Below are 72,089 nucleotides of genomic sequence, written 5' to 3' on the forward strand. Positions count from 1 at the left end.
TCTACCAGCTACATATAACAACAATGCTACATATCTTAGGCACAAGTAGACAAGGAAATTAAATAAAAATAAGCAACTTACTGTAACATCAAACTAATTGTAATACTATCTCTAAGAACTTGACAGATTAGATAACCAAGGATAGAGTCCTAGATATCACTAGTGTATCGTAGAAGAAGAAAAATACTAGGAAAAGGAATTACCTGAGTATCGTAGGTTCCAACTCTCTCAGTTGGTATATGTAAATTATAGCTTAAATGTGGCCTTCCATACTTCTATCATTTAAACAGTCAACGCCCATCAACCAACACATATATGTTACAAGTAATCAGTGGAGAGACTGAGACTATGATATAAATGCATAGCTTAGACATGAAAAACCAGCTGTAAGAGTGTATCAATTATTAGCTTCTCAATGTACCAAAAACTCTTAATATCTACAATAAAAGGTAAATCAAATTATGCGAGTAAAAACCAAAGACAATCACCACCCCATCAGCTATTAGTAAAACAATACTTTATACAGGAATACTTTCAGTGTGACAAAAAAATTTGCAAGGACCTCTCTAAGCCGAAAACTCCTTAATAATTAGTACACAACTCAAGCAACCAACTCAATTATCCAACGTGACTGAAAAATAAAACAAAACAAAGGTAAAATTTAATTAACCAACTGAATACAAATCCCTAGCCAGTCAAATAAAAAAACAATTACTAATCGAAGCTTGATGGGAAGTAAGATACTAAGAAGTTCAAAGCCCTAAATATTACAAACACAATCAAACCAAAAATTAAAAATTAGAAAGTTTATGGGGAGAAGAAGATGTTGAAAAGTTTAATTATCGGGGAGGGAAGATGTTCGCCAAGAGAGATGAAAAAGAGGAGAGGGTAAGGAAGAGAGAGACTGCAGAAATGGGTAAATATTGGGGCAAAATTTTTGGAGGGGAACCATTTTTATTAAAGCGCCACATGCCGCCCAACATTTCACATACTAAAATCTGTAAAAAAAATTATTTTTTTCTTATTTAACTTTTTTATTTTAATTAAAAAATTATTATTTATTAAATAAATAACTGGAAAAAAGTCTTTTATATTTTTATATATAATACATTTTATATTGTATAATATTTTATACTACATTCTTCATTAATTAATTAACCAAAATATAATTTTAATACTAATTCTTGATAATAATTTCACTTTAATATTTTTAAAAATTAAAAAAAGTACCTAATGTAACACCAGGTACTTGTGTTACCTGTTATGCAACACTGTCGTTTCAATGCAACACTAGCTTTATAGTTATTGTAACACTAATTTAGAGAGGTGTTACAATAGCAAAAAAAATTCTTAGCTACTTGTAACACTTGCATTACAGTAGCGCACTTATGGCATAGTGTTATTATATTAAAATTATAGGGAGGATCAATACATTGTAATGGTGAGAAAATAAAATCATGACTACAACTTATGGTACATTGGTCCACAAATAAAAATTGAATAAAAAATGAATAACATTTTGTGTGAAAACCGATTTTAATATGTACACTAGCTTACTTGTAGTATTAGCAGCATCCTTTAAAGCTTTAAACTGTATGGAGAGAGGTCGTGGTCTGACCTATTTTAGGGAAACCAAAATGCCTACGTTTCTTATTCTTTCACCAAAGTATCATTTCCATCAAACTGTCTTATTTTTAGCCACCATTACCAGGTAGGCAAATAGTTATTAATTTAAATAAAAACTAAACAGAAAATGACCACTTACCAACAAAGAGTTAACAATAAGTTCTATATGAACACTAACTTACTTGTTAAAATAGCGGTTTTGAGTGTTTCAAATCATTTGGACAGAGGGTCATCATCTAACAATTTCAATGGTGGTACAAGGAGGGTGGACTTGTCTCCTTGTTTCATAAAGATTTTTCCTAAAGAGTATGCAAAATTATTATAAGGTAAAATAGATTCTAGATGACTAGGTAACTAATGATGGTGGTAAGTTTTACCACATATACATTTTGTACCTTGAGTTGTAGATGGAGGGTCCATATGGGGTTTTTCATGGAGTTCTTCTTCTTCCTTTTTTTGAACACACATTTTCTTCTTTTCAACTGGACTTTATTCTACAATAAACATCTAGTTTTTTCTAAAAAATTGTTGGGATTATAATAAAAAATTATATTAATTTCAAAATTTGAGTGAATTAGGAAATTTTTAAAACACAAATTGTGCGAGGACCTGTCGGTATGTTCACCATCTAATTTCATATCTAAAAAATGTATAGAGCTTTTACTGGGATTTTAAATAGAGAATCATACACATGGTATATATAACTCCATATCTATTAAACATCATTAGGAAATAAATATATATATCTATATGTATATGTGTGTAATTATATGTTACTCTAATTTCTAATTATCATATCATAGATGTCAATACTTAAAATTGAACAAATTAAATATAACAAGTTATGAAATAATGTAAAAAATGAAAATAGTATATGTAGATCATGAGCGTCCTTAAATTTATTTCACCAATTAAAAATAAAAAAGTTATGAAATAAAGTAGAAAGTGAAATTGTATCTTTTAGAAGACATGGATAATGGTGTTGAATTGGGGTAAATGTGGAGGGGAGCATTGTTTTTGGGGAGGGTGTGTTAAATCTATAAAGCTATGAAGACTGCTGCTCATACTACAAGTAAACTAGTGTACATATGAAAATCTGTTTTCACACGAAATGTTATTACTTTTTATTATATTTTTATTTGTGGACCAATGTACTATAAATTATAGGGAAGTTTTGATTTATGACCATCACATTGTATTGATCCTCCGTTGACTTTTGATATAATAAGTTAGCTAGTGTCATAATGAAGGTCTTGCTCACATTTATAGCAGTTTTTTTGTAATACACTTTTTGCTGTGCACGCACCTCGTGTTAGTGTATACTGAAAATATTTATTTGAAATATGTACATTTATTTCTGGCCAGTTTATTTGACAATCATTTGAATGTTTACATGTTGTCTAATATTATATATTGTGAAGAATCTAGTATCAAATGAGATAGAGAATATTAGATTGTTAAATACAGTAATATAATATAATAAGGGTCACAGGTGGTGTTGGACAATCCACTGGTATGGCTGTAGTATTATTTAGATTAGTTTATATTGACTAATAAATAATACTAGTATACTTTGTGTATATTGAACAGGATCAAATTTTGAATTGTTCCCTTAATACTGATTAAGAAGGAGAACTAAGATTCTATGTTATTATTAATGCTTAGGTTCTTAATCCGGAAATAGTAATTGACACGTGTATATTATTTACATGCTTTGATTTATATATGAAATAATTTTTTTGAATTATATCATTATATTTTGGGTGATGGAATTATATACATGGTGGATATTATTTATTGAAGGAATCCATTTTCTGATAATATTCGCGTTAATGATGTCCCCTTGAAAGCTCAAAAAAATTTAATTATGTGAAACCCTGCAGGTGGAATTTATTATGGCATAATTAAATAAAGGTTGAGTGGATGATCAAGGATAAAAGATATTAATTAAATAAATTATCAGTAATTTATTTAATTAATGGACATATGATATTTTAAACATGGGGAATTTAATAAGCAAATAATATTGGAACCGAATTAATTAAATTACGGTATTAGGAAAGGTAGTGCAAATATTAATTTTTTAATAGATTGAATTAATATTTAATTACATTAGGCTAGGCTCAAGATGTAATTAGAAGGCCCAACATAATTATCCATGGTCCCTATTGTAGCCTATATATATTCTTATTCTCTTCTTGCTTGAAATTGTGTGAAAACATATTGTAGCCACCAAGGAGCAAGAAGAGAGGATAACTTGAGAAGACGGAGGCCACACTTCGCTCAAAGGAATTTGGGAATACAATAGAAGAGCGTGGAATCAACCATTAACAAGGTAATCCTCTTTTCGTAATTTTTATCGTAAAACGTAGTAACACCCTAAGTCCGTCGTTCCCAACAATTGGTATCAAGAGCCAGGTAATGGGTTCTACATTTTATGATATAATGTCCATGTCGTAATTATATATACGTGTATATAGTATTTTGCTTGTATTGGTTTTGATGTAGGTTGTTAATCCACTATTATGGCCATGTATATTTTTATTATGTGTTTGGATCCTACGTGGTTCAATCGTGGTTAATTTTTTTTGGTTTCCACATGGTTTAATCGTGGTTGTAATTTACACGAGGGTTGATCGTGTTAGAATAGATTTTACAAAATTAGTTTTGTATTAGATATTTTTTTTGTAATTGTTCCGGGTATTTTGTAATAGTTATGTGCGATCGGAAATCAATTCCTGTAGTTTTTTGTTCCGCTGTGCGATTACAAGGGGCTGCTGTTGATGTTTGGATCGAACAAAATCAAAACAAAACTCACAGAAAAGCAACAGGCGCGCGCGCTGCGGCCGCTGCGGCAGCTGAGGCTCCTGGGGCTACTGGGGCTGCTGAGCCTGCTGGGGCTGCTGGGGCTGGTGGGGGCGTCGGGGCGCGCTTGGGGCAGATTTTTTTTTTTAGAGCTGGATTTTTTTTTTCAAGGGCCATAATAGTGGAAAATTTATTTTAATTTTTTCCATTAAATTTTTAATTATTGCTTTAATTTATTGATTATGTGTGTCATTAATTATGTGTGTAATTCCTTTAAAATTGCATGTTTAACTTAATTAGGACGACATGGACATAAATTTTATTTATTGCTTTAATTAAATGTTATATGTTGCTAAAATTATGTGTGTATTTTGAATGCATGATTAGACATAATTATAACAACATAGGGCCCCATTTAATTTTAAAATTTCTCAATTTTAATAAAAAATTCTAAGTGGGAGAGGGAATTAATATGAAATTAAATCCCATGGTCTCCATTATTGGTTGTAGGTAATTTAACATAAAGACGAATATAAATTATACGTCACCCATCGTGGCATGTAATTTATGGTGTCTAGAATGTTATAGAAATTACTAGAACAAACTTCTTAAATTAATTTTTAAAAGGAATAAAATACAAATTTTCTTTATTTCTGATTTGGGGCAATTTTGTGAAAAACGAGTTCATCGAACTTGTAAGGCTGTGGGTTTTAAGTGAGACCGATGTGACTCCTCCACTACCTGGAAATCAAACCATTAATGAATATTGAATTGAAGTATTCTATTCAAGGAAAAATTACGAATATTGGAAGGTATACACGCCACCCATCGTGGCGTACCAAGTTCCATAGATTTCAAATAATTTAAGATTTGATGATGGTATACACTTAGCTATGAAAAATAATATAGTCCACCCCAACGTGGCGTATTGTTTAGTAATAGGACCGAAGTAACATTTAAACAAAATTAGGTGGTATACATGTCACACATCGTGGCGTACCAGAAGCTTATGGTGTTTAGATGTTAGTGCATTAAATTTTAATAATTTAGATCTTAATAATTAATACACCCTTATTTATGTGATATTTTTATGCATGATTCTCAGGATAAAATGGGCTTTAATCCACTATTCACCATACTTAAGGATAACAAACTTACCGGACCTAACTATATTGAATGGAAACGAAATTTGGACATTGTGTTGACTGCTGAGGAGTACAAGTTTTGCACTTATGAACCCAAGCCTGAACAGCCTGCTGCTGATGCTCCTGAAGATGAGAAAGAGTATTATAAACGGTAGATTAAGGCTGATGAGATGTCACGATATTACATTCTGGCAGCAATGTCGGGTATTTTGCAGCATCATCATCAGTCTATGGCCACTGCTTCGGATATGCTCTTTAATCTCAAGGAACTTTTTGGAGATCAGAATAGGGCTGCTAGGCAAGTAGCCATGAAGGCTTTAATGAACACTCAGATGGCTGAAGGCACACCTGTAAGGGATCATGTTCTCAAGATGATGTCACATCTGAATGAGATAGAGATCCTTGGTGCTGAACTTGACGGGGAAACCCAGATTGACATTATCCTTATGAGCTTGTCCAAGAGTTTTGAGCAGTTCCGCTTGAATTACAACATGAACAAGAGGCAGTATAGTCTCGCGGAACTGCTGACAGAACTTCAGGCAGCTGAAGGATTATTTCGGCAGAGTGTTCAAGTGAATGTGGCTGAGAAAGGTTCTTCCTCTAAGCCGAAAGGTATTAAGAAGAAGAAAAAGGCTCAGACACAGAAAGCTGTGAAGGTAGTGGGAGTTCAGGGTGGTGTGAAAAAGCCTAAGGGAAAGTGCTTCAGATGCAAACAGTCAGGTCACTGGAAACAGGATTGTCCTCTTCCTAAGAAGACAAACAATATTGGTATGTCTCTTTCTCTAGTTACAGAAACATTTATAGCGGCTATATCTACGAGTACTTGGTGTGTAGATACAGGAGCCACTGATCATGTTTGTAATTCGATGCAGGGGTTCCAACTATCCAGAATGCTTAGAGATGGTGAGATATACGTGTTCATGGGAGATGCTACGAAAGTACCAGTAGTTGCAGTAGGAGTTATTCATTTATCTTTTGGTTCTGATAGGATTTTGGTTTTGAACAATTGTCTTTATGTACCTTCTTTTAGAAGGAATTTAATTTCGGTTTCTAAACTTGCTTTGGATGGTTATAATGTTTGTTTGGATCGTAATGTTTCTATTATGATGAATAAACGAATTATATGTTCCGGTACATTGCAAGACAATTTGTATATAATTAATCCTAGTCAACCTGCACTGCAACTGCAATTTAGGGAATTGAACAACACATCTTCTAACTCTACTAAAAGAAAGGAACCTTCTAGTTTGAACCAAACATATCTTTGGCACTTGAGATTAGGTCATATTAACTTGAGTATTCAAAGACTGGTAGTAGACGGGCCTTTAAGCTCATTGGCAGTGGAGCCATTTCCAGTTTGTGAATCCTGCTTGGAAGGTAAAATGACTAATAGGCCTTTCAAGACAAAAGGGATAGAGCCAAACAACTGTTAGAATTGGTTCACTCTGATTTATGTGGACCCATGAATATCCAAGCAGGAGGTGGTTATGAATATTTCGTTACTTTCATTGATGATTATTCTAGATATGGGTACGTTTATTTGTTGCGCCGTAAGTCTGAGTACTTTGATAAGTTCAAAGAGTACAAAGCTAAAACGGAGAAGCGACTTAATAAAAGTATCAAGTCACTACGATCAGATCGTGGCGAATACTTGCTTGGAGAATTTAGGGAATATTTATCAGAAAATGGGATAGAATCCCAATTAACTGCACCAAGCACACTCCAGCAGAATGGTGTAGCAGAGAGAAGGAACCGGACTCTTTTAGAGAGTGTTAGATCGATGATGAGTTATTCGGATTTACCCAAGTCATTTTGGGGACATGCCTTAGAGACAGCAGCTTATCTTCTGAACTTAATACCTTCTAAGTCGGTTCCTAAAACCCTCTTAGAATTGTGGACCGGGGATAAACCGAGTCTAAGACATATTCGAATATAGGGTTGTCCAACACATGTGCTGAACAAGAACGCGACTAAGTTAGAATCTCGTACAGAAGTAAGGTTGTTTATAGGCTACCCCATGGGAACGAAAGGATATTTATTTTATAGTCCGAAGAATCGGGATGTCATTGTTAGCACCAATGCAAGATTCTTGGAGGAGGACTATATAATGAATCACAAACCCATGAGTAGTGTCGTTTTAGAGGAACTAGTGGGAGGGACAAATAATACCCATGAAGCTATAGTACAAGTAGAACAACCACAACATAATGTACAACCTGTCACTAATACCGCACCAGTGCCTCGTCGTAGTGGGAGGGTTGTTTAACAGCCTGATAGATTCATGTTTTTGGAAGAGTCTTCAGACTTGGTCCCTGGTGAACATGATGATGATCACCGTACATACGAAGAGGCAGTACAAGACAAAGATGCATATCTTTGGAAAAAGGTGATGGAATCTGAGATAGAATCAATGTATTCTAATCAGGTCTGGGAGCTCGTGGAACCACCCAAAGGTATAAAACCTATTGGATGTAAGTGGATCTACAAGAAAAAGAGGGGATTAGATAAAAAGGTGAAAGCCTGGAAAGCAAGACTTGTTGCGAAAGGGTATACTCAGAAAGAAGGTATCGATTATGAGGAAACCTTTTCACCGGTAGTCATGCTTAAGTCAATCCGTATTCTTTTATCTATAGCAGCTCATCTCGATTATGAGATTTGGCAAATGGATGTCAAGACAGCTTTTCTTAATGGAAGTCTTGAAAAAACCATCTATATGCAGCAACCAAAAGGATTCATTAAGGGAGGCCAAAAGCATCTAGTATGTAAGCTTAAGAGGTCTATTTATGGACTTAAACAAGCTTCTAGAGACTGGAATATTCATTTTGATCAGGCAGTCCAGTCATATGGATTTGATCAAAGGCCAAGCGAATCGTGCGTGTATAAGAGAAGTGAAGGTAATGCAGTGGTTTTTCTAGTACTATATGTAGATGATATTTTACTCATTGGAAACAATGTTGAAATGTTGTCATCAGTAAAGGCATGGTTGGTCAAACAATTTGACATGAAGGACTTAGGTGAAGCGGCATACATCCTTGGGATCAAAGTTATAAGGGATCGCAAGAAAAGGATGTTGGCTTTATCTCAAGAGCCCTACATTGATGAAGTTTTAGCTCGTTTTAATATGCAGAACTCCAAGAAATGTTTTTTACCTTTTAAGCATGGAGTTACTCTATCTAAGAAGCAGTGTCCTTCGACACCTAAGGATATAGAGAACATGAAAGTAGTTCCTTATGCTTCAGCATGTGGAAGCTTAATGTATGCTATGTTATGTACGAGGCCTGACATCTGCTTTGCTGTAGGCATGGTTAGTAGATATTAGTCAAACCCGGGTCAGGAACATTGGAGTGCGGTAAAAACTATACTCAAGTACCTAAGAAGGACTAAGGAGTATATGTTAATTTACAAGGCCTCGAATCTATTTCCTTTGGGATATACTGATTCAGATTTCCAATCAGATAGGGATAAGAGGAAATCAACCTCGGGATATGTTTTTACTTTGGGAGGTGGAGCCGTTATATGGAGGAGTGTAAAGTAGAAATGCATTGCAGACTCTACCATGGAGGCCGAGTACGTGGCGGCCTCTGAGGCTGCCAAGGAGGTTGTATGGTTCAGGAACTTCCTTTTGGACTTAGATGTGGTACCTGATTTGCCTAGGAGCTTGACGGTGTATTGTGATAACACTGGTGCTGTGGCAAATTCAAAGGAACCGCGAGACCACAAAGCAGCTAAACATATTGAATGTAAGTATCATCTCATACGAGGAATCGTAAAGCGAGGGGATATAGTTATGGCTCATATATCATCAGAAGACAACCGGGCAGATCCTTTCACAAAGAGCTTGCCAGCCAAGGTTTTTGACAAGCATGTGAAAGCGATAGGAGTCAGATGGATGGACACATAGATTTTTATGTAATAGTGGATTAAATAAACACTGATGTACATATAGAATATTTTGAGTATAAGTGGGAGATTGTTAGTGTATACTGAAAATATTTATTTGAAGTATGTACATTTATTTCTGCCCAGTTTATTTGAGAATCATTTGAATGTTTATATGTTGTCTAAGATTATATATTATGAACAATCTAGTATCAAATGGGATACAAAATATTAGATTGTTAAATACGGTTATATAATATAATAAGGTTCACATCACAAGTGGTGTTGGATAATCCACTGGTATGGCCGTAGTATTATTTAGATTAGTTTATATTGACTAATAAATAATACTAGTATACTTTGTGTATATTGAACAGGATCAAATTTAGAATTGTTCCCTTAATACTGATTAAGAAGGAGAACTAAGATTCTCTGTTATTATTAATGCTTAGGTTCTTAATCCGGAAATAGTAATTGACACGTGTATATTATTTACATGATTTGATTTATATATGAAATAATTCTTTTGAATTATATCATTATATTTTGGGTGATGGAATTATATACATGTGGATATTATTTATTGAAGGAATCCATGTCCTGATAATATTCGGGTTAATGATGTCCCCTTGAAAGCTCAAAAAGATTTAATTATGTGAAACCCTGCAGGTGGAATTTATTCTGGCATAATTAAATAAAGGTTGAGTGGATGATCAAGGATAAAAGATATTAATTAAATAAATTATCAATAATTTATTTAATTAATGGACATATGATATTTTAAATATGGGGAATTTAATAAGCAAATAATATTGGAACCGAATTAATTAAATTACGGTATTAGGAAAGGTAGTGCAAATATTAATTCTTTAGTGGATTGAATTAATATTTAATTACATTAGGTTAGGCTCAAGATGTAATTAGAAGGCCCAACCTAATTATCCATGGTCCCTATTGTAGCCTATATATATTCTTATTCTCTTCTTGCTTGAAATTGTGTGAAAACATATTGTAGCCACCAAGGAGCAAGAAGAGAGGATAACTTGAGAAGACGGAGGCCACACTTCGCTCAAGGGAATTTGGGAATACAATAGAAGAGCGTGGAATCAACCATTAACAAGGTAATCCTCTTTTCGTAATCTTTATCGTAAAACGTAGTAACACCCTAAGTCCGTGGTTCCCAACACCTCGCACCAGAGGAAATTCAATCAATATACTATAATTTGTAGTCAATATATTATTATCTCATCCTCTCAATGTAATTATCATATTTTATCATTTTTTATGAGAAGCCCACTGTAGAAGTATTGAGTCTATGTCGGCATTTGGCATGTTCCCCCAGAATCCACACTTTCAAACCTTGTTCTCGGAAAAAAGGGTTCCCGTGAAGGATCGACAATTACTTTAGTGGTTGCCTTTGCCAATGTTGTTGAGAAGACACACACCTTGCAACCTGATGACCCAAAAAATATTTTTAGATGATATGGTGGAAATCATTCATAAAATGGAATATAACGGGTTTGAATATTTTTAGTGTAACATACTGACTTTATTGTGACACTAACCAATAAGATGAAAGAAAAAGGTTATGAATGATTGAGAGTCCCCAAAAAAAGAAAAACATGCATCATCCCCTCATACGAAAATAGTCCTTCTCTATCTGTCTTTTTTCAGATGAGCGACAGTTGAATCTTTCTTCTCTTTAATTAACAAAGCCAAAGCAAGTTCTTCTTGTAGTAAACCTATGTGATTATTCAAATCATTAATTTTTTCTTCCTTTTCCTTGATCTGATCTGTAGATTCCTTTGACTTAGCTTTAAGTTCACCTCGTTTGTCCTTTATTGATAGCAATTGCACTACACAGATACCTACTACATTGACATGAAACCTATTATATTCCAATTCATGAAGGATTTCCACTGTATCCTCTAAATTTTTTTTGGCTCATCAGGTTGCAAGATGCATATGTTCTCAACAACATTGAAAAAGTCCACCATTAAAGTTATCGTCGAACCTTCATGAGAACCCTCTTTTCCTGAGAACAAGGTTTGAAAGCGTGGATTCTGGGGGAACATGCCAAATGCCTGCATAGACTCAATACTCTCCAAGAGTGGGCTTTTCTTAATAAATGGTAAAATATGATCATTATATTGAGAGGATCGGATAACAATATCTTGACTACAACATGTAGTGCATTGATTAATTTTCCACCCTTCTGAGGTGCCTACATCAGCAAAAACTGTATTAATAAAAACTGCTATACATATGAGCAAGGCCTTCAATATGATACTAGCTAACTTGTTATATCAAAATAATAGGGTTCGAACACCCGAATATGACCTTAAAATAATTTTATAATGATTATCGAGCCTTAAAAATAATTTCGGATAATATTTTAAAGCTCGAAACAATTTTCAGGAATTTTTAAATCAAAAATAAATAATTAAATCTAATTAAATAATGAATTAAAATCTATTAATAAATAATTAAATTAATTAATCTATTAATATGTAAAATTATTGACTAATTAAATTAATTATCAACTAAAATTAATTAATATTTATTTTTAACTTAAAAATAATTTACAGAAATTAAATACTAAATTTTGGAATTTTAAAATAAATAAAAATCAATTTCTGAAAATATTTTAAAAAGAGAAAACATTTTCTAAAAATAATAAATCAGAAATCTGATTTTTAAATATTTTTAAAACTAAAATTGGATTTTTAAAAGATTTTAAAACAGGAATATTAGAAATGAAATTGTTGCAAAACTTGGGGGTCTAAACTTTAAGTTTTACAGTCGTCTTCCCCAAGCTCTACCAACTTCGGCGGCCGGCAGACATAGCCGCCGCCTGGAGCTTTTTCCGGCCACTATGAAACCACCCGGAATCGGCTGAAATTAACATGAAGTAAAGCTCTGACTCCCAGGAACACTATCGTACAAACACAAATCACAAACACTTCCTGAACAAGCCGGAAAAACTGATCAAAGTTTACATCGTCGTTGAACTCAATTTTCCCAACAACGATTTCCGACTATCGTTTGTTCATCACAAATATACCAATACATTTGTCTTTCAACGATCTACAATTCTGTGCAATCAATTTTATCTAATAATCCTTGAATCAAAAATGCCCAAATTTCATTTAAGAACATTCAAAATCTATAAACCCTAATTTTTAAACTCGAGAATCAAACTCAATTTTCTATATGTTATTGAACTCCAAATTAATCGTATAATATACCAAAATGATCAGGAAAAAAAGATCTATATGATTCTAGCATCAAATCACACAAACAATATCAAGACCAAAAATTCATATTTTAATTATCAAATAATTCGAATTAAAATAAATAAATAAGAAAAACACCTTGATTTCTGCACTAAAATGGATGATTGATTCATAAAGTACTTTTTGAGAGCTTCGATTTGATATATGGCACGCCCGAATCGGAGTTCGATAACCCCTTCGTTCGAGGGTTTGATTTTCAACAACGTAACGAATAATTAGGGTTTTCTCTGTATTTTATTTGTTTAACTGATTGATTATGATTATATGAATAAAATAAAATAAGAAAAGGGCTATTTATATTTATGGAATATTGGTTCGTGTTGGATCGTATTGGATCGATAAATTAGTTACTTAGCCGCTAAGTAACTGCAAAAACGATCCTATTTGATACCCGTATTGGATAATTATCCAAACCGGGATTTTTATAAAACACTTTATACAAAAATAATGTAATACTATCTCATCTTTTGAGAATACGGGTTTTATTGATTTATCGAAATGATTATTGTATCGAAAATCTCTCACCGGGACGTGTACGGGTCAAATCGTAATCCGTATCGAAAAAGTTAAAACACGGAAAATGTCTGGAATTATAAGATTAGGTTAGGAAAGAGTTTTAGGAAGAGTTTCGGGTTGTAAAAACATAAAAACGGTCGAAGTTGGACAATTCCCGGCTTTATAAAACATTTTTGTAATTATTCAGAAAATAATTAATAAATTCATAAGTCACTATAAAATCATATAACACTCCAAAAATTACAAGAAAAATACCTTAACTATTTATGTTTTATTCTGGAAAAATCAAAATTAAAATACTCACATTTAATCATATACAAACATCCAAATATTATTATTATCAATCATCAGATAATTCACCAAAAATTCACATTACAATCACATAATAATCATTCATTGATAAAGATAATTACACGTTATGTCCCGGATGTTACAATGAGTGTCTTTAAATTTCACCAATTAAAAATCAACAAGTTATGAAATAAAGTAGAAAGTCAAATTGTATCATTTAGAAGACATGGATAATGGTTTTGAAATTGGGGTAAATGTGCAGGGGAGTTTTGTTTTTAGGGAAAGTGTGTGTCGGTGAGCGAGAGAGGTGGACGAGAATGACACATGTGACAATGTGTGTTTCTAAACATACCACAAAATTTATATGCATGCATATTCTTATTCGTTTTCTAAAATAAAAAAGGAACATTATACTAATTAAAATTATTTTATAAAAATTAACTATGTACAAAGTTCTAATGAATTAAATAGGTTAAAATTGAATAATAATTTTTTAAAAAATTATTATACTAAATTATTGTCGAATGAAGTCTCAGTTCAAAAAGAAGAAAATATGTGTTTAAAAAAATGAAGAAGAAAAACCCATCAAGAACGCCACATACACACCTTCCATCTACAACTCAAGCTACCTCATCATCTAACATTTATTTTACCTGATAACAATTTTGCATGCTGTTTAGGAAACATCTTTATGAAAGAAGAGGAAAAGTCCACCATTGGTAGATGATGAACCTCTCTCCAAATGGTTTGAAACACCCAAAACCACTGTTTTAACAAGTAAGTTAGTATTCCTATAGAACTGTTTGTTAACTCTTTGTTGGTCACTGGTTATTTCTATTTAATTTTTATTTAAATTAATAGCTATTTATTTACCTTCTAATTAAGACCCCGGGGCTGAAAAAATGAAATAGTTTGATGGAAATGATATTTTGCTCAAAGAATAAGAAATGTCCACATTTCGATTTACCTCAAATATGTCTCATGATGAACCTTTTTCCATGTGGTTCAAAGCTATGTAGACTACTACTCATACTACAAGTAAACTAGTGTACATAATAAAATTTGTTTTCACATAAAATGTTATTACTTTTTATTATATTTTTATTTGGGGACCAATGTACAATAAATTGTAGTGAAGTTTTGTTTTATGACCATCGCAATGTATTAATCCTCCGTAGACTTTTGATATAATAAGTTAGGGTACAGCTCATTCCTGGCCTGTTCACCCCCAGAATCCACACTTTCAAACCTTGTTCTCGAAAAAAAGGGTTCCTGTGAAGGATCGACAATAACTTTAATGGTTGCCTTTGTCAATGTTGTTGAGAAGACACACACCTTGCAACCTGATAACCCAAAAAATATTTTAGATGATATGGTGGAAATCCTTCATAAATTGGAATATAATGGATTTGTTGTCAGTGTAGTACGTCAGCATGTAGTGCAATTGCTATCAATAAAGGACAAGTGGGATGAGCAAAAAGCTAATACAAAGAAACCTATAGATCAAATCGAGGAAGAGAAAGAAAAAATTTAAAATTTGAATAATCGCATACGTTTACTACAAGATTAGCTTGCCTTGGCTTTGTCAATTAAAGAGTACAAAAATTTAATAAATTGCTCATTTGAAATAAGACAAGTAGAGAATGATTATCTCCGTATGACCAGATTATGCATATTTTTCCTTTTTTGGGATTCTCAATCATTCATAACTTATTTGTTTTATCTTATTGGTTAGTGTCACAATAAAGTCAGTGTGTGACACTGGCCAATAAGATGAAAGAAATAGGTTATGAATGATTGAGAGTCCCCAAATAGAAAAAATGCATAATCCACTCATATGGAGATAGTCCTTCTCTATCTGTCTTATTTCAGATGAGCGAAATTTGAATCTTTCAGCTCTTTAGTTGACAAAGTCAAGGAAAGCACTTCTTGCAGTAAACCTATGCGATTATCCAAATCATTGATTTTTTCTTCCTTTTCCTCGATCTGATCTGTAGCTTCCTTTGACTTAGCTTTAAGTTCATCGCGCATGTCCTTTATTGATAGCAATTGCACTACACGATCACCTACTACATGGGAACCCATTATATTCCAAATCATGAAGGATTTCCACCGTATCCTCTAAAATGTTTTTTGGGTCATCAGGTTGCAAGATGCATGTTTTCTCAACAACATTGACAAAGTCAACCATTAAAGTTATTGTCGAACCTTCACGAGAACACCCTTTTTCTGAGAACAAGGTTTGAAAACGTGGATTCTGGGGGAACATGCCAAATGCCTGCATAGACTCAATACTCATCCAGAGTGGGCTTTTCTTAATAAATGGTAAAATATGATCATTATATTGAGAGAATCGGATATCAATATCTTGAGGACAATATGTAGTGCATTGATTAACTTTCCTCCCTTGTGAGGTGCCTACATCAGCAGAAAGTGTATTACAAAAACCTTGTACAGATGTGTGCAAGGCCTTCAATATGGTACTAGCTAACTTATTATATCAAAATTCTACGAAATACATTATGATGGTGAGAAAATAAAATCTTGACTACAACTTATTGTACATTGGTCCATAAATAAAAATTGAATAAAAAGTAATAACATTTCGTATGAAAACAAATTTTAATATGAACACTAGCTTACTTGTAGTATGAGTAGCAGTCTTCATAGCTTTAAACCGTATGGAGGGAGGTCGTCGTCTGACATATTTTAGGGAAACCAAAATGCGGACATTTCTTATTCTTTCAGTAAAGCATCATTTCCATCAAACTCTCTTATTTTTCAGTACCGGGGTCTTCATTAGGAGGTAGACAAATAATTATTAATTTAAATAAAAACTAAACAGAAATGACCACTTACCAACAAAAAGGTAACAATAAGTTCTATATGAACACTAACTTACTTGTTATAACAACGGTCTTGAGTGTTTCAAACCATTTGGAGAGAGGGTCATCATCGAGCAATTTCAATGGTGGTATAAGGAGGGTGCAGTTTTCCCCTTCTTTCATAACGATTTTTCCTTAAGAGCATGGAAGATTTTTCCCATAATCCACACTTTTAAACCTTGTTCTCGAAAAAAAGGTTCATGTGAAGGATCGACAATAACTTTAATGGTTGCCTTTGTCAATGTTGTTGAGAAGACACACACCTTGCAACCTGATGACCCAAAAAATATTTTAGATGATATGGTGGAAATCTATCATAAATTGGAATATAATGGGTTTGACGTCAATGTATTACATGAGCGTGTAATGCAATTGCTATCAATAAAGGACAAGCGGGAAAAACATAAAGCTAAGGAAAAGAAACCTAAATATCAGGTCGAGGAAGAGGAAGAAAATATTTAAGATTTGAATAATCGCATACGTTTACTGCAAGATTAGCTTTCCTTGGCTTTGTCAATTAAGGAGCACAAAAATTCAATTGTTGCTCATTTGAAATAAGACAGATAGAGAATGACTATCTCCGTATGACCGAATTATGCATGCTTTTCCTTTTTTGGGATTCTTAATCACTCATAACTTATTTCTTTCAACTTATTTATTAGTGTCACAATAAAGTCAGTATGTGACACTAACCAATAAGATGAAAGAAATAGGTTATAGATGATTGAGAGTCCCCGAAAAAAGAAAAACATGCATAATCCCCTCATATGGAGATAGTCCAACTTTATCTATTTTATTTCTGATGAGCGATAGTTGAATCTTTCTACTCTTTAGTTGACAAAGCCAAGGGAAGCTCTTCTTGCAGTAAACCTATGTGATTATTCAAATCACTGATGTTTCTTCCTTTTCCTCGATCTGATCCCTAGCTTCCTTTGACTTAGCTTTAAGTTCATCCCGCTTGTCCTTTATTGATATCAATTGCACTACACGATCATCTACTACATTGACATGAAACCCATTATATTCCAATTCATGAAGGATTCCCACCGTATCCTCTAAAATATTTTTTGGGTCATCTTGTTGCAAGATGCATTTCTTCTCAATAACTTTGACAAAGTCAACCATTAAAGTTATTGTCGAAACTTCAAGAGAACCCTCTTTTTCTGAGAACAAGGTTTGAAAGTGTGGATTCTGGGGATGAGGCCAAATGCCTGTATAGAGTCAATACTCTTCGAGAGTGGGCTTTTCTTAATAAATGGTAAAATATGATAATTACATTAAGAGGATCTGATAACAATATCTTGACTACAATATGTAGTGTATTGATTAACTTTCCTCCGTTGTGAGGTTCCTACATCAGCAAAACGTGTATTACAAAAAACTGCTACACATGTTAGCAAGGCCTTCAATATGATAATAGCTAACTTATTATATCAAAATTCTATGGAGGATCAATACATTGTGATGGTGAGAAAACAAAATCTTGACTACAATTATTGTACATTGGTCCACAAATAAAAATTGAATAAAAAATAAATTACTTTTCATTTGAAAACCGATTTTAATATGTAGTAACCTCACAAAGCATCATTTCCATCAAACTCTCTTATTTTTTGAGCACCAGGGTCTAAATTAGGAGGTAGACAAATAGTTATTAATTTAAATAAAAACTAAACAAAAATGACCAGTTACCAACAAAGAGTTAACAATAAGTTCTATATGAACACTAAATTACTTGTTAAAACTACCGTCTTGAGTGTTTCAAACCATTTCGAGAGAGGGTCATCATAGAGCAATTTCAATGGTGGTACAAGGAGAGGGGACTTTTCCCCTTCTTTCATAAAGAATTTTCCTAAAGGGCATGCAAAATTATTATCAGGTAAAATAGATGCTAGATGACTAGGTAGCTAATGATGGTGGTAAGTTTTACCACATACACATTTTGTACCTTGAGTTGCAGACCAGGGTCTATATGGGGTTCTTGATGGAGTTCCTCTTCTTCCTTTTTTTTTAACACACATTTTCTTCTTTTTCAACTAGACTTTATTCTAGAAAATGTAGATATTTCTTATTCTTTCAGCAAAGCATAATTTCCATCAAACTCTCTTATTTTTTGAGCACATGGGTCTTAATTAGGAGGTACAAATAAAATTAATTTAAATAAAAACTAAACAAAAATGACCACTTACCAACAAAGAGTTAACAATATGTTCTATATGGACACTAACTTACTTGTTAAAATAATGAGCGTTTCGAACCATATGGAGACAGGGTCATCATGGACCAATTTCAATGGTGGTACAAGGAGCGTGGACTTTTCCACTTTTTTCATAAAGATTTTTCCTAAACAGCATGCACAATTATTATCAGGTAAAATAGATGCTAGATGACTAGGTAGGTAATTTTTATGGTGGTAAGTTTTATCACATACTTTTTGTACCTTGGTTTGGAGACGGGTCTATATAGGGTTCTTCTTCTTCCTTTTTTTAAACACACATTTTCTTCTTTTTCTAGTGGACTTTATTCTACAATAAACATCTAGTTTTTTTTTCTAAAAATTGTTGGGATTATAATAAAAAATTATATTAATTTCAAAATTTGAGTGAATTAGGCAATTTTGAAAACATAAATTGTGTCATGACCTATGTGTCCGTATGTTCAACATCTAATTTCATATCTAAAAAATATATAAATCTTATACTGGGATTTTAAATAGAAAATTATATAGATGGTATATATAACTCAATATCTATTTAACAGCATTGAAATATATATATATATATGTGTGTGTATGTGTGTATTTATATGTTACTCTAATTTCTAATTATCATATCATAGATGTCAATACATAAAGTTGAACAAATTAAAATATAACAAGTTATGAAATAATGTACAATGTGAAAATATTATATGTAGATCATGAGCATTGGTAAATTTCTCCAATTAAAAATGAACAAGTTATGAAATAAAGTTGAAAGTGAAAATTGTACCTCCACACATGGTGTTGAAATTGGGGTGAATGTGCAGGAAAGTTTTGTTATTGTTGGTTATTAATCTTAAACTGATTTTTATTTATTTGCTTATGTTTTTGTTTAAACTGATCTGTGAATCAGTCGTGCATTAGTGGAGTGTTTCTAGGACCCAGTTGAATAAGTAGTAGAGTATTTGTAGGAGTTTTTAGTTGATTTCAGTTTCCTAGTTTGTAGCCATCTCTGTTGTGGCATGCCTCTATATACTTGTTTCTGTAGAATGAATAAAAAGTTAGCTGGTGCATTAGTTATTTTGCTGACTTGAGTAAATTACAAACACCTATATCTATACATCTAACATATATATATATATATATATATATCAGGTTTTTTGTTGTAGCTTGAAGAATTGGTATCAGAGCTCCAGGCGAATACAAGAACTCTGGCAAAGATAATGACCACGGACGCAAACAAGTTGAAGGGTGGATCAATGGGTCTAAGCTATCCCATGTTAACCAAATGCAATTATACTACATGGGCTCTCAAAATGAAGGTGATCATGGAACCTCACTCTGTTTGGGATGCAATAGAGCCAAGCGACTCAAAGACTGTATACGAAGAAAGATTGGACAAGATAGCATTAGCCATGATCTATCAGGGAATCTCAGAGGAGATGCTTCTTTCAATTGCTGACAAGAAGAAAGCAAAGGATGCATGGCAAGCTATAAGAACACTTTGTCAAGGAGCTGATAAAGTACGAAAGGCGAAAGTGCAAACACTTAAGACGGAGTTTGAATCACTCGTAATGAGAGACAATGAGCAGATCGATGACTTCTGCATGAAGCTTACTGGGCTGGTTACTAACATAAGAGCATTGGGAGACAATGTTGACGAGTCTTATGTTGTAAAAAAATTTCTGCGTGCAGTACCCAGCAAGTTCTAACAGATCGTATCCACGATGGAACAGTTTAGCGATATGGAGGCGCTAACTGTGGAGGAAGTGGTAGGCTCACTCAAGGCTCATGAGGAGCGAATGAAGGGGTCATCTGAGTACATTGGTAGTCAATTACTGATGACAGAGGAAGAATGGTCCAAACGGGAGAAAAATGAAGGCAAGCTCTTGCTGACAAGAGAGGAATGGCTGAAAAGAACAGAATGAAATGGAGGTGATTCATCATCTACCTGGAAGGGACGAGGAGGTCGTGACAAAACCAAAGTAAGGTGCTTCAACTGTCTAAGCTATGGTCACTATGCAGCTGAATGTAGACGACCAAAACGAACGAAGGATGTGAGACAGGAGGCGAATATGGCGCAGATAGAAGATGAGGAACCAGCTTTGTTGCTGGAAAATCATGTCAAAAAAAACAACAGAATGATGCTTTTAAATGAGAAGGCTATAGCACCGCAGTTGAACAAAGAACCAAGGAGAAACTGTGGAAACTCGAACGTATGGTACTTGGACAATGGAGCGAGTAATCATATGACGGGGGATAAATTGAAGTTTAAGGATTTAAACGAACAGATTGCAGGACAAGTTCGCTTTGGAGATGGCTCTACAGTAAAGATCGAGGGAAAGGGCTCGGTTATTCTCAAATGCAAGAATGGAGAAGATAAGCTGCTAAATGAGGTATATTATATTCCTTCTCTTTGCAGTAATATAATTAGCATTGGTCAATTATCAGAGGAGGGTAATAGAGTTATAATCAAAGGAAATTTTCTGTGGATATATGATAATCAAGAAAGGCTGCTTATTAAGGTTCAGAGGTCTCAAAACAGGTTGTATAAGTTACTTGTTAAAACAGGAAAATCCATGTGTTTGATGTCTAAAGTAAGTGATGTGTCATGGTTATGGCATGCCCGTATGGGACATGTAAACTTTCAATCACTTGTCTTGATGCATAAAGAAAAAATGGTAAACGGGTTACCAAAAATTACTCTGCCTGATAGTGTATGTGATGGATGTTTAATGTCAAAACAAACTAGAAAACCTTTTCCGGGGAAAGCTACCTACAGTGCAACAAAGGTTCTACACCTTGTACATGGAGATCTCTGTGGTCCCATTCAACCTGAAACAACTGCTGGAAATAAGTATTTCTTCTTGTTGGTGGATGATTATAGCAGGGCTATGTGGGTATACATGCTCAGAAACAAACATGAGGCACTTGGTACATTCAAAAAATTTCGATCTCAGGTGGAAGATGGTTGTGACAAGAAACTTAAAGTCCTAAGAACAGATAGGGGGGGTGAATTCTCGTCCAAAGAGTTTGTAGCATATTGCGAAGAAGCTGGAATAACAAGGCATTACACAGCCCCCTACACGCCTCAACAAAACGGTGTTGTGGAAAGGAGGAATAGGACTGTACCGGAGATGGCCAGAAGTCTGTTGAAAGAAATGAACATGCCAGCTGAATTTTGGGGGGAGGCTGTAAGGCAATCAGTTTAGTAATCTTAAACTGATTTTTATTTATTTGCTTATGTTTTTGTTTAAACTGATCTGTGAATCAGTCGTGCATTAGTGGAGTGTTTCTAGGACCCAGTTGAATAAGTAGTAGAGTATTTGTAGGAGTTTTTAGTTGATTTCAGTTTCCTAGTTTGTAGCCATCTCTGTTGTGGCATGCCTCTATATACTTGTTTCTGCAGAATGAATAAAAAGTTAGCTGGTGCATTAGTTATTTTGCTGACTTGAGTAAATTACAAACACCTATATCTATACATCTAACATATATATATATATATCACGTTGTTTGTTGTAGCTTGAAGAGTTTTTACTGAGGGTGTGTGTTTGAGGGTGAGATCTTTTAGCAGACATGAACAATAGTGTTGAAATTGGGGTAAATGTGCAAGGAAATTTTGTTTTAGGGACGGTGTGTGTTCGTGAGGGAGAGACGCCGACCAGAATGACACATGTGACAATGTGTGTTTGTAAACATACCACATAATTTATATGCAAAAATAATCTTATTCTTTTTCTAAAATAAAAAAAGGAACATTATACTTATTATAATTAATATATGAAAATTAACTATGTATAAAATTCTAATAAATTAAATAGGTTAAAATTGAATAGTATTTATAAAGAAAAAAGAATATACTAAGTTCAATATTACATTAATTTAAATAAATTTACTTAAAAATGACTAAGTTGAAGGTATATTTTGAAGAATATAATGTTTACTTAAAATAAAAAAATTATAATTAGGTTACCTTATTTGTTATTTATTTGAGGCAATTATGGAATATTTAATATAATTTACAGTATCCATTTTAAGAAGAATTTTTTATAAATTTAAATTATATATGTGCATATATATATTTATATATGTATATATATTTCATTGATTTGTAGTATTCTAAGTTCTTCCACAATTTTCATGTCTTGTTGTTCACATTTTATGTTTTTTTAGGTTTATCTTTTTTGTGCTCTTCCAATTATTTATTAATATTATTCTGTCTCATATACATTGAATGTTATATTCGGTTTTTCATTATATATATATATATATATATATATATTTATAGAGTCCTAATCAGCTACAAACCAAATTAAAATAAAAACTAAAAACCCAGCCTAACCCAAACTTGGCCCAAAAATAAGACCATCCAGACCATCCCAAAATATTACCCATTATTCAAAATTATATTTGGCCCATATATCAGTACGAATTTGAAGGAAGCTGTTCAAATATCAAACAAATCGCTCGAAATTTGTAAATCTGAAGCTTGTTCTTCAAAAAATCAGTAAAAACTTATCAACGATAAACATCAATGGATTATCACTTGCATTAGTAGATTATTAATTGATATGTGTTGTATTGGTTGATATAAAGTTGTATTCATAGATGCATGTTGTTTTTTTTGTGATTTCTGTAGGTTTTAATTAATTTTTGTCTTGAAAATATTGATTGATCATGTTTTTGTGTTGTTGAAAAGATGTTAATCAGTATTTAATTGATCTAACTACTAATAAAGTATGTTTTACTCATTAATACTCTTCCTAATTTGTGTTTCTAAAATTTTATGCTCTTACTGATTAATACTCTTCCTAATTGATGTTGTGTTTTGTTGAAATAGATAGTAATCAGTGGTCTAACTAATAATAGAGTATGTTTTGAAACTCTGTGTTTTTAATTTATGTCTAAAATCAGTATTTATGTGAAGAGAAAGTGTTCTGTATTTTACAATTTAGGTTTATAATGTTTCTTAGATTAATCTGTTTGCATGTTTGAGTTTTATTGATTTTACCTATTTTTAAGATATATTTTGAAAACATCAGATGTTTCTATGTGCAAAATTTATCGACAGTAAACATCAATCAATTATCACTTTTATTAGTTGATTATTACTTGATATGTGTTTTTTTATTGTTGTGGTTTTTTAATTAATTTTTGTCATTAAACTATAAAGTGATGTTGTTATTGTATAGTTGAAATAGATGTTAATTAATATTTAATAACTGATTTAAGACTAATTTAACTGCTAATAGAGTATGTATTCAAAATTTGTGATTCTAATTTTTATGCCCTTACTGATTTGATTATGTGAATAAAAAGTGTTGTGTATTTTATTGATTAGGTTCATATTGTTCCTTGGATTAATGCATTTGAATGTTTGTATTATACTGATTATACTGATTTTCAAGATATACTTTGAAACGGTGAATGCATTACTTGTTGGGATATTTATTAGAAATTAGGGTTGTTTAAGGAATGGAATAGACTCAGATTGATAATTTGAGCTTGGATTGACTGAATTTTGCTTGGACGCCCGGATTAAAAGTTGAGTTGAGCTTTTTAGTTAGAATAGAATTCGAGTTTATACTAATTCTTTTGTGAGTTTGTGTATGGATGCGTGGGAGATAACTATGAACAATGAATATAATTAGTTGGATAGTGTTATTTGAACGTTACTTTACATTCAATTAATTTCAGTTTTTGTGATTAAATGTTTGAGTGGAAAGCGTTTATAGTGCATTTTTATATTTTTCTAAGAGCTGTATTTGATGTTTCTATTAAAAAACTATGTATCTTAGATCTGAAGCTTGTTTATTTAAGAAATCAATAAAATGAAATATGATTCCAGTTACAAATGTTTTGAGATATGTTTAATTCCTGTATGATAATATATAACTGCATTTTTTGCAGGAAAAAGATGGAAGCACGCAGAATTCCCCGCCTTCAAAAATTAAGATCGCCATCGAAAGGAAAAGTTGTTGAGTTGGTTGCTTATATAGACTGTGAAAGATATAATGAAAGAAGTACCCAAAGGTATATAGAATTTTAAATTAATAACATGAATCTAGTGTTTTTTAAATAAAGGATTTAATCATTAATTTAATATGTGTAGAGAATCAACATAACAATAAAAGGAGAGACAAGGATTCTTCTATGGAAGAAAATGTTACAATGCCACCAGTTAAATGGAAGAAAGCAAGAGCTAAAAGACCTCAACTAAGTCCTTTTCGTGAGGTATTTTTCTGTAAACGCATGAAAATAATCATTTTTTTAGTGATTTTTTGAGTTCTTTTTAAATACTAGTTATATGAAAACTTCAGCTTGTATATTACTTAGGGTCTCGTAAACTGATTTTGACTTGAATGATATAAACTTCAAGGCCAACCCTATTTAGAACTAGAAACAGGGGAATGATTTTTGGGTAGCTCGCATGATTTTAACATAATTTTTTCGCACCATCTTCTCAACTCATTCAAAAGAAACTCAAATTCTCCCGTGTGTGTGTGGTATAGAAATATATGCCATATTTGTGATTTGACACAATTCTAGTCTTCAAAGTTAAGATGGTGGTGATAAGAAAAGCTAATTAGAACTTTCACTAATGAATTCAAAAATAGAATGGAACTATACTTCCTACAAACACATATAGGCTAAGAATATCCTACCTTTTTTCAATGGTTGTGAATGTAGTACAGGGATTTAACTTATGAGTAGTGATGACAGATTATTAGCTGAGCATGAAAGATTGTATATGTCTCGAATTAGACAGATACAAAATTTTTGTATTATTTGGTGAACTTGTTTAGCCTAGTTTGTATATAGAGAACATATATTCCTACATTCCACACTTGCCTCATCTGAATGAAGAATGTTATATATTCTTCTTAACACTCATTCATAAGATTCCAGCAAGGTTCATATATATAGATAAAGTCTAATTTACAATTTTATGCATGCCTTGTTCCCAAACAATATTTTAAACAGAAAAAATGTTCTGTGTCATTAATATAATAGGTTGAAGACAAATCTGTGGATAAAAATAGAGATGAAGATACTACTGAACAAACAACGGGTGATGAAGAAGGAGCACATGAGAAGATAAAAAAAATAAAAAATCTGTCGAAAGGTATTTATAATAATAAATAATTACTAATTAGTGTTAACTATACAATTAGTATATTTACTAATTCATTTTTATTTTTGGTTCTTCATTCATTGTACTAATCAATAACTGAATAACTGACAATCTTTTTATATATATGTATATTTTCCTGTTTTTCAGAGATTAATGATGAATAAATATCAAGAACCAAAAAAAAAGAGAAAAATCTACAAAAGAAAATCAAATATGGATGATCAGGTATTAAATTGTATTATATGTATTTTAATTGTCGTAGATCAGTATTTAATAACAAAAAAATCACAAAAAGAACACTATATAATTATCATATTTATAGTTAAGAGACTAGACATTACTTTTTACCTAGTAATATTAATTTTGTGATTATTGAATTCTATTAGGAAAATGACAATCAGAAAAAAGCTGTAATTAGAAACTCTCCAAGACTTTTTAGCGAAGTAGTGTTTCATCTGTCCGATGATCAGAAAAAATGGGTGGAAAAGTCTTGATTTGGTGCATTGCTTGATTTTGATTAGGAGATGATACCATCAAAATTAAGTTCAAAAGTAGTTCAAGCATTTGACCATAAGAGTGTGATGATAGAAATTGAGAAAGGAAATATTGAGATCACTGAAGAGGATATATTCTATGTACTTGGACTACCTCATGGAGGTAAAAAAGTTGAACCAGTAACAAATGAAAAAACTTCCAAAAGAATGAAAGAATGGCTATCTCAGTTTCCAAATGAGCAAATAACAGCTACTCATTCGTACGTTCATAAACAATTAGTAAAATTTGATGGCTTGGATAGTTGTGTTTCATACAACTGGGTTGCTTTTCTAGAGACTGAAATATTCATTTTGATCAGGCAGTCCAGTCATATGGATTTGATCAAAGTCCAAGCAAATCGTGCGTGTATAAGAGAAATGAAGGTAATGCAGTGGTTTTTCTAGTACTATATGTAGATGATATTTTACTCATTGGAAACAATGTTGAGATGTTGTCATCAGTAAAGGCATGGTTGTTCAAACAATTTGACATGAAGGACTTAGGTGAAGCGGCATACATCCTTGGGATCAAAGTTATAAGGGATCGCAAGAAAAGGATGTTGGCTTTATCTCAAGAGCCCTACATTGATAAAGTATTAGCTCGTTTTAACATGCAGAACTCCAAGAAAGGTTTTCTACCTTTTAAGCATGGAGTTGCTCTATCTAAGAAGTAGTGTCCTTCGACACCTAAGGATATAGAGAGCATGAAAGCAGTTCCTTATGCTTCAGCATGTGGAAGCTTAATGTATGCCATGTTATGTATGAGGCCTGACATTTGCTTTGCTGTAGGCATGGTTAGTAGATATCAGTCGAACCCAGGTCAGGAACATTGGAGTGTAGTAAAAACTATACTCAAGTACCTGAGAAGGACTATTACTTACTGATAAATATTACTATTAATCTTTACTAATAAAATTTATTTTATTTGTGATTATTAGTTGTTCTATGTTGACCGACTGAAGCACAGGGCTATTCAGCTAGTTGAGAGAAAATATCCCACTTTTAAAGGATGGACAGAGGAAAAACTGAAAGAAAGGAAAGCAATGGAGGTTTATACTGGAGAGTTTGGTAAAGGAAGAATTATATCTACGCTAAAGGAGTACTTTTCACAATCACAATCACAATCACAATCACAAAAAAGGTAACATAGTTCATGGATAATTTAAAGATTTTTCTCACAGTTTTTTAAAATAAATTTTTAGACTTACTTATTTTGTTTACAGAAGACTTGGGATCAATAAACTTCTCTTGATGATGATAATTTGCCTAGTCAAGAACATGTTGATGACGGATGGAATGAGTTGCCACAAGCTAAGGTAAAATCAGAAGTATGATATTAAAAACAATTAACTAGTGTCAAATATGCAAAAATTTAAAGTAGGAAAACATCAAAAACTATATCTCTATCTGATAAAATTATTACATATCAATGAACTAATTGTATTTTATATATTTATGCAACAGAATTGTAATGCTGATGAACTGGGTGAACACAGAAAAGATGGTCAGGAGTGCAATGAGTCTATACCGATTGAAAATAAAGAAGATGACAAATCAGAAGACAATATTAGTGACATGGCAGAGCAGGTAATATTGTAGATTATTCGCATACACTAGTATTGTAGACTATTCGTATACACTTCTTGATTAGTAATTTAACTTGACTATGTGTAATTTGTGCTCTAGAACTCTGGTCTATAATCTGGTGCTTTTCTGCTTCTGTCGTGTTCTTGAACGCCATGTCTTTTGCCATGAATTCTTTTCCAACGGCAGCTACACACGTATAAATCAGAATAGATTAATAACCTTACTATAGATTAATACATGATAGAATAATGAAATTATAATCAAGTGTTTCAAGATGACTTTATCTTAATAAACTGTGTATGATTTATAATACTAAATCATGCTCATTCAACCAATATTTTAGCTAAGTTATAAACCGTGTAAAATTCAACCAATAAGCTAACTACAAGTAGTAGCTGGTCATAGAAGTACATTTCACTAATCATTAAACTGTAATTTATTAATTAATTGATTTTGTTAGTAATGTTTATTGATATCTGTAATATATATAAGAAAACTTATTGAATGTCCATTTTTAGTACAATGTTCATTGTCAGGATTATGTGGATTTGTTGCGTGACAGAGCAACAAATATTATTAATTCAAAAATTCAATTTGAGAAGGATATATTGAGTGCTATGGAAAAATATCTAGATAATATGGAACTCAGAGTTGTTAAAGATGTGTTCAATGAAATTTTTGATAAAACAAATGTTGAAGTTGCTAGAAAAAGTGGATCTGCAAGTGTAAATGAGGAGGATAAACAGGAAGAAGCAAAAAATGGTGAAGAACCTTGCAATCCAAATGTAGAAGTTGCTACAAAGAATGCAACTGCAAGTTTTATTGATGAAAGAACATAAGGGGCAGAAGTAACAACTCATAAAGAGGTGTGCACTCCAAACATCAAGTTTTCTGAGAGTGATGGTGTAGTTAATTTGGATCGAGATCCTCTAAGTCGAATGGATATTATATATATATTATATTTGGAACAGGGGATCATACCAAACATCGAGTTATCTGAGAGTGAGAAGAAAGATCTTGCATCCGTTCCATCATTTGCACTTGGAGTGGATTATGATATTGTGAACCAAGTCTGTGATGATATTAATAAAGAACATGAACATGATGTTGGAAATGAAGATTTTGTGACCCCAAAACAGATGCTTAGAGAGAAAAGTACAAGAGTGATAAAGTTGGGTCCATGTGCAAAGTCTCCATATATCAATAGAATTATTGATATTAATGCAAAATATACTTCTGAAGATATTACAATGTAGAGATACATGTCAATGACAAATAGAGATGGACTATAAGTAATTCATTTATTTTTAACCGTAAAATTAGGAGAATATTAAATATGTGGAATATAAGGTGCTTTATTTATTATTTCCTTAAGTTTTGATATGTTCTTCCTTTATGTTCTATTTTATAGGGAAGAGGTATTTGATTGGAATGGAATAAAATGCAAAGGAGAGCATTTGTATACATTGAAATCTGAGGCGAAAGTGTACTACTCTGTAGTCGACACATGGTCTACAATACTGAATGATACTGAGAACTATAAGGGAGAAGAATCGCCACTGCATTTCTTTTGTTCTATTGGTGGTTTGGTAATTTACTATATTTTGATTAATAAATAAATATTTGCAATATTTTTTCATTATATTAACATTATTGTTACATAAAGAATTGGAGCCTTGATCCAAATAGGAAAGTTGCTCAAACATATCCTATCTTCTTCAATAATATGGATGATATTCTAGAGAAATACCCCACAAGGAAACTTCAGGATGTAGACATGGTATATTACTGATTAAATCTTTTTAATTAGTTAATGATTTTGTACACATCATTGACAAGTTTTGACAATTTTTTTTTGTATCTTTACAGGTATTCTTCCCTTTATATGCATATGAACACTACTATTTGATATGTTATAATTTGAAAAACCCAGCTTATGTTCTCATTGACAACATAAAGCGTGATGAAGAACCAAAGAAGTACTATGGAAAAATACCAAATATTCTGGTAATCTAATTATCTTAATCATTTTAATCGATAATGTAGCACTAAATTAATAATGTAGTACGAGATTGCTTATGTCTATATTCAGATGTCGGGTCGCCTTCATTATTGATAATAATCATGTGCATGTATGGTTACTACACCCATACAACATAGATATATGATAAAATTACAATTAGTCATTGGTGATATAATTAGCGTTAGAAGTAGGAACTCATACTGAATGTAATAAACTTACCTGTTGTTTAAATTGCAGCACTCTCACTCCATCAAATATTTGCAAGGTAAAGGTCTTGAAGTTATGTCTCAGACGTTTCGCAAGTTAAAGATTTCTTGCTTGAGGATGCCGTGGCAAACACAAGAAAATGCAAATGACTGTGCTATTTTTTTAATGAGACATATGGAGACATTTATGGGAAATGCACAGAGTTGAAAAAGTAATTTGAAGACTGAAGGGGTAAGAAAAATCAAACACTGCTATTTTTATATGCTAGTTTGATTAGTACTTTTGTTTTGGTATTGTTATTTTGTTAAATATATAAGCAGTTTTTTTTACATTAGTTTTTAATTTATAACTTGTGTATATTATATTTATTTTCATTGCAGTGTGGTTAGTTCACACAAATGGTAAAGCTTCAAACAAAATATAACACTGCTATATTGACATCTCACATTAATGAAAAGATCAGTGCAATCATATCAGAAGTAGAGAAATTGTTCAAAGATGATGCTGAGAAGACAATGATGAAAGTGGCTAATAATAAACTTCACAGTGCTAGTCCAAGTAAAAAAAAGATGGTTACATTTGCATCTAACCTCACTGACAAATTTGATCAAGCTTGAAATTGTATTTCAGTACATTGAATTAGTAATTGTACAATGACTTAGTAATTTTTGGAATGTCTGTCATAACACCCAAAAATTGTTGATTTTTAGATTGTGATTGCCATTGTTATTCTTCATGACCGAAATGAATCCATTTTAAAACGGAAATTAATGTTTCGATTATTTTGTTTTTTGTCTATTGATTACCCCAGGAATTTTGTACTTAGTCTTTTATGTCAGACAAATCAGTATAAAGTTGTCAATCACTAATACATAACAACTAATTAGTATTTTCTGTTAATTTAATCACTATAACATATGATACAAATCAGTAATAAAATAAATATATGACAATCATATAAAGTATCAACTTTTTTAACAACATCTTGATTATAATCAAGCATGAAATTATAATTCAGTACAATGACTAAGTAATTTTATGATTATTTTTAACATTCATGATTGAATGAATCCATATTAAAACTGAAATAGTGCTTTGATATTTATTATATATTTAGTCTTTTATATTTTTACTTGTTAGTATAAATATGTAAGACCAATCAATATATTTGTTGTCAATCACTAATACATAAACAACAAATCAATATTGTCTATTGTTTTAATCAGTATAATATATCATACAAATCAGTAATAATCAATATATTTGACAATCATATATAGTTGGAGTTTTTTAGTACCATTTTGATATTGAGGTTAAATTGTTCCAATCTCTCTCTCTCTGTCTGTCTTTCTCTCTTGTAAATATCACATTCACAACTGATTTCAAAAATAATTGCTAAAATCCAATCAGATTTTCCATCAATAACAAAAACAATAGTATATACAGATTTCCACTAACAAACCAAAAACAATAAAAGAAAAAATTATGAGACATGACTAGTTTAAAATTGTATAAACAAATTTAAAGTAATGTTACTACCTTCTAAACTAAATTTATCATATCAGAGTAATCTAACTAATATAGTTCAACAATTTACTCTGCCACAACTTTATTCCTCTGAACACATCTCCTCGCATCATGAGTATATGCCTTACACAACGAACATTACCATCTTCTTTTTTTGGATTTATTCAAAGCTTTCTCTCTCCCGCCAATCAGTCTTTTGTAGTAGTTTCCTTTCTTCTTGCACACATTTGGCACGAGTACTGAAATTTCTTCGCTAGGCTGTTCCCCAACCATAGCAGCAATGTGATCACTCTTAGTAAATACATCACAACCACCTTGAACATCCAAATCCGTATTCAACTATTTTATAGTTTGATGCACAAAATCGAGCTTCTCAAACACCATTCCAGTCTTGCTAACAGCTTGACGAAAATCATACCAGATATTTGTCCATTTCAGAGAGGCTTGTTGTATCTTTATGTAATCATTTAATACTCAAACTGAATTAGACATAGTCCCTGAATTATCAATTTTCATCCAATAATTTAGAGGAAGGCTCATAGGATACTTCGTAACTCCTATTTGTTTCAAACCACAAAAGGCATGTCTACAAAATATTCAACACATTACAAATTTTTTACATGAACAAACAGCATGATCCTTACTAACAGACACCTACGTCAAAAAATTCAAATATTAAAGTTAAAAAATAAATTAAGAACTCATTAAAAATAATTATAAATCTTAAAACACAACTAATTAAATCCTGCAACTAAAATATACTTAAATAATTTTAATAGAATACAAGAATATTTAGGGCAACTAAAAGATATTTACAAACAGATAAAACCAAGCAATATTACATTAACTTACTACCATTAATCATATAAGCACTTATTGTCATTTATAAAACATCAACCTTTTTAAAACCAGTAAAAAATGTCACCTTGAATAGTTTATCTTTAACTTTGACATCCCTGATTTCCAAGTGTGTAACCCCATTTATCTCCTCACTCATTCGCTTTATTTGCATATCTAAACAAGAAGAAATTATTTATTCCTGAACTTTATAAAATATAGCAGGAGTGAACAAAGTTGCTGCATCATCTTCAGTAAACCATGTTGATATTGTCTCCGGAATGCAAGTTTTTAACTCATGATCCAGCCTTTCAGTTTCGTTCCTTTGCCGTTCCATTGGACTTTGGAAACGCAACCAAAATTCACATAGAGTATCTCCTTGCCTATGAAACTGCCCAAAAAAAAATTCTCACTCTCTGATCTTGATGTTGTCCTCATTACACCAAACATAGGCTCAGCTCTAAAAAATGATGGAATGTAAGAAGATCTGATAGAATATATGTCTGAAATCCACTTATGCTCGTCTAATTTGAACTCCTTTAAAACTTCCGTCCAGCCTCTCTCAAACTCATCAGTCTCTAAAATTGAAGACCATATGTAAGTCTTCATTTTCTCCATAAAATCTGTCTCTCATAAATGATTACCAAGCTGTAATTTTTTTCAAGAAAAACATACTTTCAGTAATATAATTAATAGGTGACCATACAATTTTGCATATCCTATTATTCATAACCTGTATTGTCTAATACAATATAAAACAGTGGGGGCTATATAGTATACAACATACTTCCCATACATCAGTTGATCCGTATCATGTATCTATTGGTAATACAGGATTCAAAAATGGAAAAAATATGCTTTGCATTGCTATTCTCAAAGGCAGAGTACCATTAGACTGTATAACTCCATGTATCAGTGTATATTTTTCCCCAAAAGATACCACATGAGTAAAGATGTGACATTTCTTAGAGATCATTAGTGAATGCTTGTAAAATATTATAAATTACAACTTCACAAAAGTTGCTCCACTATAATATTAATACGGTAATTAATATTTAGTATCTAACTATGAAATAATGTAACAAAGATTAATAAAAACAATAATCTTTATATGAACAATACCTTGATACGGAATTTTTGCATAATGTGCCACATGCATAGACGATGCTTACTGGCAATTAAACCATTTTTGTCAGAAAATGAATTATATACAGTGACCTTCATAGCAGGACACTGGTCAGTAAGAATTACAATTGGATTTCTTCCCATAGCTTTGACAAAGTGATCAAAAGCCCAAGTATAATCCTCAATATTCTCATGTGACAAAAGGCAAGCAGCAAAAGTAAGACACTTGTCATGTTTATCTACACCAGTGAAAGGGGCAAATATCATATTGTACCTGTATCATGAAAATCAATAGTAATTACTAACAAAATCACTAAATACTATAGAAAAGTTAACTAGTTATTCTATAAAATGTACACTTTTCTTACTTATTTGTATCAAAAGTCGCATCAAAAGATACCGCGTCACCATAAAGCTCAAAATTTCGTCGACCAATTGCATCAGCCCAAAAAAGTTTCGTCAAGTGCCCATCAGAATCAATCTCTTAAGCAAAATAAAAAGATTCTGAATTTCCTGAATGACTTTAAACTTGTCAATGATCATTTGCCCTTCTCTTTCACCAACAAATGATTTAACATCCCTACTAAAATTTCTAAAATCACGTAAGTTGGCACCTACATTCCCAAAACCACCAGCCATTTCCGTCGCAAAATAAAAACTTTTGCTGACACCAATACTCACTTTCGAAGTATCAAAACAAATAGTTCTAAGACTAATATTCATCTCCCTATTAGCGTTCAAAAACTGCCGACCAGTTTCACTAGCTAATGGATGGTTGTGCATTTCAACAAAAGTTTTAATAAAATACTTGTTATCACCCGTGTACTTCAAGATTATTTTGGCTTTGCATCCATGCCTTTGAGAAACTGTGCGTCTTTTCTTAAGAGCTTTATTTTCATCATAATGATCGTTGAATCCTCACAACTACAAACAAAATGTTTAAGTGTAATAGTCCGATCAGCATCTTTCTTCTCTGCTGTCTTGCGAACCCCAAAACCACTCTACCAAGCATATTCTTGGTAAAAACAGTAACCTTTATTTAAATTGTCAAAGACCTGATTCTCGAATGGCACACTAATATCACCTACATAACTAGGCAAATAATACTTCATACCGCCAGGTGAAACAATATAATCCGTAACAGAACTTTCTCTAATTTCTGAACCTCCACTACTAATTAGACCAGAATTAATCCGAGACGAGTCGCCACAACTCGAACCTAAGCATAGAAACATATCATTGATTAAAATAATTATAAATGGATTAAAAATGTATAAAAATTATAAATAACTAAAAAATAGGTGAAAAATTCAACTAAAACATATAATCTGTAACTGATTCATTAACACGTTAAACACTTTCATAAGAAACATTAATATAAACAGCTCAAATACCCAATCTAACTAATGAATATAACTTTCATCTAATTTAACTTTCGAATAAGTTCAACAAAAAGATAACTTTCATCATTTAAACAGTTAATCTAACTCAAGCATTGAAACAGTTAAACAATGAATCAGTAAAAATACTCAAATAAATACACAAAACAATGAATATAACTTTCATCTAATTCAACTTTCAAATCAGTTCAACATTAAAACATCTTCGAATTAAAGTATTAGATAGCAATATCAAGTATTCACGGAAAAAATCACTAAAACAGTTTAAAAAAGCAAACAATCACTAAAAAAGTTAGAAATAATAATTAACTGAAAATTATATCGAATTAAAGTATTAAATTAAAAAAACACAAATTTAATCAACAAAAATAGTAACATAAATAAAACAATACATATTTACCTTGATTATTACTGATTTTCATCAAATCCGCTGTTATCATCTTTAAAAAGCTAATTAATGATCCAAGCGCATACGAATGAGACGAAGAAACAGAGATAGTATACAAGATAACTTCGAGAGAGATTGTATCCAAATAGAGATTTGAGAGATAGAGATGTACGAAAGAGAGAGACAGATTGAGGAGAGAGAAACTGAAAACGGTTATGATGTGATTAATACGCGTATCTCTGTCTTTTTCTTTTTTTAATAAAGGAAATGAACGGCTGTGATTAATCAAGGAGCTAATAGATCAATGGTGGAGGATTGGTTTTTAGTTTTTATTTTAAATTAGGCTTCTATTTGATCATTTTCCTATATTTATATATATTATTTATAAATATATTTATATATATAATATCTATAGGGGGCTGTTCAAATAGAAAGAATCTTAAAATTTAAACTAGAAACTAAGGTAATTAACTAATGACCCACCACTTTAAAACTCAACCCACTTCCAACCTCACCTACGCACAAGCGGTTTCCATATCACCTTCTGTACTCTCCATTACAACTAATCAACCACCATCTCCAATCTACAACCCACCACCATGTCCGATCTATCTCCATCCGCCATCATTACATACCACTAAATTCTTCGATTTCTATAATCACCTACCTTCAATCATTATTTATATTATATAAATCAATAGCTTGTATAACAGAAAATGATAAAGATGATCAAAATGGAAAATAGAGGACAAAAGTGTTGGTGCTTGGGGTCTATTGAATAATTACTGTGAAATAGGGGGGATTATATATTAACAAAATATAAAATTATTGAACAATCACCGATAACAACAATGAATTTCCAATAAAAAACACTGCATCTGAAATTTGAACATGATATATGAATACAAATAGTAATACGTATGACTTCAATCATTAAAGCGTACGACAACAATTACTGATTTATATCACACAAATCACCAATTTATATAATGAAAATCACCAAATGTTATAAATGAGAAAGATATATACAAACATATTTTTATGACATAATTCGATGAAAATTGTCAAGCTTTTTGGTCGGAGAAGTTAGTGATGATTTATTATAGTAAGGGTATAATTAATTTATTAAGACTGAGGGGGGGGGAGTGTTCCAATTGGTGCACTAGGATAAAGGTGTAGTATGAGATTAATGGTATATGATGGGAAATAGATAGGACACCAACATAAAGGTGTGGTATAGTAGAAAAATGTAGCGGAGAAAGGCAGTAAATCACTAATTATGCTTACTAGAATCACTAAAATTTAGAAAGCTATGAAATTATAGTAATTTCAGTTAAGTGATCCCGTTAAGTATAAATAGTGATCATCGTCCAAAATATAGCAAATATGGTATGCAAATTGATTGCTGGGAAATGGAGAAACATATAGTGAAGTCATATTTTGAAAAAAGGTTTGCCGATTAATGGAAAAAACAAATTAAAAATAGATGGAAAATTATTTATAAATAGATATACGAGAGAGAGTAACCGTTGGAATTTAAGGAAGGAGAGAGAAGGGGTTGTATAAAATTTGTGAGGTAGAGATTCAATTCAAGCTAAATGATCTTTGCACATGTATGTATTAAATTCTTTAAATTAATAAATATTTCAAGACTATAGATTTAAAATATTCAAATAATTTTATATAATGTAAAGTATAATTTTACATGTATATTAATATTTTTAAAAACTAATAAATTCTTGATAAATTATAAAAGAATAATGAAAAAGAAAAATAATGAAACAAAATAGTACTTTGACATTCTATGGTTGAAAACTAGTTGACTTCATCTACAACATATTTATATTGCACAAAAGATGTGGATTTTTAAATAACAACCAATTCATATGACACAATTTAGTTTCTTAGTTACCCGATCAAATTCGTTACCAATTAATCGTCCTTGGTAAACTAGTAAACTAGTAACTCAACTAGTGTATTACACTATCTATTTTATGCAAGTAGTAGTGTAAGCAAGCTTGTTGGAGGTTACTTTGACTGGTTAGTCAACTAATTACATGACCTTGTGTTTTTACTAAAATTTATCGGTTAAAAGCTAAGTCTATACAATTTAGTATCTAAAAGTTTAAAGCAAGAATTTATAGAACAAAAACAATAAAAGTAATCGACTAAAGTAATCGATGACGCCGAAAACCCCCTCGAAGGGTAAAAATCCAACCGTAGTAATTTCACTATAATATTTTATATTAATTACAAGAGATGGATGTCTTAATAAATAAGTACAAAGTATATATATGGCTTCGTGTTTTCTCATTCATGGAATGATAGGGATGGAGAGTTTCTTATTATAATGGATATTTTATGTATTTTGTGTTGTGGAGCTCCCTCCCTTGTATATGACTCTTCTATTCATATATATCATGCAGTAGCCTTTTCTTGTTGTTCTAGGTCTTCGGACCACTTGTACATACTTGTGCTATTGAATAGGTAATGTAATAAACTGTCTACCTATTTTTAAGGGTCGGTGCTTGACTTGGTTTTGGTGTATTTTTAAGGGCCGTGCTTGACTTGGTTTTGGTGTCATGTTCCATTCGTCCAAAAGGTCTGTACTTGTCATGAATCTTTAGGTCAATACAAAATCTTTAGCACCTATGTGTCATTTCATGTAAAATTTTAGCACTAACAATTGACCCTAATTTCATTGGGAGTGCTCAACACGCAATAAAATTATCACAATTGAAATGTATAAACATGTTTCATGACCCTTGGGGTGGGTATATTCAACATCTAGTTTCTTTATATAAAATATTGTTGAGATTATAATAAATGGTTAATAGAAATTTTAAACTATAATGAAATAGGCAATGTAAAAAAAATTATGTTATGACATATTGTAATTTTAAAAAAAATCATGGCCTCAGCCGGAGGTATATTTAACATCTGGTTTTTGATCTAAATTTTTTTTGGGATAATAATAAAAAAATTATGTTAATTTTGAAATTCGAATGAATTTGGCAGTTTTTTAAAAACAAATTATGTCATGACATGTGTCGGTATGTTCAACATCTAATTTCATATCTAAAAAGATCTTATATTTTGATTTTAAATAGAAAATTAAATAGATTCCTCTGTTATGTTAGATCTTATATATAACTCAATATCTATTTAACAGCATTGAGAAAATAAATAAATATATATGTATGTAGGTTCTATGGAGTCCCGTGTTTCATTGGAGTCCTTAGAGTGCACATATGTTCTGTAAGTAAAATATAGCTTAAATTGCTGCAAAACGTATTATTTTTTGAATGATATTCTACAAATATCACAATTTTATTGAAAATTTTGCAGATGACATAGATTTTACAAGTAGAACGTTTCAAAATATATTATTCTACAAAACATGCTTAGTTTGCAGAACATAAATTTCCATGTTGCAGAACATACATATTGTACTTGTAAATATATGAGATTTGCATGATTTTATTCAAATAATAATATTTGTGAAACATGTTTTGCAAGATAACACGTTTTAGAAGATATTTTATTTGCAGAAGATAGATGTACTCCGAGGACTTCAATTAAAAGGTGGACTCCATAGAACTTTACTTATATGTATACGTATATGTATATGTATGTCTGTGTATTTATGGGTTACTCTAATTTGTAATTATCATATCATAGATGTCAATACATAAAATTGAATAAATTAAGATATAATAAATTATGAAAAATGTGAAAATAATATCAGTAGATCATGAGTGTCGTTATATTCCACAAATTAAAAACAAACAAGTTATAAAACAAAGTAAAAAGTGAAAATTGTACCTCATATCTTTTAGGACATGGATACCTATGGAATTGGAAAAAATTGTACGACCTTAAACACGTTATTTAAACACATTACAATTATAAATATATGTACATACTAAATATTTAGTTATAAATCATTTCAATGTTTTCATCCTCCAAAAACATAATATGCCATTATTTGATAATAGCATATTATGTAGTTATATCTCTTTTATTCTCCATAGTATTTTTTTGATGACATGAGCTATATGGATTGAACAAAAGTGATTTTTTTTATCAATAAAAACACAATTTTTTAAATATAAGCATTTGTTAAAAAAAGTAGTATGTTTTGAATAGATTATTATAAGTAATATGTGATGTTAAAATGTCATGTTAATAAACATGGAGAACAAAATTCCAATTTATAATAGAATTATAAATGTCATGTTAATAAACATTAATAGACTTTTTATATTTACTAAAATATTATTCATGTGTTGTAACTGACACGAAATTTAGTAAGATCATATTCTGTGATTGGCTAAGCAGATGGAATTTCATACTAAAATAACCTTAAAAAGTTTATGAGTTTAGGGTTAGATTATATACTAATTAGAAAATCTAAATTATCACCTCTAACATTCAAAAACCTAAAACAAATATAGATAAAAAAGAAAATTTTTATTTTTTTTATTGAGTTCATTTGTTGACAACATGTGATGTTAAAGTTTTTGTACATATAAGTTTTTTTGTTATGCCTAGCAATTTTACTCACAATATTTTTAATACAAAATAAATTGGTTAGGAAATGATGTGGAGAGGGACTTTGGACATGTAAAATATTTAAAAATGATTTGAACACGTAAATTTTAATCAAAAATGGCTTAAAGATATTTACAAAAACACAACACATTTGAACAAAAACATAGGCATGGTAAAAATGCATACTCTAGTAATTGCTGTAGTAATTGTTGACCTAATGCCCATGGCTCTTTGTTGACATTTTGTTGCGGGTATTCAAATCATTGTGATTCCTTTCACCTAGTACAAATGACTAAAGGTGAGAAAGTTTCACCACAAGGATACTTTGGTGAAATAGGGAAAATTTTTAGTGTTTATTTCCCTTAAAATATAAAAATGTGTGATGATGGACCTTACTTGATGTGGCTTGAAGCTGAAAAAACAAAGTGAGAAGATTCTTTTAATGGATCCATAAAGGATGGTTTGTTCATAGTTTATCCTTCTGGTGGATAAGTTATATATTTCTATGATAAATAATCTACATATGAAAGTTGGTTTTCCCATTAGAAGTTTTCCCAGTAATTTGTGAAAAACGAAGAACCTAATGAAATTACACTTAGAGGGGGGTGAATAGGTGATTATGGCTAACTAGGATTACTTTTAAATTTTACCCGATAATAGCTTACTGAGATTTTACCAACTGAACTATAATCTGACAGTGATAGTAAGCTGAGATGACTAAATGCAATTCAGAAAATAATGTGCAGGAAAGTAAATAGAACACACAAGAATTTTAGCCAGGTTCGACCCCTAAGCCCCTATGGTCTACGTCCTGGTCCCTTACCAACTTGGTAAGAGAATATATTATTGATCAATGAAGGTTACAACTACAAGATACAACAATATATCTCCCTTTATCCCAGCTGCTGATAATGGCTTGCTGAAACCCTGTTTAAGAACCTGCTCTCTAAGTCCTATACTACCCCGTAGTACAAACTCCTCTAGCAAGTACCACTAAACCCTTGTTTCCCTAGCCAACTTATCCAGCAACTAATCAGTACAATTGAACAATACAAATCAGTGAATAAAGTTTACAACTCAAATTATAAACTCTCTCTAAGATGAAACACGTGTATATATTTAGAGCTCGAGAGTATTTTGAAATCAATAAAGATCAGGAGTTGTATGTGTTCTTGCTTGCCAAGTCGTTCTCATAAAAACTGCAAGAAACCATATATAAATAACCACACATTAACATTTGAAACATTCTCAATAACTTACAACGGCTAGAATCCAATTCTACCGTTTAAGATCGTTAGGATGGTTTCCAACGTTCATGTGTACGTTAGATAGAAGAGAAAGAAAGATGTTCAACGTACCGAAAATATCTCTTCAATTTTGTAGAGGTCAAAACGTTTTAATAAGAAGATAGAAGATAGAGTTTGAAAGAAAAACAAACTCCTATTCTTTAGGAAATTAATTTGAATGATTAAAAATGATTTATAATTGAGCTCTATATATATAATGCACGTATATTTATTAGAGAAGTCCTTACAACTGATATATATGAAGATCCTATAAAATCTCCATGAAATTCGACTTCCTTGTTGAATCTGGACTGTGCATCTTGGCTTGCTGTTATTCTGACAATCGTGATCATAGCTTGCTGAAATAGATTACTGTCTTATGATAGCTTGCTGTCATGATACTTAAACAACAATGACATTAAGCTGTTATATCCTGCAAACATTCTCAAATAACAACATGATCGCTTGCTGTGTTGTGATCATCAAAACTAAGGATTTACAATCTCCCCCTTTTTTATGATTACACACATTTAGGAGAATTATAAAAACTCCCCCTAAATCTATGCATATCTCAAAATAAAACTAAAGATATCATAATTAGCATAATAAACTTCTAAATGAAAAAACAATTAAACATATTTCAAATATTAGAAACATCAGCATAACCAAGTCTTAAACCAAAACATCCATCAACAAGTTTTACCACACCAAATAAACAGATCAAATCAAGTACCAGATGCAACAAGTCTTTAACAGATCAAATCAAGTACCAGATGCAACAAGTCTTAAAACCAACAGATACTTCAATAAAAACTAAATCAAGTTCTTCAGAGACTAAGTACTTAAAAGAAATTAACTTAAAAGAAATTAAATTCTCCTAAGTTCTCCCCCTTATATCATCAAAAATATATTAGTCTTCCTGAGCAGAATTGACAGCTGCAGTCTCTTTTGGTGAAAGAAACTCATCTTGCTTCTCCTGTTGTTCCAAGTCTTCAGCAGCATCCACAAGATCATCCAAGCCAGTGTCTAAATCTGTATTTGACTGAGAAGCTGAAGGTTTTACAGCAGACATGAAGTTAAGCATAATATCTTTCAATCCCTTAATCTCAGTCTTCAGCTGATTCACTTGCTCTGTAGTAGCATCCATATGTCCAAATAGCAGAATATTGTCCTCTTGAATACCCTTAAGCAGGTGCATCATCTCAGCAGTTGGAGAAAAAAATGAAGGCTCAGCTACAGCAGGAGATTCAGGCACAATGGTAGGCAAAATCCTAACTAACTCTCCATTTTCATTTTGTAAATTTGACTGAACTAACACTTTAGCATCCAAAACTTCTTTAACACTCACCTTAACAGCACTCTTAAGTTCAGTCTTAAAGAATTCAAATAACTTGGTAAGCATTAAACCATAAGGAAGTCCAATCTTTTTCTGATTAACAGCAGCAATCATATTTTTTAAAACCAGATTTGATAGATCAAAAGCCCTGCCAGCTAGAAGCATAGAAACCAGAGTAACATCTTGACAACTAAAGGTTGATTTATTCCCACCCCTAGGACAAACATTAGCCCTACAGATTTTAAACAACAAATGTGCCATAGGAGATACTTAAGTAGTTGAAGGGGGCTGAGGGTTTTCTTCAATATCATTAACACATCCTAATAACAACTTAAACTGATCCATCACAGAGAAATCAGGGAATGACACATATCCTTTTCCAGTAAAAATATCAATCTCAGAGGGATTCTCAAACTTGATAATAGAACTTAAAATGGGAGGATTAAGCCTAATTTTCTTATCATGCACAGTGGTAATACAGTTTCCATACTTATCTTCAATCAAATTTGCATAAAATTCACGAATTAAATCAGGATAAAAGAATCCATACCCAAATTCTGAAACAAAAGTAAGGCTCCGGAGTTTTGAAAAAGCTTACCAACAATCGGGATACCAGGGATAATAGAACGAACATCCAAAGCATTTTCAGTGAATCATTGTTGGAGATCAGGAGAATCAAATGCCAAAGATTGCTTGAGTTTCTTCGAATCAGGGGTGTGAGAGACTTCTTCATCACTTTCGTGACCCAAATCAACCACGGTGTTATCTTGTTTAGAGACAGAACGATTTGCGAGAAGATTTGATTTCCTTGTTGCTCGAACCATGATGATATCAAATTGATGATGTTGGAGAGAAGACGGTAAGTAGAAATATGACTGAGTGGCGCTGAAATAGGAAGTGAAAACCCTAACCCGTGTTTTGATAGCCTTTTTAGGGGAGAAATTAGGATAGGATTTAAAAAACAAATAATAATTATCCTAATTCTAACACTTATCAAAATAACATCTTAAATATATCTAAAACACCATAATTAGTATTATAATCATTTAACAATTAAATCAGCAAATCATGCAAATATTTAAACATAATTAAACAGAGAATGACATATCATAAGTAACAAAAATAACATAACACAAAAAAATGTCATTTAAATAACCAATCATAGTAAGCTAACATGAAAAATGATAGTAAGCTAACATTATCAAATTTCCAAAGATAGCTTGCCATTATACACTGCACATGCCAAGTTCCCTTCGAATGGTAGAAAATCTTGCTTCGTCAAGGGGTTTTGTAAAGATATCTGCCAATTGATATTCAGTAGGTATAAAAACTAATTCAATCTTACCTTTGGCAGCATTATCTCTCAAGAAATGATGACGAACATCAATATGCTTTGTTCTTGAGTGATTCACCGGATTCTTTGATATGTTGATGGTGCTAGTGTTGTCACAATAGATTGGAACTTTGCCACACTTGATTCCAAAATCTCGTAGAGTCTGAATCATCCACAAAATTTGAGAGCAACAGCTACCAGCTGCCAAATACTCACCTTCTGCTGTGGATAATGCAACTGAAGTTTGTTTCTTACTTTGCCAAGATACGAGACTTTGTCCTAAATATGTACAAACATCACTTGTACTCTTTCTATCAGTTTGACAACCTGCATAGTCAGCATCACTATACCCCACAAGATCAAATGTGCTTGTAATAGGATAAAATAACCCAAGATTAATAGTCCCACTTAAATATCTAAATATTCTTTTAACTGCATTTAAGTGTGATTCCTTAGGCTTAGCTTGAAAACGAGAACATACACAAACACTATACATAATATCTTGCCAAGAAGCGGTAAGATATAAAAGACTACCAATCATACCTCTATACTTCTTGATATCAACATCTTTACCTTTTTCATCCGATGTCAGCTTGCTATTTTGATTCATTGGAGTAGATTTCGGCTTGACATTGTCAAAACCAAATCTGGTCAGCAAATTTTTGACATATTTTGATTGATGCACATAAATTCCATCTTTAGATTGTTTAATTTGGAGCCCCAAGAAATAATTGAGCTCACCCATCATGCTCATGTCAAATTCACTGCTCATACACTTAGAAAACCACTCACATATAGAATCATTAGTGGATCCAAAGATTATATCATCTACATATATCTGGACAATCAAAATATCATTACCATTTTGCTTAGTAAATAAAGTAGGATCAATTTTACCTCGAATGAAGCCATTTTTGATCAAAAACTTACTAAGCCTCTTGTACCAAGCCCTTGGTGCTTGCTTTAAGCCATATAATGCCTTCTTGAGCTTGTAAACATAGTCAGGATGTTGTTCATGTTCAAAACCAGGGGGTTGCTTGACATAAACTTCCTCTTCCAGAAATCCACTAAGAAAAGCACTTTTGACGTCCATTTGATGTAGCTTGATCTTCTTGTAGCATGCATAAGCAAGAAGCATCCTAATTGATTCCAATCTAGCTACTGGAGCATAAGTTTGATCAAAGTCAATGCCTTCTTGTTGGTTTTACCCTTGTGCTAAAAGCCTTGCTTTATTTCGAGTAACAGTACCAAATTCATCCACTTTATTCTTGAAAATCCATTTTGTACCAATGATTGAAGCATCCTTTGGTGGCTTGACCAGTTCCCAAGCATCACATCGTTCGAATTGATTGAGTTCTTCTTTCATAGCCGTGATCCAATTTTCATCTTCAAGTGCTTCTTTGACATTTTTGGGTTCCTCTTGAGCTAAAAATGCAGCATAAGCACAAAAGTTTGCAGTGCCTTTTCTTGTCTTGAGACCATCAGAAATATCACCAATAACCTGTTCTGGAGGGTGATTCTTCACTGTCCATGTAGCTTTTGGCAATGAATGCTTTGCAATATCTTCATGTGAAGTCTTCCTTATCTTAGATGGAGGAGCTAAGTCTTCACCATCATAGATTGGCATTTTATCCTTTGCTCTATTTTCTCTAGGACCATCAACAGTCATCTTTACCATCTTTACAATTGCATCATCAACTGGAGTAGAAGGTTCTGCTTGCTGATTTCCTGAGGCAGTTTCAATTTCAGCTTGCTGTTTTCCAGAATCAGTCTCTGTTTCAGCTTGCTGTTTTGGAGTAGCCTTCTCTGTTTCAGCTTGCTGTTGTCCAGCTTCACCTGCATCATCTTCCTCGTCTCTTGGAAGATCATTGTTAGGTTCTTGAAAAGTAACATCTATAGATTCCTCAACAATATGCTTAGACAAATTATAAACTCTATAGGTTTTACTATTCATAGAATAACCAAGAAAAATAGCTTCATAAGATTTAGCATCAAATTTACCATCATTACCAATTGTCTTGAGCACAAAATACTTTGAGCCAAAGATTCTGAAGTAACTGATGTTTGGCCTCTTTTTCTTGAGCAATTCATATGGAGTCTTGTCCAAAATAGGTCTTATCAATACTCTATTCAGAACATAGCATGCTGCGTTGACTGCTTCTGCCCAAAAACTTCTAGGTAACTTGCTTTCTTGCAACAAAGTCCTTGCTGTCTCTTGCAGTGACCTATTCTTGCGTTCCACCATACCATTTTGTTGTGGAGTCCTTGGAGCCGAGAACTCATGTGATATTCCTCTTTCTTCATAATAAGTAACAAAGTCTTTTTGGAATTCACCACCTCGATCACTCCTTATTCCTACAAGCTTTGTATTGAGCTTATTCTCAAGTAATTTAATTAGTTTCTTAAACTCATTAAAAGCAGCATCTTTAGTTCTAAGAAACAATACCCATATAAAACGAGAATAATCATCAACAATTACAAAACCATATTGCTTACCTCCTATACTTTTATAAGCTTCTGGACCAAATAAGTCTAAATGTAAAAGTTCTAAGGGTTTAGAAGTAGATACCATTTTCTTTGCTTTGTGAGTACTTCTAATTTGCTTGCCTAATTGGCATGCCGAACACACCTCAGTCTTGACATACTTGATTTTGGGTAAACCTCTGACTAGCTTCTTCTTTGAAAGCTTGTTAAGTAAGTCCATATGAGCATGACCCAATCTTCTATGCCAAACATAAGGATCAGTGTCTATTGCAGCAAGACAGCAAGCTGTTTTATGCAACTCAAAGTCCAAAATATATATATTTCCTTCCCTTCTAGCAACTAGGGGGACTTTGTTAGTACCAATATTAATAATACACTTATCAATACCAAAGTTAATAGTATGACCATCATCATATAACTGACTTATGCTAAGCAGATTATATTTAAGGCCTTTAACATATTGAACTTTATCAATTGAAATGTGTTTATTACCTATTTTACCTTTTCCAAGAATTTGAAGAGTTTTGCTATCACCAATAGTCACTCTTCCACCCTTTTTCATCTGAAGACTCAAGAATTGTGCTTTGTCTCCACTCATATGTCTAGTACATCCGCTATCTAAAATCCATTGAGTTGATTTGACTCGAGCGGCAAGACACATCTACAAAACAAATAAAACAACTCAACCTTTTGGTACCCAAAGTTTGTTGGGTCCGACATGGTTAGCAGATAAAACATATAAAACATGTAAATCAGATTTCTTTATCCATTTTTGGATAAATCTAGGTGATTTAACTCTGCCAGCCTGATGATGGTAAGCTGTCTTTGTTCTGCCATTCTGATCATAGTAAGTTGTTTTCTGTTTGTTTCCTCCATGGTATGGTTTTTGTCCATTCTGAACTTTGCAATGCTTTTCAAGATGCCCTTTCTTTCCACATCTGTTGCATATCTTCCAAGGCATAGCATAATCATAGGGTATGCCATGTTTTCCTTCATATCTTAGAGCTTTGTCCTTCTTGTTTGCATTCATTCCAATTCCTTCTCTGACCAATGGAATATTTGTGTTGTTCATCATAGATTTGAGACTTTCTTCTCCTTGAACAAACGATCTCATGCCCTTTTTCAGATCCTCCACTTCCTTTGTGAGCAGATCAATCTTTTCAGCTTGCTGACTTATCATTTCAGCTTGCTGAGATGGTTCTTCTACTTGATTTGAAGGTGTTGCATTTATTGATTCTCTGAGTTTGAACAACTCCAAACATTCATCCCTTGCTTCAATCTCCTTCTTTAACTCTGTGATCTCCATTAATTGAGTCTTGTTTCTTTTGAGGAGAATTTTGTTGAAGTTTTCCACATGACTAATTTTAGCTTGAAGATCCTTGATTTCAGCCTCTTTGTCAGCTTGTGTAGGTACCTTCTTGTCAATCCAAGTATCTACTTTGCTCATCAAATCTTGAACCATAGTCTTGAGATAATTATTCTTCTCTTTTAGCTTGCTATTTTCAGCTTTAAGAGAATAATATTCACCCATAGATACATTCTTACATTCCTGCATGGTTAGTGGTTCCAAAACAATATTTTCAGAAGATAAATTATATTTACAAGAGTTTACCTCACTCTGATCTTCTTCTGAATCACTTTCTAGGTATCCACTTTCTGAATTTCCTCGAACAGAATCATCATCAAGTCCAACTAGGGCAAGATTGACCATGTCTCCACTTGAATCATCACTTGAAACCGAGTCATCATCACTCCAAGTCATTAGAGCTTTAGCTTTCTTCTTATCCTTGAAGATAGTTTGCTGTTTTGACTTCAATTTGTAGCAGTCCCGCTTATAATGGCCTGGCTTTCCACATTCAAAGCATGTTTGATCTTTAGAATCCTTGTTGGGCTTCTTGTTGTTGGAAAATCTGCCTTTATCTCTTTTCAGCTTGTTCTTCTTCTCGATCATCTTTCTGATCTTTCTGGATATTAAAGCTAGTTCTTCGTCTGACTCATCTTCAGATTCCAGTAAGTTATCATTAGTGTGAAGAGCTAATTGCTTCATTTGAGCAACTGGAGCTTGCATAGAACTTGATTGGCTTTCCTTGATTTTGCTTTCAAATTGTTCCAATTCTGCAAAAACAACCAATTGATCCATAGTATCTATAGTTGGAGAGGATTCTAGAGCTGTTACCTTTGGTTCATAGATAAATGGCACAGCACTAAGTATCTTCATGTTGATTTCCTCTTGTGGGATATGTTTGCCAAGCTGCTTTAAGGCATTCAGATTTATCTGGAATCTAGCTTGACTTTCTCGAATAGTTTCTCCGTCTTGAAGCTTGAAATTTGATCAAACTGAAATTACACCTTTCTTAAACTCTTGGATCCTTCATGATACAATTCCAGAGTATCCCATATCTCTTTAGCTGATTTGCATGAAGAGACTTTATCACATTCACTAGGACATAACCCATTCATGAGAGAATTCCTAGCCTTTCCATTGAAGCTGTATTTGATTAGTTCAGCCTCTGTGAGATCATCAACGTCTCTCACTTTGCCTTCTTTGTCCTTGAACTCAAAAGGACCCTTCTGAACAACTCTCAAAGCTAGTGGCTCCCTGGATAGATACACTTCCAAGCGACCTTTCCACCAGTTATAGTTTTCTGTACCAACCAAGAGAGGTGCTCGGTAATCTGAGGTTCCTTCGGGATATTTGTCAGCCATTTCGATCGAATACTATTCCTGTTACAGAAAGATTAATATACCAAAGCTCTGATACCAACTGAAATTACACCTAGAGGGGGGGTGAATAGGTGATTATGGCTAACTAGGATTACTTTTAAATTTTACCCGATAATAGCTTACTGAGATTTTACCAACTGAACTATAATCTGACAATGATAGTAAGCTGAGATGACTAAATGCAATGCAGAAAATAATGTGCAGGAAAGTAAATAGAACACACAAGAATTTTAGCCAGGTTCGACCCCTAAGCCCCTATGGTCTACGTCATGGTCCCTTACCAACTTGGTAAGAGAATATATTATTGATCAATGAAGGTTACAACTACAAGATACAACAATATATCTCCCTTTATCCCAGCTGCTGATAATGGCTTGCTGAAACCCTGTTTAAGAACCTGCTCTCTAAGTACTATACTACCCCGTAGTACAAACTCCTCTAGCAAGTACCACTAAACCCTTGTTTTCCTAGCCAACTTATCCAGCAACTAATCAGTACAATTGAACAATACAAATCAGTAAATAAAGTTTACAACTCAAACTATAAACTCTCTCTAAGATGAAACACGTGTATATATTTAGAGCTCGAGAGTATTTTGAAATCAATAAAGATCAGGAGTTGTATGTGTTCTTACTTGCCAAGTCGTTCTCATAAAAACTGCAAGAAACCATATATAAATAACCACACATTAACATTTGAAACATTCTCAACAACTTACAACGGCTAGAATCCAATTCTACCGTTTAAGATCGTTAGGATGGTTTCCAACGTTCATGTGTACGTTAGATAGAAGAGAAAGAAAGATGTTCAACGTACAGAAAATATCTCTTCAATTTTGTAGAGGATAAAACGTTTTAATAAGAAGATAGAAGATAAAGTTTGAAAGAAAAACAAACTCCTATTCTTTAGGAAATCAATTGGAATGATTAAAAACGATTTATAATTGAGCTCTATATATATAATGCACGTATATTTTTTAGAGAAGTCCTTACAACTGATATATATGAAGATCCTATAAAATCTCCATGAAATTCGACTTCCTTGTTGAATCTGGACTGTGCATCTTGGCTTGCTGTTATTCTGACAATCGTGATCATAGCTTGCTGAAATAGATTACTGTCTTATGATAGCTTGCTGTCATGATACTTAAACAGCAATGACATTAAGCTGTTATATCCTGCAAACATTCTCAAATAACAACATGATGGCTTGTTGTGTTGTGATCATCAAAACTAAGGATTTACACCTAAGAGTACACATATACTGACTCTACAAATATAGCAATAAGACAAAAACTTGGATGCAACTTTACCTAACTCTAAATAACAGAGAATGTTCCATCATGGTGAGACACAATTAGTAAAATAGTCATACTAATTTAGAATTTACTTTTTTAACTAAACTTATATCAAATTTGTTAAGATAAAATGAATTACACAATGTGTACATATCGAAATAAGGGACTTGCACTGGATTTGAATTTGTAATAGGGTCATGAGCATATCAGTGAGAAGTACATTCTCATTACACATTACTCGCTCACCAACTAAACAAAAAAACAAAACAAATTATATTAAATCATTTTTACCCATTTATCTTTAACTAAATTAAAATTAAATTAAAATTAATTTTTTAATTTACAAATTTTAAATTTCTCGCAAAAAATTAAAAATTTAAATAATAATGCTTACAAAGATAAGGAATGTGTAGTGGAGTCAAGAACATTTGGGTTAGGCCCAACAATGGCTTAAGAACATTTCGATTTGATCATTCAAAAAATCATTCACCGAAAAAAGTTGATTGTATGAAGGCAGTTATAGATTATCTAAATTAAAGCAAACACGATTAGTAAAATAGTTATAATAATTTTAAATTTACTTTTTTAACTAAACTTATTTCAAATTTGTTATAAAAAAATGAAATACACAAAAAATGTGCATACCAAAATTAGGGAATTGCACTGTATTTGGATTTCGAATATGGTCATGAGCATATAGGTTGTACATTTTCATTACGCCCAATGAGGATTATTGCCTCATCCCCTAAACAAAAAAAAATTATATTAAATCATTTTGACCCATTTATCTTTAACTAAATTAAAATAATATATTAAATTAAAATTAATTTTTTAATTAAACAAATTTAAATTTCTGACAAAAAATAAAAATTTAAATAATAACACATACAATGATGAGGAATGTGCCTTCGGATAAGGTTCAAGTACATTTTGGTTAGGCCCAGCATTGGCTTGAGAATCCCATCCATTATTATCCTGGGCAACATTGTGGATTTGATCATTCAAAAAATCATTTACCTTTTAAATTAGTAAAATCTAGATTATCTAAATTAAAGCAAACACAATTAGTAAAATAGTTATACTAATTTTAAATTTACTTTTTTCACTAAACTTATTTCAAATTTGTCTCAAAAAAACATTACACAAAAAAATTGTGCATAACAAAATGAGGGACTTGCACTTTGGATTTAGATTTGGAAGAGGGTCATGAGCATGAACTTTATTCACCTTAATGATTGGTACATGCTAGTTAGGACCAATGAGCATTACTAGCTTATCAGCAAAACAAGTAAACAAAATAAATTATATTAAATCATTTTTCCCCATGTATCTTTAGCTAAATTAAAACAACACATTAAATTAAAATTAATTTTTTATTTAAACTAATTTTAAATTTCTGACAAAAAAATAAGAATATAAATTATACTGCATACAATGAGAAGAATGTGTAGTTGATTAGTTTTAGGTCCAAGTACATTTTGGGTTAGGCCCAACATTGGCATGAAAATCATATATTATGAGGTTAGGCAACATTGTGGATTTGATCATTCAAAAAATTATTCATCCAATCAAAATGATGTTATGAAGGCAATTGTAGATTATCTAAATTAAAGACAACACAAATAGTGAAATAGTTATACTAATTTCAAATTTACTTTATAACAAAATTTATTTCAAATTTGTCACAAAAAAATTGAGGGACTTGCACTCGATTTGAATTTGGAAAAGTGTCATGAGCCTTAACTTCATTCACCTTAATTTAATGAGCGGTAAATTCTCATTAGGCCCAATGAGGATTACTAGCCCATCACCTACACATGCAAAACAAAACAAATTATATTAAATCATTTTGACCCATGTATATTTAAATTTTTATTTTTTTACCTAAACTAATTTCAAATTTGTCGCAACAAAATGAATTACACAAAAAATTGTGCATATAAAAATAAGGGATTTCCAGTGGATTTGAATTTAAAAAAGGGTAATGAGCCTCCTTGTTCATCAGCTAAACAAGTAAACAAATAAATTATAATAAATCATTTTGACACATGTATATTTAAATAAATTAAAACAACAAATTAAATTAAAATTATTTTTTTATTTAAACTAATTTTAAATTTCTGGCAAAAGTAAAAATTATAATTATTATTCATACAATGAAAAGGAATGTGTAGTGGATTACCGACCACCAATATTAAATGAAAATTAAATTTTTATTTAAAATAATTGTAAATTTCTCACAAAAATAAAAATTATAATTATTATTCATACAGTGAAAAAGGAATGTGTAGTTGATCAGCCTCAGGACGAGGTACATTTTGGTTAGGCCCACCACTGGCTTGAAATCTCGTACACTATGAGGATGGGCAATATTATGGATTTGATCATTTAAAAAATTATTTACGCAATTAAATCAATTCTATGAAGGCAGTTGTAGATTATCTAAATAAAAATAGACACAATTAGTAAATTAGTTATATTAATTTTAAATTATTTTTTTAACTAGACTAATTTCAAATTTGTCATAAAAAATGAAGGACATGAAAAATTATGTATACCAAAATAAGGGACTTGCAATACATTTGGATTTGGAAAGCGAGCATAAATTTCATTCACCTTTTTTTTGAAAGCAACTTCATTCACCTTAATCAGTGGTGCATGCTCATTAGTGGCTCATCAGCTAAACAGGTAAATAAAATAAATTATATTAAATAATTTTAATCCTTGTATCTTTAACTAAATTAAAATAACACATTTAATTAGATTTAACTGTTTAATTAAATTAATTTTAAATTTCTTACAAAAAATAAAAAATTAAATTATAATGCATACAATGATCAGGAATGTGTTGTGGATGAGGTCCACGTAAATTTTGGTTAGGCCCTACATTTGATTAAAAATCCTGTCAATTATCCACATGTGCAACATTGTGGATTCCATCATTTAAAATATAATTCACCAAATAAAATCTATTGTATGAAGGGAGTTGTAAATTATCTAAACTAAAACATACACAATTAGTAAAAATTATAGTTATACTCATTTTAAATTTACTAAATTAATTTCACAGTTGTCACAAAAAATGTATTACACAAAAAAGAATTGTGCATAACAAATTTGTGAAACATGCACCACTAGATTTGGATGTGGAACAGGGTCATGATCCTGAACTTCATTGACCTTAATCAGTGATGCATGCTCATAGGGCCAACCAGAATTACTTCCTCATTAGCTAAACAAGTAAACAAAATAAATTATATTAAACCATTTTGACACATGTATCTTTAACTAAATTAAAGCAACACTTTAAATTAAAATTAATTTTTTATTTTAACTAATTATAAATTTCTGACAAAAAAATTATTAGGATGGGCAACATTATGGATTTAATCATTCAAAAAATCATTCACTCAATCAAACTAATTGTAGGAAGGCAGTTGTAGATTATCTGAATAAAAACCAACACAATTAGTATATTATTTATACTAATTTTAAATTATTTTTTTACCTAAACTAATTTCAAATTTTTCCCAACAAAAGGAATTACACAAAAAATTGTGCATGTAAAAATAAGGGATTTGCACAGGATTTGGATTTGAAAAAGGGTAATGAACCTCCTATTCATCAGCTAAACAAGTAAACAAATTATTATTTAAACTAATTTTAAATTTCTGAAAAACATAAAAATTATAAATATAATTCATACAACTAAAAAGAATGTGTAGTGGATCAGCCTCAAGCCTAGGTACATTGTGGTTAGGCCCACCATTGGCTTGAAATCCAGTACATTATCACGATGGGTAGTATTGGAAATTTGATTATTTAAAAAATCATTTATCCAATAAAATTAATTGTATGAAGGCCGTTGTAGATTGTCTAAATTAAAATTGACACAATTAGTAAATTAATTATATTAATTTTAAATTATTTTTTTAACTAGACTAATTTCAAATTTGTCACAAAAAATGAATCACATAAAAAATTGTGTGTACCAAAATGAGCATACAAAATTATTATGAGGTAAAAAAGATGTTAGATGACTAGGTAGCTAATGATGGTGGTAAGTTTTACCACATACACATTTTGTACCTTGAGTTGCAGACGGAGGGTCCATATGGGGTTCTTCATGGAGTTCTTCTTCTTCCTTTTTTTGAACACACATTTTCTTCTTTTCAACTGGACTTTATTCTACAATAAACATCTAGTTTTTTTTTCTAAAAATTGTTGGGATTATAATAAAAAATTATATTAATTTCGAAATTTGAGTGAATTAGGAAATTTTTAAAACACAAATTGTTTCAACATCTAATTTCATATCTAAAAAATGTATAAGCTGTATAAAGCTTATATTGGTATTTTTAATACAAAATTATATAGATGGTATATATAACTCCATATCTATTTAACAGCATTGAGAAATAAATATATATATGTAATTATATGTTACTCTAATTTCTAATTATCATATCATCGATGCCAATACATAAAATTGAACAAATTAAAATATAACAAGTTATGAAATAATGTAAAAAGTGAAAATAATATATTTTGATCATGAGCGTCCTTAAATTTTACCAATTAAAAATAAAAAAGTTATGAAATAAAGTAGAAAGTGAAATTGTATCTTTTAGAAGACATGGATAATGGTGCTGAAATTGGGGTAACTGTGCACGGGAGTTTTACAAAATTTACATGCATACATAATCTTATTAGTTTTCTAAAATAAAATAGAACATTATACTAATTATAATTATTATATAAAAATTAACTATGTATAAAATTCTAATAAATTAAATATGTTAAAATTGAATAATATTTTTAAGAAAAAATAATAATATAATAAATTATTGTAGAATGAAGTGTCAGTTCAAATAGAAGAAAATGTGTGTTTAAAAATAGGAAGAAAAAGAACCCATCAAGAACCCCCACATATAGACCTTCCATCTACAACTCAAGGTACAGGAAGTGTATATGTGGTAAACTTACCTTTACCACCATCATTAGCTACCCCGTCATGTATCATTTATTTTACCTGATAACAATTTTGCATGTTGTTTAGGAAAAATCTTTTTGAAAGAAGAGAAAAAGTCCACAATTGCTAGATGATGAACCTCTCTTCAAATGGTTTGGACGGCTATTTTAACAAGTTAGTATTCATATACACTTGTTTGTTAACTCTTTGTTGGTGAGTGGTCATTGCTGTTTAATTTTAATTTAAATAATAGCTATTTGTTTACCTTCTAATTATGACCATCATGCAGAAAAAATGAGAGCGTTTGATGGAAATGATTCTTTGCTCAAAGAAGAAAAAATGTCCATATTTGGGTTTCCTTAAATATGTGTGATGATGAACCTCTCTCCATGTGGTTTAAAGGTATGAAGACTGCTGCTCATACTATAAGAAAACTAGTGTACATATTGAAATATGTTTTCACATAAAATGTTATTTGTGGACCAATGTATAATAAATTGTAGTGAAGTTTTGTTTTATGACCATCACAATGTATTGATCCTCCGCAGACTTTTGATATAATAAGTTAACTAGTGTCATAATGAAGGCCTTGCTCACATGTGTAGCACTTTTTTGTAACACACTTTTTGCTGTGCACACACCTTACACGGGAGGAAATTTAATCGATATACTACAATTTGTAGTTAAGATATTGGTATCCCATCCTCTTAATGTAATGATCATATTTTATCATATGTTAAGAGAAGCCCACTCTAGAAAAGGGTATTGATTCTATGTCGGCCTTTGGCATGTTCCCCGAGAATTCACACTTTTAAACCTTGCTACATTGAAATCAAACCCATTATATTCCAATTTATAAAGGATTTCCACCATATCATCTAAATTTTTTTTGGGTCATCAGGTTGCAAGGTGTGTGACTTCTCAACAACATTGACAAAGGAAACCATTAAATTTATTGTTGAACCTTCACGAGAACCCTCTTTTTCCGAGAACAAGGTTTGAAAACGTGGATTCTCGGGGAACAGGCCAAATACTTGCATAGACTCAATACTCTTCCAGAGTGGTTTTTTTTTAATAAATGGTAAAATATGATCTTTATATTAAGAGGATCGGATAACAATATATTTCCTACAATATGTAGTGCATTGATTAACTTTCCTCCCTTATGAGGTGTCTACATCAGCAAAAAGTGTAATACAAAAAACTGCTACACATGTGAGCAAGGCCTTCAATATGAAACTAGCTAACTTGTTATATTAAAAAATTTGGAGGATCAATACATTGTGATGGTGAGAAAACAAAATCTTCACTACAACTTATTGTACATTGGTCCACAAATAAAAATTGAATAAAAAAGGAATAACATTCCGTGTGAAAACGGATTTTAATATGTACACTAGGTTACTTGTAGTATGAGCAACATCCTTCATAGCTTTAAACCGTATGGAGAGAGGTCGTCGTCTGACCTATTTTAGGGAAACCAAAATGAGTACGTTTCTTATTCTTTCACCAAAGCATCATTTCCATCAAACTGTCTTATTTTTCAGCCACAGGGTGTTCATTAGGAGGTAGACAAATAGTTATTAATTTAAATAAAAACTAACGAGAAAATGACCACTTACCAACAAAGAGTTAACAATAAGTTCTATATGAACACTAACTTACTCGTTAAAATAGCCGGCTTGAGTGTTTCAAACCATTTGGAGAGAGGGTCATCATCTCGCAATTTCAATGGTGGTACAAGGAGGGTGGACTTTTCTCCTTCTTTCATAAAGATTTTTCCTAAAGAGCATGCAAAATTATTATGAGGTAAAATACATGCTAGATGACTAGGTAGCTAATGATGGTGGTAAGTTTTAAATGTAGTGAAGTTTTGTTTTATGACCATCACAATATATTGATCCTCCGTTGACTTTTGATATAATAAGTTAGCTAGTGTCATAATGAAGGTCTTGCTCACATGTGTAACTGTTTTTGTAATACACTTTTTGCTATGCACGGACCTCGCATCAGAGGAAATTCAATCAATTTACAACAATTTGTAGTCAAGATATTGTTATCTTATCATCTCAATGTAATTATCATATTTTATCATTTTTTATGAGAAGCCCACTCTAGAAGAGTATTGAGTCTATGTCGGCATTTGGCATGTTCCCCGAGAATCAACACTTTCAAACTTTGTTCTCGAAAAAAAGGGTTCGCGTGAAGGATCGGTAATAACTTTAGAGGTTGCCTTTGTCAATATTGTTGAGAAGACACACACCTTGCAACCTGAAAACCCAAAAAATATTTTTAGATGATATGGTGGAAATCATTCATAAATTAAAATATAATGGGTTTGAATATTTTTAGTGTCACATACTGACTTTATTGTGACACTAACCATTAAGATGAAATAAATAGGTTATGAATGATTGAGAGTCCCCAAAAAAAGAAAAACATGCATAATCCCCTCATACGAAGATAGTCCTTATCTATCTGTCTTTTTTCAGATGAGCGACAGTTGAATCTTTCTGCTCTTTAGTTGACAAAGCCAATGCAAGCTCTTCTTGTAGTAAACCTATATGATTATTCAAATCATTGATTTTTTCTTCCTTTTCCTTTTCCTTGATTAGTAGATTCCTTTGACTTAGCTTTAAGTTCATCCCGCTTGTCCTTTATTGATAGCAATTGCACTACACGAACACCTACTACATTAACATGAAACCCATTATATTCCAATTCATGATGGATTTCCACCGTATCCTCTAAATATTTTTTGGGTCATCAGGTTGCAACATGCATATCTTCTCAACAAAATTGATAAAGTCAACCATTAAAGTTATTGTCGAACCTTCACAAGAACCCTCTTTTTCTGAGAGCAATGTTTGAAAGCGTGGATTCTGGTGGAACACGTCAAATGCCTGCATAGACTCAATGCTCTTCCAGAGTGTGCTTTTCTTAATAAATAGAAAAATACCATCATTATATTGAGAGAATCGAATAACAATATCTTGACTACAATATGTAGTCATTGAATAACTCTCCTCCCTTGTGATGTGCCTACATCAGTAAAAAGTGTATTACAAAAAACTCCTACACATCTAGGCAAGGCCTTCAATATGACACTAGCTAACTTATTATATCAAAATTCTACGGAGGATCAATACAGTGTGATGGTTAGAAAACAAAATCTTGACTACAACTTATTGTACATTGGTCCACAAATAAAAATTGAATAAAAAGTAATAACATTTCATGTGAAAACGGATTTTAATACGTACACTAGCTTACTTGTAGTATGAGCCTCAGTCTTTATAGCTTTAAATTGTATGGAGAGAGGTGGTCGTCTTACATATTTTAGGGAAACCAAAATGCGGACATTTCTTATTATTTGAGCAAATCATCATTTCCATCAAACACTCTTATTTTTTTAGCACCAGGGTTTTAATTGGGAGGTAGACAAATAGTTATTAATTTAAATAAAAACTAAACCGAAATTACCACTTACCAACAAAGAGTTAAAATAAGTTCTATATGAACACTAACTTACTTATTAAAACAGCCGTCTTGAGGTTGCAAATAATTTGGAGAGAGGGTCATCATCGAGCTATTTCAATGATGGGTACAAGGACGATGGACTTTTTCCCTTCTGTCAAAAAGATTTTTTCTAAAGTGCATGCAAAATTATTATCGGGTACAACACATGCTAGATGACTAGGTAGCTAATGATGGTGGTAAGTTTTACCACATACACATTTTATACCTTGAGTTGCAGATGGAAGGTCTATATGGGGTTCTTGATGGAGTTCTTCTTCTTACATTTTTTGAACACACATTTTCTTCTTTTTTCAACTGGACTTTATTCTACAATATACATCTAGTTTTTTTTCTAAAACATTTGTTGGATTATAATAAAAATTATATTAATTTCAAAAATTTGAGTGAATTAGGCAATTTTTAAAACATAAATTTGCCATGACCTACATGTCCCGATGTTCAATATCTAATTTCATATCTAAAAAATGTATAGAGCTTATACTAAGATTTTAAATAGAAAATTATATAGATGGTATATATAACTCAATATTTATTTAACACCATTGAGAAATATATATATATATATATGTGTGTAATTATATGTTACTCTAATTTCTAATTATCATATCATAGATGTCAATAAATAAAATTGAACAAATTAAAATATAACAAGTTATGAAACAATGTACAAAGTGAAAATAGTGTATGTAGATCATGAGCATGTTAAATTTCACCAATTAAAAATAAACAAGTTATGAAATAAAGTTGAAAGTGAAAATTGTACATGAGATCTTATAGCACACATGGCCGATAGTATTGAAATTGGGGTAAATGTGTACGGGAGTTTTGTTTTTAGGGAGGGTGTGTGTTAGTGGGGTAAGATCTTTTAGCAGACATGGATAATGGTGTTAAAATTAGGGTACATGTGCGGGGGAGTTTTGTTTTTGGGGAAGGTGTGTGTTCGTGAGGGAGCTAGGCTTAAGAATGACACATGTGACAATGTGTGTTGGTAAATATACCATAAAATTTATATGCAAACATAATCTTATTCGTTTTCCAAACTAAAAAAGGAACATTCACTACTAGAAAAACGTGAATAGAAATCGGCTAAAAACCGATGTCTATGAATGAAAAAATCCGATATCTTCGTGGGTGATGTTAAAGAACTCCCCAGATTTTTTTAACCAAATGTTGTCTAAATTTTGTTTAACATCAGTTCTATATTCTTATGCCTTTATCTGTTGTGGTATTTAACATCAATTTTTTTAAAACTGATGTTTATGTACTACTTAAACTGATATATTAAGCCTTGATAGACATCAATTTTGTACTGATCGCAAAATTTGCCAAACTAAATAAATTGCCAAACCAAAAATTTCCAAAACCAATTACTACATAATACCAAATTGTCTATAGATTCATCAACCAGTATCCAAATATAAGTACAACATGTAATTGTGCACTACTTATAATATCCGACAACATGTAATCAAAACAGAGAAAGTTGGCTGAATTCTGGAGGGCTTCTCTGGAGTAGATGAAATTGTGGTTTGAATTTCCAGTGTCATGCCCAGCAAATGCAAATGCCATTTCGCCTAATGTGTTGAAGACCCTGAAAATTGAATCACCTCAGGTTACTATATACACGTGTACTTTAAGGAAAAAATGTATAAAATTGCATAAAAGAACACACTTAATATTTAGTAACACAATATGACCCTATACAACCTTAATGGACTCTCAAAGTATATAAGCTTGTTTAGGTGTATGCAGATTAACCTGATGGCTGTTCAACATCATAAAATTAATAAGGACCAGTTTCTGAAGCAAACGAAAACTCATGAAGAGAAGAAGTCACCTGCTCCATAAATTTCTTCAACATGTCCTGCTTCTGCATATCATCACTCGTCGGAAGCCCGTTTATTTTTGGCGCTGGTCAAACTACAAACCAACAATATGAGTCATATTAGTTAGAAAACACTGTTGATATTACTTTAGCAAAGATATATGTTGGAACTTAACCATCATCTTCTCTATAGTTGATCGGGTTTCTCCATCTAGATCAGATAGCTTGCTACTCTCAGGCTCTAGAGTGTCTACTTCCGGATCACCTTTAACCAAGTACTTACACCATTGCATTCTGTCCTGCTTTGAAAGAAGTACGAAGATACACTTTTGGTCCTCTGTAAAATGAAAAGTCAGTGCTTTTACACATAATATATAATATTATGAATTTAGTACAGTGTCTGTCCATATATACCAACAAGCTCAGACCTTTAGTATAGTGTCTGTCCATATATACCGACAAGGTCTGTCCATGACAGGGTTTGTTATCCATTGCTTTCATTTCCAGTTTTGCAAGGGTCTAATTTTTTAGAATCTTACTCGGTCGAGCTAACGTTATAGCAAACTCCGACTTCACATCAGCAGTAGTTACACATTGACTTAATTCCTATTCTAGGATCAGCAGAAAGCAAAAGACAGACATCATCTTATGCAAATATAAATTAAAAAAGTTAAGGCTCGGACTAAAACAATCAGCTAGTACGACATAATACTTTTGCGAAGAAATAAAATTGTTATTGGAGGAAAATTTTGTTTAGATTATTTAACGATGCTTGAAACTGAAACTTGTCAACAGTAGGGTAATCATAACAAGAGTACATGTGATGTGACAACATCAAACCTGAGGGATATAAGGCAACACATAACAAAAGTACGATTCTGGTTGTCTTCAAAGTTCAAACTGATTCAAATACATTACTACCATCAGATCCTGATTTATTTGGTTCAAAAGAGGTGCGTAACGGAGATCCTGGATGATATACATCAAAATCAGTTCCGGACGGCTTTCCTTGTATATTTTCCTGCAGGAAAATTATGAAAATTATGTAAATGACAACTGAAGTTACAGAAACTTTACTTGTAAATGAGAATTCAAGTTCTAGAAACTTGAACTTCACCTGTAATATTAAGATGGTACATGCCAAATTAAGCATGGATTATTATTGTGATGGTATCTTAACATCCACCTAAGAAATAAACCAAGTATCATAGTCCACAACAAACAAAGCAACCATATCATCAGGTTTTCGTTGACATGATGAATATATACCAAATTTGGGCATGTGATTCACATTTTTGATCCACAAAGAGAGATTCCTCAATTTGGTTGAGACGTCACCAAACTGAGTCTACTGTCTACCTTCAAAATTTCTTAGACAATATTTTTTATCTCATTGAAAGGGTTTTTAAGTTAGTCTTTTATCCGTGCTAGAGGCTGTGGAAGCCAAAGAGCAATATATAGGTGGTCCAGCCTCATCACGATACTCTTAAGTTCAAATACATGTACTAAATTGTTAGTATATATGGACAGACCCTTGACATAATAACTGTGAATCAGACCTTTAGAGATGGACAGAGAACCATTGAATCAGCTGGTGGTGTATTCACTCTAGGGTTTTTTTGTTTTGGTAGTTCCCACAAGCCATACTTGGGTATTTGGTACACCAAAATAGTAAAAAGGACAGTAGTATGGGTTGCTAACAGAGAAACTCCAATACTTGATACATCAGGGGTCCTAAGGCTAGATGCCAACGGAAGTTTGGCACTATCAGATGGTACAAATAAAGTAGTCCTAGTTGGTCCACAGGAGAATGTTAACATTTTTCAAGTGTATAATACACTAAAAGGCCCATCAGAGGAATCGAGGTCTATTATGGGCAAAGGTACTTGTAATGCAGTCCTACACTGATTGTTTTCATTGTTTCCTACTTGTACTCTGGACATTTTAAAAGTAACAGCCATGCAACCCATGTTTATGAACAAATCCTTGCAATTTTCTAATAACCTCTACCTTGATCACTAGTCCTTACCAATGCTCTCACACTTTCTTTTAATCTAGCACCTAAGTAATGTACTTACATACTCATTTCCTGTTTTCTGCAGCTAATTACTTGAGTTCAATTGATCAGCTTATCTGAGCAAGAAAATTTACAGGAACACCATCAGATTGAGAAAATGTCATTTACTTTGGCAATATTGAAATACTACCGATATTTATTTTTATTCTTTGGAGATCAGGGCTAAATAATTTCAGTTCTCTGAACTTTGTATAGACAAGCACATAAATTTACATATCATAATTTCAGACTACTTGCTAAGCACCACTAGCAATTTCTTTTAATTATTTATACATATACATCAAACAGGAACACAAACAGGAACTTGCAAGTGAGATAAAACACAGCAACAACTAGTGTAAAAAACCTAAAAAATCAAAAAGAAGTACTTGAAATGTACCTGCACTACAGGTATCATTACCGGAAGAGGTAAACAACACCTATAAAAATGTAAAAAACCAACAAAATCACTAAGTACCAAATCCAAATAATTCAAAAAACTATTCTTTTTCCATAAAGTTAAAAACTTTATATCCTGCTGGACTCTCCAAAGCTAAGCAGAAAGCAACTCACAACATACCCTGTTCATTTGCACACACACTGAAATTCACAAAAATAGGGAACATCAAATGTAACATACAAGTAAAGAAAAAATAAACACATACATTTGACACAATATATGGGCATATACATCAAAATTGACACCCACATAATAATTTTAAACAATTACTCGACTAAATAAAAAAATAGGGTTTCTAACTAACAAAAAATAAATAATTATTAAAATTAGGGTTTTAAATTGAAACCCCCAATATAAAAATTAGTGTTTAAAGGTTACCCATTCGAAGTTTTGACCTCTTTAAGATTTAAATTTTTACTTGAGCTCTAAATAAACTCCGTTTTGACGTCCAACGATGAAAACATAGCAGAGTTGGAGAAGTGAGAAAAGTTAGGGGCGAGAGCTATTAGATCAGAGAGCAGAGAGTCGAATTTAGCACATCGAGGAGAGAAAGTCGAATTGAGCACATCGAGTAGAGAAAGTTGAGTTCTTTGGTCTCTATAGAGAGAGTTGAGCACATTTGAGTTGAGAGAGTGGAGAAAGTTTTTGATTTTTTTTTTTGTTTTATGCCTTTTGATATGTAAGTGTTTTAATTTTAATTTTTATATATGTATGTTCTATTGGTAAAGTTGAAAAGAGGGGAAGATCAAGTACTTCAAAATTTTAAGGAAAATAATGGGGGGAGTTTTGAGAGGGAGTGAATTATTTGGTTAAGGGGGAAAGCGGGAGGCGCCCTAGAACATTTTTTTAAAACAGACTTATAACATCGGTTGGTATAATGAGACGGATGTCTATATTAGAAAAAGATATCGGTTGGACAAAACTGATGTATATTTTTTTTTACATCGTAGGACCAACGGATGTGTAACAGGTGATGTCTATTCTACTTTTTCTAGTAGTGAATATACTTATTATAATTATTATATAAAAATTAACTATGTATAAAATTCTATTGAATTAAACAAGTTAAAATTGAATAGTATATTTAAAGAAAAACTGAATACTAAGTTCAATATTACATGAATTTAAGAAAATTCACTTAAAAATGACTAAGATGAAGGTATATTTAGAAAAATATAACGTTTACTTAAAATAGAAAATTATAATTTGGTTACCTGGTTTGTTATTTATTTAAGGAAATTATGGAATATTTAATATTTAATATATTTTACAGTATTCATTTGAAGAAGATTTTTTTTATAAAATTATATTATATATGTATATATATAAATATTTATATATGTATATATATAACTTTGATTTGTACCTTTCTAAGTTCTTCCATAATTTTCATGTCTTTTTGTTTAGATTTTATATTTTTTTTCTAGGTTTATTTTTTTGTGCTCTTCCCATTATTTTTTATTTATTCATATTACTCTATCTCAGATACTTTGAATGTTATTTTGAGTTTTTCACTGTATATAAATAAATAAATATATATATATAAGAACCTTAAAATTAAAAGTAGAAAATAAGGAAATAACTAATGACACAACACTTTAAAAGCCCAACCCACTTCCAACATCACCTACACACAAGCTGGTTCTGTATCACCTTCTTTACTCTCCATTACAACTAATCAACCACAATCTCCAATCTACCTCGACCCACCACCATGTATGATCTATCTCCACCTGCCATCATTATATATCACTAAATTCTTCGATTTTTACAATCACCTACCTTCAATCATTATTTGTATTATATAAATCAATAGCTTGTATAAGAGAAAATGATGAAGATGATCAAAGTTGGAAATAGAGAACAAGGCCTTGATGTTTGGGGTCTATTGAACGATTACTTTGAAATACGGGGAGATTATATGTTAACCAAATATAAAATTATTGAACAATCACCGATAACAACCATCAATTTCCAATAAAAATGAAAGAGTTTATCTTGTAATTAAGACCCTAAAAAAATGAAAGAGTTTGATGGAAATTATGCTTTGCTCAAAGAATAAGAAATGTCCATATTTTGGTTTCTCTTAAATAGGTCTGATGATGAACCTCTCTCCATGTGGTTTAAAGTTATGAAGACTGCTGCTCATACTACAAGTAAACTAGTGTACATATTAAAATATATTTTCACACAAAAAGTTATTACTTTTAATTTTTTTTTTATTTGTGGACCAATGTATAATAAATTGTAGTGAAGTTTTGTTTTATGACCATAGCAATGTATTGATCATGCGTAGAATTTTGATATAATAAGTTAGCTAGTGTCATAATGAAGGCCTTGCTCACATGTGTAACAGTTTTTTGTAATACACTTTTTGCTGGTGCACACACCTGGCATGGGAGAAAATTCAATCAATTTACTATAATTTGTAGTCAAGATATTGTTATTCGATTCTCTCAATGTAATGATCATATTTTATCAGTTATTAAGAGAAGCCCACTCTATGTCTATGTCGGTATTTGGCCTCTTCCCCCAGAATCCATACGTTTAAACGTTGTTCTCAGGAAAAAGGGTTCCCATGAAGGATCGACAATAACTTTAATTATTGACTTTGTGAATGTTGTTCAGAAGACACGCACCTTGCAACCTAATGACCCAAAAATTCTTTTAGATGATGGGGTGGAAATCCTTCATAAATTGGAATATAATGGCTTTGATGTCAATGTAGTACGTGAGCATGTAGTGCAATTGCTATCAATAAAGGACAATAGGGAAGAACATAAAGCTAAGGCAAAGAAACGTACTGATCAGATCGAGAAAGAGGAAGAAAAAATTAAAGATTTGAATAATCACATACGTTTAGTGCAAGATTAGCTTACCTTGCTTTATCAATTAAAGAGGAAAACAATTCAACTGTTGCTTATCTGAAATAAGACAGAGAGAGAATGACTATCTCCGTATGACCGCATTATGCATGTTTTTCCTTTTTTGGGGATTCTCAATCATTCATAACTTATTTCTTTCATTATAATGGTTAGTTTCACAATAAAGTCAGTATGTGACACTAACCAATAACATGAAAGAAATAAGTTATGAATTATTGAGAGTCCCCTAAAAAATATGCATAATCCCATCATAAGGAGATAGTCCTTCTCTATTTGTCTTATTTCAGATGAGCCACAATAGAATCTTTCTGTTCTTTAGTTTACAAAACCAAGGCAAGCTCTTCTTGCAGTAAACCTATGCGATTATTCAAATCATTGATTTTTTCTTCCTCTACCTCAATCTGACTTATAGCTTCATTTGCCTTAGTTTTAAGTTCGTCCTTCTTGTCCTTTATTGATAGCAATTGCACTACATGATAACCTACTACATTGACTTGAAACCCATTATATTCCAATTCATGAAAGATTTCCACCGTATCCTCTAAATTTTTTTTGGGTCATCAGGTTGCAAGATGCATGTCTTCTCAATAACATTGACAAAGCCAACCCTCTTTTTCCGAGAACAAGGTTTGAAAGCATGGACTTTGGGGGAGGCCAAATGCCTACATAAACCCAATACTCTTTCAGAGTGGGCTTTTCTTAATAAATGGTAAAATATGATCATTTTATTGAGAGGATCGGATAACAATATCTTGAATACAATATGTAGTGTATTGATTAACTTTCCTCCCTCGTGAGGTGCCTACATGAGCAAAACGTGTATTACAAAAAACTGCTACACATGTGAGCAAGGCCTTCAATATGACACTAGCTAACTTATTATATCAAAATTCTACGGAGGATCAATATATTGTGATGGCCAGAAAACAAAATATTGACCCAATTTATTATACTTTGGTCCGTAAATAAAAATTGAATAAAAAGTAATAACATTTCGTGTGAAAACGAATTTTAATATATACACTAGCTTACTTGTAATCAGTGACGAGGCTAGTTGTGGTCGTGCAGGGTCCTTTGACCCACTACACTTAAAATCTTATTATTAAATTTTATATATTAAAAAATAAATAATAAGGTTTTGTACTGTGACCCCACTAACTAAAGAGACCAGGTCATCCGCCACTAACCAATTGATCTGGTCATCTGTATTCTACTTTATCGCACAACTACTATCCCCACAAAAATAAATAAGGCATCAGTGTTCACCATTCAATATTTATATTCTCTCTACTAGGTTTGTTTCTTAAGTTCAATTTTAATTGTAAATTTCCTATTTATCTTGATTAACTTCATATTTAGTTTATATTTAGTGTTAACATGTGCATTTTTTTTACAGTGTGAAATTTTTGAGAAAAAAAATTAATAGTGTTACCAAAAAATTATTTTATAGTATATATTTAAATGTGTGCATGTGTGTGCATATATATTAAAATTATTGATTTACTAAAGTATCTTAGGATTTTAATTTTTTTCCATTCAACTTTAATTTTGTTCCATCATATTTAACTGTTTAAATATTAGTATTAATATGTTGCCAAGTGCCAAATAATTACGACGCTTAAAATTGGGAGAAATAATCATTGTATCATTAAAATTTATTCTATTTGTTTATTTAAGTTAAAATATTTTATACTCATAAATTGTAACGTGTGTTTGCAGGAAAATGTTAAAATTTTATGACAAAGTTTAAAGGCCATTGATTTTCGAAGGCAATAATGGGTCAAATGGAGAACCACAATGTGAAGTTAGCAAATATGGATTAAAAAAAAGAAAGTTTAAAATGATATGGATGTAAATGGTGAGGATATAGTCCGAGACTCCGAAAATCTATTGAAGAATTTGATTCTCAAATCCGATGAGAAGACGTTACATTCTTATTGGACTTTGTCAACCATTAGCACAAAATTTTCCATGGACTATAATTTCAGGAAAAAACAGATGTTTCCGAAAGAGTTGGTTTAAAACATGTCATTTGTTGGAATATAGTGAGTCAAAAGATGATGTATTTTGTTTTTTATGCTATCTATTTAGAGGAAACAAGGAGCAAACAGTATTTGGTGATGCAGTTTTTGTGAAAAAAGGGTTTCGAAATTGGAAGAAGGCATTAGAAAGATTTAAAGTCCGTGTGGGAGAGTTAGGGAGTGTTCGTCGTGACTGTGAAACACAATAGTTTGCTTATATAGATCAAAGGAAAAGTAGAGTATACAGTGTCTCAGATGCAAAAGGTAGATTGGATGGGGCTTACAGAACTCGCTTAAAACCAAGTATCGATGTGGTCCGTTTACTTCTTAGAAGTAGTTTCTATAAAGGTAACATTCATCCTATAAAGGTAATTTCTTGGAAATTCTACAATGGTACAATGAACGGTCTCCTGAAGTACAAAAGGTATTCCTCAAAAATGCCTCAAGAAATAATCAACTCACTTACTCAGATATTTAGAAAGGCATTGTCAGTGCTTGCAAAGAATAAACTATTAAAGTTATCATCAACGACATTGGAAACTGTATGTTTTCTATATTGATAGATGGTGCGCATGATAATTCAATGAAGGAACAAATGTCTTTTGTTTTATGATATGTGGATAAGTTCGGTGAGGTACTCGAATATTTTATAGGACTGACACATGTTAGTGACACATCTGCTATATTTTTGAAACTTGACGTTGAGAATGTTTTGACAAAACATGGTCTATCAATTTCAAAATTGAGAGGACAAGGATATGACGGAGTTTCAAATATGCGAGAAGAGCTTAATGGATTGAAGACACTCAGTTTGAAGGAAAATCCCAGCACAGGGTATGTTGATTGTTTTGCTCACGAACTTTAACTAGTATTGTGGCATCTTTTGCAAAAGAGATTCAAGTCTTGAGTCAATTCTTTTACTATATCTCCATGATTGTTAATATGGTTGGTGCTTCTTGTAAGAGAAAGGATGCTCTTAGACAAAAACAACATGATCAGATTGTTCAAAATTTGGGAAAGTCTGAAAAAACAACTGGAACGCGAATACATCAAGAAATAAGTTTGGCTAGACCGGGTGAAACACGTTGGGGATCACATTATAAAACCATAATCTGTATTTTGGCTATGTGGTCTGTAGTACTGGAAGTTCTTGGAGATGTATATAATGATGGTGTTTGTAAGAAACAACGTGGTACAGTTCTTGGCTTGTTTGACAAAATGGAGAGCTACAAATTCATATTTAGAGCTCACTTGATAAGAAATATGTTGGGCTTGACCTTAGAGTTATCTTATTTTCTTCAATAGAAAAAATAGAATATTGTATCTTCGATTGGTTTAGTTGACATAACAAAAATACGATTACAACAAATGAGAGATGATGGCTGGGATAATTATTTGGAAGCAGTTAAATCATTTTGCTTGAAATATGATATTTGCATCACCAATATAAAAGACCGTGTTCCTAGTCACCTTCGAGCTCAAACTGCCCCAACTTACCACCATTATTTTTATGTTGACATTTTTTGTCATGTATCATTTCTTTCACTCTTGTATAAGTCTATGTGTATTAGTTTGATGATAAGTTAAACAAAATACTTAAGTAGAAATCTAGTGTTTGTAGCCTCAACGGATAAGACCACTTTGGTTATCCGTTGATGGAGTAGCTTTACTTAGAAATAAGTTTAGTATTTTAGCACATTTCAGTCTTTGTAAATGAGTTATAATTCTTAGAAGTTGTAGAAATTTATAAGTCATGTTGACTGCTAGTGGATATGCAAATAGAAGGGCTAATTGTAAATATTTCATGCCTTGTAATTTTGTATAAATGAAGTAGTATCAACTGGTAAATTAAAGACCTTCAACAGATGAGAAACAAAGCCTCAACGGATGTCTCTAAAGTTTCAACGGATAACATCCATCAACAGATGAGTGCATCAACGGATAAAGCTTCAACTGCTAAAGCATCAACGGATACGAACATCAACGGATAAAGCCATCAACAGATGAAAACTTCAATGGATGCTCAGTTCCATAGCAGTTGATAGTGACAATTCAAAAGCTGACAGAGGCACATGGGTTGACAGAGACAATTGGAATGTGGTAGCCTCTTGGAGGAATTAAGAAAAAACAGCATTTCCATTCTGGTGCAAACAAGGGAGTAATCAAAGATTCTCAGATTATCTTAGATTACATTGGACAGAGAAATGAAGAAGAAACATGTGAAGAACTATTTTATAATTGTATTGTATCTTTGTCTTCACTTGAAATGCTTGGTGATATATAAACCAAGTTGCATCTAGTAATTATGTGTGAATTTTCAAGAGCTGTTTAGAAAAATTCAGAGAGAAAATCATCTAGTTTGTACTAGGAAGAAGCAGTGAACAATTTATTGTATCACAGATTTTCTAAAATAATCCACCAGAAAAGTTTTTAAAGCCTCTGTGTTCTTTACATTTGTTTTTTGAATATATATCTGTCTGCACTTGCTTAAAGCCATTCAGACACATTTGTTCATCATATACTTAGCTTTTGAAACTACTCAAAACTTGAAAAAGTTTTGAGATTTACATTCAACCCCCCTTCTGTAAATCTCATTGTTAGTTCCTTGCGAATAACAATTGGTATCAGAGCAAGCTCTTGACATAAAAAGAGTTTAAAGATCTATTCTACTAACATCATGAGTAAGAAGGATATTGGAGTGAAGATTCCAATCCTGGAAAGAGATAATTATCATCACTGGAAAGTGAAGATGCATCTACATCTTCTCTCTCAAGATGAAAGCTACATAAACAGCATTGAGAATGGTCCTCACATCCCTCACAAAGTGGCCACAGCTGCTACTGCCACAGTTGTTGTTGGACAGTCTATTCCCAAGGCAAGAGTAGAATGGACTCCTGAAGATATTGAAGAGGTTAACAAGGACAAGAAATCCATGAACATTCTTTTCAATGGCCTAGACAAAGATATGTTTGATAATGTCATTAAGAGCCTCTCTGCTAAGGAAATTTGGGATACTGTACAACTTATCTGTGAAGGTACTGAGAAAGTTAGAGAGAACAAAATATAGCTTCTCATTCAACAATATGAATATTTTCATTCTGAAGAAGGAGAAGCATTGCATGATACTTTTAATAGATTTCAGAAATTGTTGAACGGATTGAAGCTATATGGCAGAGTGTACCAAGTCAAGGATTCCAACTTAAAATTTCTAAGGTCTCTACCAAAGGAATGGAAGCCTATGACTTTTCACTAAGGAATTCTCAATATTATAAGGACTTCACACTTGAAAGTTTATATGGAATTTTGAAGACCCATGAACTTGAGATGGAGCAAGATGAGCTGTTGGAGAAGGGAAAGAGAAAAGGTGGATCAGTTGCACTTGTAGCTGAAAATGATAGAATTGAAGCCAGGAATGAAGAAAAGACAATGCTAAGTCTCAAAATTGGCATAAGCAAATCAGAATCAAGCAAGGGAAAAGAGCAAGTAGCTGAGGTTGAAGACAATTTCAGTCAAGATTTCTCTGATGATGTTGATGAACATCTGGCCTTTCTGTCCAGAAGATTTGCAAAGATGAAATTCAAGAAAAACACTAGAGCCACTAAGCCAAACAAGAACATGGTGGACAAGTCTAAGTTCAAGTGTTATAACTGTGGCACAAGTGGACACTTTGCAAGTGAGTGCAGAAAGCCAACTTCTGAAAAGAAGAAATTTGAGCAAATGGATTACAAAAAGAAATATTACGAATTGCTTAAACAAAAGGAAAGGGATTTTCTGACTCAGGAAAATGACTGGACAGCTGATGGAGCCAATGAAGATGATGATATGGAGTAGGTCAACTTAGCCCTGATGGCTAATTTTGATGAGAATGAAACTAGTTCATCAAGCAACCAGGTAATTACTACTGACCTCTC

This window comes from Apium graveolens, chromosome 11 (assembly GCF_009905375.1).
Source record: "Apium graveolens cultivar Ventura chromosome 11, ASM990537v1, whole genome shotgun sequence".
Lineage (NCBI taxonomy): Eukaryota > Viridiplantae > Streptophyta > Magnoliopsida > Apiales > Apiaceae > Apium > Apium graveolens.